Source organism: Vitis vinifera, chromosome 12, assembly GCF_030704535.1.
Source record: "Vitis vinifera cultivar Pinot Noir 40024 chromosome 12, ASM3070453v1".
NCBI classification, from domain to species: domain Eukaryota; kingdom Viridiplantae; phylum Streptophyta; class Magnoliopsida; order Vitales; family Vitaceae; genus Vitis; species Vitis vinifera.
The window spans coordinates 2,350,194-2,414,854 of record NC_081816.1 but is presented as its reverse complement, the minus strand read 5'-3'; the positions used below and the strand labels follow the sequence as shown (position 1 = coordinate 2,414,854).

General features: G+C 31.0%; 6 protein-coding genes across 6 annotated transcripts; 3 read left to right on the top strand and 3 right to left on the bottom strand.

Moving 5' to 3' along the window:
• Positions 1-11,977: 11,977 nt before the first annotated feature.
• Positions 11,978-13,347, bottom strand: LOC100265970 (uncharacterized). Its single transcript, XM_002281928.3, has 3 exons — positions 12,965-13,347; positions 12,779-12,862; positions 11,978-12,270 (listed from the first exon to the last, which is right to left on the bottom strand). The coding sequence occupies exons 1-3, from the start codon at positions 13,199-13,201 to the stop codon at positions 12,190-12,192; spliced, it is 402 nt and encodes a 133-aa protein (XP_002281964.1). The 5' UTR covers positions 13,202-13,347; the 3' UTR covers positions 11,978-12,189.
• A 6,032-nt stretch (positions 13,348-19,379) lies between these two features.
• On the top strand, positions 19,380-25,408 carry LOC100260760 (chaperone protein dnaJ C76, chloroplastic). Its single transcript, XM_002281940.4, has 9 exons — positions 19,380-19,677; positions 20,003-20,131; positions 20,218-20,347; positions 20,604-20,724; positions 21,912-21,993; positions 22,923-22,976; positions 23,206-23,244; positions 24,132-24,231; positions 25,057-25,408. Exons 1-9 carry the CDS (start codon positions 19,471-19,473, stop codon positions 25,188-25,190), a joined length of 996 nt encoding a protein of 331 aa, XP_002281976.1. The 5' UTR covers positions 19,380-19,470; the 3' UTR covers positions 25,191-25,408.
• Positions 25,409-26,006: 598 nt separating this feature from the next.
• Positions 26,007-26,903, bottom strand: LOC100266042 (uncharacterized). The gene has a single exon (XM_002277289.4). The coding sequence runs from the start codon at positions 26,830-26,832 to the stop codon at positions 26,098-26,100; it is 735 nt and encodes a 244-aa protein (XP_002277325.1). The 5' UTR covers positions 26,833-26,903; the 3' UTR covers positions 26,007-26,097.
• A 5,504-nt stretch (positions 26,904-32,407) lies between these two features.
• Positions 32,408-33,472, bottom strand: LOC100260838 (uncharacterized). Its single transcript, XM_002277309.4, has one exon. The coding sequence runs from the start codon at positions 33,310-33,312 to the stop codon at positions 32,614-32,616; it is 699 nt and encodes a 232-aa protein (XP_002277345.1). The 5' UTR covers positions 33,313-33,472; the 3' UTR covers positions 32,408-32,613.
• Positions 33,473-45,320: 11,848 nt separating this feature from the next.
• LOC100255766 (uncharacterized) lies at positions 45,321-46,181 on the top strand. The gene is made up of 3 exons (XM_002277328.5): positions 45,321-45,450; positions 45,555-45,671; positions 45,806-46,181. Exons 1-3 carry the CDS (start codon positions 45,373-45,375, stop codon positions 46,070-46,072), a joined length of 462 nt encoding a protein of 153 aa, XP_002277364.1. The 5' UTR covers positions 45,321-45,372; the 3' UTR covers positions 46,073-46,181.
• Positions 46,182-48,386: 2,205 nt separating this feature from the next.
• Positions 48,387-50,656, top strand: LOC100250582 (probable WRKY transcription factor 65). Its single transcript, XM_002277347.5, has 3 exons — positions 48,387-48,719; positions 48,826-48,972; positions 49,991-50,656. The coding sequence occupies exons 1-3, from the start codon at positions 48,583-48,585 to the stop codon at positions 50,439-50,441; spliced, it is 735 nt and encodes a 244-aa protein (XP_002277383.1). The 5' UTR covers positions 48,387-48,582; the 3' UTR covers positions 50,442-50,656.
• The last annotated feature ends 14,005 nt before the right edge of the window (positions 50,657-64,661 follow it).

Here is a 64,661-nt window from a genome sequence, read left to right as displayed (position 1 = left end):
CACTGGTTGCTTCTTTGAAGACCATGATACTGCACTTGAATTCATAAAAACATAACCTGAGGTGCTCTTCCTATCGTCCTGATCACCAGCATAATCGCTGTCCGTATAGCCAATAAACTTGTCATCTCCTCCCTTCTTGTAGAACACTCCAAACTCAACTGTGCCCTTCACATACCTTAGTATTCTTTTTGCTGCCAGCAAATGGGACTCAGTGGGATGCTCCATGTATCTACTAATTAAACTCACACTAAACATTAGGTCAGGACGCGTTGCCGTTAAGTACATAAGGCTTCCCACCATTTGCTTGTAAAGAGTGCCATCGACTTCCACTCCTTCTTTATCCCGTGTAAGTTTAAAACCAGGAACCACTGGATTGTGCACTGGGTTACTCTGATACAAATTAAATCTCTCTAACACTTCTTGCGCATACTTCCTTTGACTGATAAAAATACCATCTGTTTTTTGCATCACTTCAATACCAAGGAAGTACCTCAATTTTCCGAGGTCAGTCATATCGAATTCCACCATCATGGACTTCTTGAATTGCTTGAACATAGACTCATCATTTCCAGTAAAAATAAGGTCATCAACGTAAAGACAAACAATCAAAATTTTACCTCCTTCCGCTGTTTTAGTGAACAAAGTGTGCTCGTAGGGACATTTGTTGAATCCTTCTTTGATGAAATATGACTCTATACGACTATACCAGGCTCGTGGAGCCTGTTTGAGTCCGTATAATGCCTTTTTGAGACGATACACCTTTGATTCCTTCCCTTTCTGTTCGTAACCTGGTGGCTGTTCAACAAAGACTTCTTCATGAATTTCTCCATGCAAAAATGCCGATTTCACGTCGAGTTGATAGATCATCCAATCCTTTTGTGCAGCAAGTGAAATAACTATTCGAATTGTTTCTAGGCGAGCTACTGGTGCGAACACTTCGACGTAATCCACCCCATATTGTTGGCTATATCCCTTAGCAACTAGCCGAGCCTTGTACTTGTCCACTTCCCCATTCTCATTAAGCTTCGTCTTGAAAATCCACTTCACTCCAATGGTTTTCCCTCCTGATGGTAGATCCGTTAATTCCCACGTATTATTCCTCTCTATTGCTTCGATTTCCTGATTCATGGCCAGCCTCCACTTTTCACTTCTCACGGCATCATCATATGTTGTGGGATCACTGTCAGTGAACAAGGCTAACTGAGCCAAATTCACACTTTCTTCATCTGAAAGTCCTGCACCAGTTTCGTAATCTTGCATCCAAGTTGGTGGTCTTCGTGTTCGTCCTTCATGAGGTGTGCTATCTTCATATGTGGTTTCTCTATTTTCGAATGAGTCACTGTCATTTGACTCACTGTTTCCCATATCTTCACCAGCTTCAGGTTCTTCTTCATTTCCGTCATCTTCCGTATCTGTTTCTTCATCCGATTCCCACTCAAGATCAGCCAAAATGGCTGGCTCATGACTGTCATCCCACTTCCATTGTTGATCTTCTTCAAAGACCACATCTCGGCTTATAATAATTTTCTGTGAGATAGGATCAAACAGTCTATAGGCCTTAGATTCTTCACTTACCCCCAGCAATATACACCTAAGACTTTTGGCATCAAGTTTCACTCTTTTGTGGTCAGGCACGTGCACATGGGATATGCATCCAAATATTCTGAAGTGGTCGACAGATGGTTTGCGCCCACTCCATGCTTCTTCAGGTGTTTTATTCTTCACAGCAAGAGTTGGACTTCGGTTTAGCACATGCACTGTCCAGTTGACTGCTTCAGGCCAAAAGGTTTTAGGAATTTGTTTCTCTGATAACATACTTCGTACCATATTCATAATGGTTCGATTCTTCCTTTCGGTGACACCGTTTAGCTGAGGAGTATAGGCAGCCGTCAATTGCCTTAGGATTCCATTCTCATTGCAGAAACTTGTGAATTCGTTTGATGTGAATTCACCCCCACGATCTGTTCTCAGGCTCCTTATGAATGCTCCGGTTTCCTTCTCAACCTTGGCCTTGTACGTTTTGAATGTGGCATAGGCTTCTGACTTTTCAACTAGGAAGTAAACCCAAGTTTTACGACTGAAGTCATCAATAAAGGTGATTAAATACCTTTTCTTGCTATTCGAAATTGGATTTATCGGGCCACATATGTCAGCATGTATTAATTGAAGGATCTTGGAGGCTCTCCACAAACTTTCCTTTGGAAAGGGATCACGGTGTTGTTTGCCCACAAGACAGTTCTCGCACACTTTCTGAGAAGCTTTGAGCTTTGGTAACCCTTCAACCATGTTCTTCTGTTGGATCACTTTGAGTCCATTCCAGCTGAGGTGCCCATAACGACAATGCCAAAGATCTGCTTGATCTGTGGTCATCATGGAGAGACACTTTTGTTCCTTTGGTGGGCAGCGAGCAAGCACAACAAACATTCTATTATATGTCATCTCAGTTTCCATAATGAGACCTTTCTCAGGATGAAAGATCTTACATTTGCCATGTTGTATAAGCACGGCAAGTCCCCTTTCTTGTAGTTGGCCTATGCTGAGCAAGTTCTTCTTCAAATCTGGCACAAAGTAAACTCCTGTAATCACATGTACGATCCCGTTCACCTCCATTCGAACCTTGTCCTTGCCTTTAACCGTGAGACTAGAATCATTTCCCAGCTTCACTGACTCTCTGAAGTTGCTATCGAGTTCAATAAATATTTCCCTTCGGCCACACATATGGTTGCTACACCCAGAGTCAAGAAACCAAATGTATTCCGTCCCAGCTTCTTTAAAGTCCACCTGTGCCATCAATAACATCTCTTCTTTTGTTTCTGCGTAGTTCACCTTTGGATCCCTTGCTCTCTTAGGGCACTCCCATTGAAAATGCCCTAATTCATGACAGTTATAGCATTCCAGGAAAGATTTGTCGAACCCAAATCTACCATTTCCCCTTCCTCTTCCACGATAAGCACCTCAACCGCCATGTCTTCCTCCCTGCTGGGCTCCTGTCGTGACTTGGAGTGCTTGTTCATCCACAACATGCCGGCTGATTCGCTGTTCGTGCACCAGGAGGCTACTCTGAAGCTCATCTATGGACAAAGTGTCCAAGTCATTCGACTCCTCAATTGAGCAAACGACATAATCATATTTTGAAGTCATAGACCTCAAAATTTTTTCAATAATCACCACATCCACCATTCTCTCGCCGTGAGTCCTCATCTTGTTAGCTATGATGAGTGTTCTTCCAAAATAATCGTTGACAGATTCTCCAGTCTTCATGTGCAACACTTCAAACTCTTTACGAAGAGCTTGCAGTTGGGCACGCTTGACCCGTGCCGTCCCCTGATATTTCTGCTTCAAAGAATCCCATATGTCCTTTGCAGTATCTTTCTTCAAGATTGTCTCCAGGATTGAACGATCAATGGCCTGGAATAGGTAGTTCTTAGCCTTCAAGTCTTTCAGCTTCTGATCTTCCAATGCCTTCTTCTGCGCATCACTGAGATCAATTCCTTCTGCTGCTGCAGTGATCCCCGTTTCCACCAGGTTCCAGTATTCCTTGGAACGTAGGAAATTCTCCATTAGCATGCTCCAGTGATCATAGTGTCCATCAAACCTTGGAATGGCAGGTTGTACGAAACTGTTCTCAGATGCCATGTCTTTTGTTCCTTCACGCTAAGTTTGGTCAGGCCCGGTGATGTTGCTCTGATACCAAATGATAAAACCAAAAATGACAAGTTCTGTAAATGCAAAGTTTGATAACACTGGAACTCTGGGAGAATGCAACTTAGATTGAAAAACAATAATCATGGCTATTAAATAGCCTTACACCAAAACAGAAATGTAAACAGCAACCCACGATTTTACAGGACCTAAAATCGTGGTTCATGACTAAGTCTTGAACAAGAAACAGCAAACGTATCCCTCAAGTATAGGAGGGTTATTAGCACGACTGAAACAAATCCTAAAAACAAGGTTCCTGACCTTAACAGCTAGGAAAAAACCAACAATTTTATCATTTTATTTTATTTTTATTTTAGTTTTAACATTGAATTTTATTTTATGGTTCGGTCTAGAAGGATAAGGATCTAAATATTGAAAAAAGAAATTTAAAAGAGAAGGAAAAAGTTGAAGAGGGGAATTAGATTTGCTTTGATCGGAGAAGGTTCCAAATTTGAAGTTGGAAGATGGAGATTGAATTATTGAATTGAGATAAGGAAAAGGAAGCCAAAGGCTTGATGGAAAGCAAAAGACAAAAAGATTTGTACTTTAAAAGAAATGGCAACCCACACGGAAGGAGAAGGTAGGAGTATAAAAGAGGACAAGGGTGACTTTGGGACTTTTGGAGAGGTCCTAGAAAGTTTTAAAAGAGCACGTTAAGGAGAGGGCTGAAATTTGAGGAAAAAAATTAAAGGAATCCAAAAAGGGATGTTAAAAAAAAAAAAAAAAAAACTTGAGGAGAAATTTAGAAGAAATTGAAAAGTAAGGAATTGAAAAAAATCATCATAAGAAAAACACTCAGAAAGAGGGAGTAAGGTTTGTTAGAGAAATGTTATTGAAGACAATTTTTTGTTATTTAGGGAGTAAGGTTTCTCTAATAGATTTAAAAAATATATATATATAATTGTATTTATAAGAGAAACAATAAAATCATAACTTATAATGTATTGGTTTTGTTATATTATTTTTTCATGGTGATTAAATATATTTTTGAGTTTCAAGTTTATTTTTCTAGTGAAAAATTTATAAAAATATAGTTATGTGTCGAAAAGAAATAATAGTAATTTTACACTAATTTAGATCCATGAATTTTTAGTAATAATTGTATTATTATTGAGTTATAAACTATTTTTTTAAAATTAATAACTTATTAACAAATTCAATGCATTAAATCTTACTTAATTTATGACTTATTTATCTAGTAAAAACATTCGGAAAAATATGATTTTATGTAAAAGAGAAACAAGTAGAGTTATTGTGGATCAATTTTTGTCTACAAACTTTTTCTATAATTGGTTCACTATTTGAGTATCGAATTATTTTTAAATATTATTATACTAATTAATAAATCTAATGCATTAAGTCATATTTAAAATGAAGTTTATTTATTTAGTGAAAAAAAAAATTCTTATATATAAAGGAAAAAACTAACAAAATTATTCAAAATAAATTTTGCTTTGTTACTTTTTTAATATTAAATGAATCAATTTTGAGTTTTATGACTCCTAAGTTTCAAACTATTTTAAAAAAATAATAAATTCTATGTATCAAATGTTGCTTTCTTTGGAATCTATTTGCCTAATAATAAAATTATTAATTTTTTTAAAAAAAATGTGTAATTCAGAAAAAGATTATATTTGAAAGCTTTGGACATCAAGGAATGAAAGAACAAAAATATTATATTCTACTCTATTTACTTTTTATAGTTTATATTTTTTATTTTAATTTTAAAAACGAGTAAACAAGGGTAGAGTAGTTTGAATTAAGAGAGGCACTGCAGAAAGTTGTCATGGATTGAACTTGGAGTTGCCCATGAAGCCAAGAAAACAAGGCTGCAAAAGAGTACAAATATTTCAGTATTTGAACTGCCCATTTTTTGGCTTCCACCTGATGAATTTGTGTTAAGAGAGGGTGTGGGCTCTCTCATTTCTACTTTAAGTCAGTCCTTGAATTGCGTCCAGAAATACATTCTTAAACGACTTCAAAAGAAAACAGCAATATAAAAGTGACTTCATGCAGCCACGAAACCAGACTTCACCCATTAAACCAATGCCTAAAGACTCGGTCACCTTAACAAACTCCTAATGATTACAGCTTTTTGAGAATTATTATTGAGAAAAATTAAAGTTGAAAGCTTTTGAAAGGTTTTTATTGTTAAATTCTGGACTACAATACATATTCTTCGACCTCAATTCACTCGTTTCTAATGACATGTTTGGTTGCTATTTTTGAAAACTGTTCTGAAAAATAGTTTTTGAAAATAGTTTTTAAAAACAGTTTTTTGTGTTTTCAGAAGAAAAAAAATCGTGTTTAAAAACTGAATTCTGAAAAACAGTTTTTATTCTTAAAAAAAACATATTTGACCGAGTTAATAATTTTTTTAAAATAAATAAAACAAAAAACATGTTTGAAAGTTATTTTTTAAAATTAATGAAGTGTTTTCTTCCATTAATTTGATATTAGAAATATATAAATAAATTTCATATACATAATTCATTTAAATTGAAAAAAAAAATTATTCCATTTTAAAATTTTTACATCAATTATAATTTTATTAAATGATGACTTTATAACTATGTGTAAGTATATTAATTTCAATAATTTAAAGAAGAAGAAAAAGTTTGTGGATAGGGGTGTGGTGGTTAGGTGAAGTCCACCTTTGTGGAAACACAAAAAACAGTTAAGAAAAAAAAAAAAACAAGAAAAATAATTTATTCTTTGAATAGTGAAAAAACAATAAAAACATTTTTTTATTATTATAAAAAAAATGGTTTTTAAGAACATGAAAAACACAAAAAACAAAAACACACTTCTTTCCCCAAACAAGTTTTTTGTGTTTTTGGTTTTCAAGAACAGAAAATAGTTCTTGAAAACATGAATCAATCAGACCCTAAATCTGTAATCCTTTTTTTCCTTTCGGTTTTTCTTTTTTCTCTCTCTTCCTTTTCTCTTCCTTCATTTCCTTTCATCTTCTTTCTCATTAGGATTTTATATAAATGATGTTTGAAGATTGAAGAAGGGCTAAATTTTATTTAAAAATGAGAGGAAAGGATGGATTGGTGTAGAGATGAGATAAATGTAATTATGTTGAGTGGAATGATTAAGTTTGAATTTTACACCTTGTATTTTTCCTTTTCATTTTTTGTTCACTAGGGTGCAATAAAACACACGTTTTCCAAGGTTCAATGAGAGGTTTTTCATTAATCTTCCATTATGTAAGGCATATCCTGTGGTTGTTTTTTAAAACTGTTTTGGAAAATAGTTTTTGAGAATATTTTTTTATGTTTTTTTTAATTGTGTTTGGAATTGAATTTGAAAAATAATTTTTGTTCTCAAAAATATAAAAACTTGTTTAGTTGAGTTAATAAAAATGTTTTTCAAAATAAGTAAAACAAAAATATGTTCGAAAGTTGTTTTTTTTTCCAATTAATAAAGTGTTTTCTTCAATTAACTTGATATTATAAATGTATAAATAATTTTTATATTCACACTTCATTTAAATTAAAAAAAATTATTTTATTTTAAAATTTTACATCAATTATAATTTTTTTAAATAAAGAATTATTTTGTTACCAAGTGTAACTATATTAATTTCAATAATATTTGTTTGCATATATGGTAAACTTGGTATGGTCATAAATTTGGCATCCTAATTAATAAATTTGGCAGAATGCTACTAGTCTTTATGGGTAGCATCCTCTAGTTTTTTTCCTAATCATCTCAATTTTACTCTCCAATTTCCATTAGTTTTTTTTAAATTATTATTATTATTATTTTAAGTTTACAGACTGAAAAACACATGAAAGTATTTTTAGGAATTCTCTAGGAATTGGAAAATACCAGCTTCATTAAGCTCATGTATTATAATGTCATCATTGATATAGGCTAGCAGTCTTACAAAATCATAGACATATTTATCCAATGGTGCAAACAAGTTCTTTCCTTGATTTTGTAATCAATCAGAATAAATAGAGCCTAATCCGTCAATATGAAAGTCCTATAACTATTTGCTCAATTAATACAACACTAAATGCAACATTTATAGATTTCTTATCCAAAACAATGCACCAAACAAAATAATAATTCAAACATGATTTGATTGTTTAACTCTAATTTAAATTGTTCTGTGACAAAGTTTTAGACTGAGAGAAGAAGTTGAAGGAGGAAAAGACATTACTAAATATAAACTTACCAAATTAAAAATATATGAAAATTTTGAAAACCAATAAATATTCAATAAACAAGAAAGTGGACATAGCATTTCAAAATGCATAAAATCAATCCAAAATGATCAAACATACAATGAAATAAATAAAAAATTAAAATATTTCTCTATTTTCTCTAAACTGAAACAGAGGTTCAACAACATTCTTACGCCTTCCTATCAGTGAAACAAAATTTTTTAATCTTACGAACCAAAAGCATGGAAGAATACTCTGTTTTGTTCCTTTGAACAAAACAACCCAAGAAAAATCCTACTCTTATTAAATTCTTTTTCTTCTCTTTCCCCAGTTTTCTCAGCATCCAAACGGGAAAAATCAGAAAACAAAAAATGTTTGATAGAATAAAAAAACTCAGATCCCTTTCAAATAACAGAATTGAGAAATGATTCCCACAACCCATTCCAAAAAAAAAAATTCAGATTTCAAAACAAACAAAAATAAAATGAATTCAATATGTCAAAAAAAAAAAAATGTTTTGCTTTGTTTCATTATGGAGGAGAAACCACAATTAGGTAAAGGTGAGAACGGGAAAAAGAAAACACAAAGAACAACTGTTCTATGATGCCTTTTATTATTTTTATTATTATTATTATCATCATCTAAAGAGTAAAAAAAAAACAATGAAAACAATATTTTTTTGTTTTCTAAAAAGAGCCATTTTGAGAACACAAGAAACAATAAAAACAAAAACTATCCCCTTTATCAAACATATTTTTAGTATTTTTTGCTTTCAAAAACATAAAATGGTTCTTGAAAACAACAATCAAACAAACCCTAAAGATTTTGCTAATAGTTATTTAAGTTTGGTAAAATTCGGTAAAATTCAGAATATTTTAGAATATGATTGTCAACTTTGAAATGACTTTGACAATCACTTCGATGGGACTCCTTGCTCTTTTTTCCTATCATTGGTCATTTTGTTGCAACTCGGGTAAAATTAAAAGTAAAAATTTCCTATCATGAATCAAGATTGACATTGGATAATACAATTTAATTATGGTAACTAAAACGAGATCCCCTTAGTTTTTATCAAAAAGTTAATAACCTTAAGTTATATTTGATTTTCAAAAAATACTAAAATTTTTTAAGAAAAATGATTGTCATTAGTTTGATTCTATTGAAAAAAAAATATAAAAGAAAATTAAATATAATTAAAATTAGTTTAAAATTTATATATTTTGAAGTTATTAAATATTTATATGAAAGAGAAAAAAAAAATAAATAAATAATTTGGCAGGAAAGTATAAAAATAGTTTATAAGAGTTTTTTATTTTTGTTTTTTTTATTTCCATTCCCTCATGATTTTCACTAAATTTTTTAAAAACCAAATATCACCTTACTCACTTATAATAACTTAAGATTTTTCAAATAAAAAATAAAATACTACTTTTGATTTAAAAATTCAAAAAAGAAGTGAGAAAATAAAAAATAGAGCTTGAAATATTCATGAAAATTCAATGAAATATCATTTATTCTTCGTATTCAAACCCCAAAAATGGGGATATATAAATTCGTCATGTAATCCACAAAAATCAGTAAAACAATCAGCCTTACAACCATACCACTATGCTGCAATTTCCTTTGGATTTGTATTTTCTCTCTTTAAGCCTAATTTATCTTACCAGCCATGCACGTTATTATACTCTTCTCTTACATAAGACATGAGCTTTATTTTGCTGCTCATTTCATGTATGTATAAAAAAAATTAAATTACAAAAATAGAACTTGATAATAAATAAATAAATAAATAAATAAATAAATTTTAATTATTTTTATTCAAATTTCATTAAGTGATATATTTTGAACATAATTGATTTTTTTTATATCTATTTTAAAATAATTAAATTTAAGTGGCCAGTAAACTTGTAAAAAAATTTATAAATATTTTTAAAAATTACCATACAAAAGAAGCAAAAAAAACCAGCATAGAGAATTTTTTTTTCAGAAACCATCATTTTGATATTAAATATAATATAATATGCTTAAAGTTAGTGAAATATAATTTTTATTTTCATATTAATATTTCAAAATCATATTTATTTTGAGTATATTTTGTTAAAAAAAAAAAAAATTAACATTTATATTATTAATTAGTTCATAATTTTTCAAACTTTTCATTTTTTTTTGGGTCAATTTTCATGAATTTTTAAATAAAGATTAAAAATTAAAGTGCAGGGCCATCATCTCTTTTCCTTAACATATTCTTAAATATTTTTCCACCGCCTTCAAAGTTGAAAGTTGGGTTAGGATCAAATACTCAAATCAAAACCATATTCATATGGCATCCAATGTTTATGAAGTCAGAGTGCTTATATTTGACATAGATAGCGTTTTCAAGAAAGGGTCTGTTTGATCATGACGCATCATCACCTCAGCTACTAATCAAGAATCAATTCACGTTTTCATGCTCATTTCTCATCTCATCTCTCTTACTTTTTTATTTATTTATTTATCAGTAATTCAATCTACAGGAGAATGCAATCAAAACCCACATACAAATTGCACAAATGGGTTTATTTTTGAACTTTGTGACCAACAAATTTCCCAGAGTTCTAAAACACATCAATAAAGAATAAGAGACACATGACCCTTCAGAAAATGATATGCTCTCGATCAAAGTTAATTCACGGATCTAAACTCAAAAGATGGCTAAGCAATGACAGAGAGACAGAGACAGAGAGGACATGGGAAGTTCAAAGACTAATATCGCTACCCTAGATCAAAATGGAACTAGATTGCAGGTTGTACATTATGAAAATGGTATAATGCCAACTGCATCAGATGAACACTAAGGTACCAATTCCAAAGGGCAATCATCCTCCATTCCCAGGTTGCTTTCGGGAAGGTCGTCCATAGGTAGCTGGCCTCATTGCCAAAACATATGTGGCATGCCCATTGTTGAACAGACACCAAGGAAGAGAAGCTCGAGTTCTCAATCCGTTTAGAGTTCTCTATAATACATTGTTAGTATATTTCTATAATATATTGATATCTCAAAAGGAATATATTTGAATAAATTGTATATTGTACATTGTACATTGTGAAGAAGAAATAATACCCCCTGAATTAGATGGACATCTGAAGGAGAGAAAAGTAGGAATGTCAGACACAACACAGCATTACCTGGCACACCTATTATCAGAAGTACAACACTATGAATGCCTGCCAAAGGAAGAGAGGATCATATTATTAGCTTACCCAAAGGCATCTATGTTCTTATGCCGTTTCTCCATCACTATGATGTTTCAAGATGAGTGAGTACCACAGCTAACAAGCTATGTCACATAGAAAGCTTCATTTGCCTTGATTACAGGAGTGAAAATATTGGAAATAAATAACAGTTTTCTTAATCCCATTGTTCTAAGATCTTGGGGCAGATACACTTGATGCCTAGCCAAAAACCAACACAGCTGCATCCCATAAGTGTACTGAAGACCATGTACACAGAACACTAAGCTTTTCATATTTCAAGTTATGACCAAAAGTGCAGCTCATACAACCAAGTTTCTGATGTGTTAAAATATCAATTATTTTAACTATTACATCATATGGTTGGACTCTGTTTTCTAAAAATGCCAATTAGCAGGTTATCGCAGATTCTTTCCTTTTACAGTACGAACAGGGTCACTCTGTTGCAGCTTAATCAAAGAAAGTGCAATGACCATGGCAATGGAAAAGTTCCCTTCTACGTCTACATGAATAATATATGTTACCTTCTGAGAAAAGCTCACTCACTCAATAACTCTCTTATTTGTATTTCAAAAAAATAAATAACTAATAATAATTTCTCATCCCATCCCACCCTTTCTACAAGAAAGTTATATAAGACCAACAGGGGGAAGTTAGAGGAATTGAAGCGGATGAAAAAACACACGAAAATTCCTAAGAATCAATCCGCCAAAACTAACTTATCAAACAAATTGCAAATTGAAAACACAAAAGAATATTAGAATCACAAAGGAAATCATCAAGTGAATTGAAGTTAAAACGCAACCTTAGTATTTATGCATGCTTCACCCAGTGACCAATAACCATTTTTCCATACATATACACCATTTCAAGAAACGTTTAGCCATCTCTTTCTCATTTCATTTCAAAACAAAATGTCCACCATTCTAACATGCCATTTCCAAATTGCTTAGAACAGGTTTTGAGAAGGAACAAGAAAAAATAGGATTCTCAGAACCATTTTTATCTTACACAACATAACCAACAACATAATCAGAAGAGAAAACTGAAAAGCCGAAATTAAGAGCAAGGATTTGCATCATGGAATAACAAGTTTCTTGCCGGCATAGATGGTGTCCCCGGTAAGCCCATTTGCCTCTTTAATAGCATCAATTGATACCTATTATTAGATGTAAAAAGTCAATCATTCAACTTAATAACCAAGAAACTACAACCAAATTCGAAATTCTAATTGTCTCCTTGTTTTATTTCAGCTGAAAACATTTCAAACAACAAACTTTCTTGAGAAAAAATAACCAGAAATGCATAAGACATTATGCATTATAAAAATTGAGGTTTGCACTATGCCTGGTAGTTAAGAAAACTAATACAAATCCCAATCAAACTTTGAATTCAATGTTTTATGCAGTTTCTGTTTCCTAAAAAATGAAGAACCCAATTCATCTATGTAAGTAGTTGGACTAGGCAACAGTTGACTCAGGATCCAAATACCCTAAAACTCAAATTATTTTTTCTTTTTTTCTTTTTTTCACTCTTCCCACATTTTCTCAGAAACCAAATCCAGCATTAAACAGTCATTCTTGATCGCAACATTTTCCCAGAAAATATTGTCATGGAAACAAACAGACAAGAAAATCATGACAAAAGAAAGAGAACAGAAAAAATACCCCATGTTTTCTAGAGAGACCCCACAGTGTATCTCCCTTCACAATATCTATCGTCTTCTGCGTCGACTCCCGAACCTCCTTCTCCTTAAAACCCCCAAAGAAACGCACAAACACACAGGAAAATTCAAGCAAAAATCCATATAATATATAAAATATTTTCCAAATGAGATGTGTGAGCTGAGTTACCTTGAAGATGGGTTCTCGAGAGTGGGATGGGTCAGTCGGTTGACTTGGTTCAGTCACTGAGTGGGTTAGGAGTTTGTTGTTGTCGTTGTTGCAAGAGTTGAGAGCTTTGAGGATGCTCATGGCGATTCCAGAGAAGACGAAGAATCCGGCGGTTTTGGCGACGGCTGCTTCCTTGGAGTGACCCTCGCCGTTGCCGGCACCATGCTCGCCGGCGAGTTTGTTAAACGCCTGGCCCATCTGGGTTCAGCTTAGGGTTTTAAGGTTCTCTCAGAAGTTTTGACGCCAGGCCCTCCGCGAATCGGAGACCCACGCGCAATATTGCCAATCTCCTAGGGAATAGCGAATACGTATCTGATGCTGAATTTGAAATTAGACTTGTAAATTCTGGAAACTTTAATATTGACTTTTTTACTTTTCTTTACGGTATTAAAAGAGTTAATTTTTTAATATCATAGAATGGCCTTTTTTTTTTCTTTTTTTTTTTTGTTATTAATATTTGATATGATGGTTAAATGCATTACAATATCGTGGCATCAAAATCTTGTGGGTTAGGTTAATGTTGGGAGAGCTTTGGGAACCTCATTGAACCGAAAATAAATTCGATTTCTACTATAGTTGAGGAAATTTTGATAGTTCATTAATTAGTTGATAGATATAATCCAAAACATGACAATTTCATATTCAAGTGCGTAATTTCTAGCCTCTTACTATTCATGTGGTCAAACCTTTGGTGCAATAGATTAAGATTTTCTTTGCTCTTAATAAATGTAATAGTCCCACAATTGTCTGTTGTGTTGTAAAGAGTCACTCTTCTTATGGTCACTTGAAAAAGTTGTCATATGGTCATTTTTTAACACTACCCAATAGAAATAAGATTATTTCTTAAGTTAGGAACATGTCAGACATTATCCTAATTCTATACAGACCAATTGAGTTTGATATGCACTTTACCTTTACTAATAACTATTGGGATAAAACTTTTAAAAGCAAAACATCATACAACAAAGTTATACTTGACTTTTCCCTTGATATCTCTTATTTGTAATGATATTAAATTGAACAGTTAGGTCTGTATTATTTGTATTATACATGACTCGAGTACATTATGAGTTGCATAGAAGATCTATGTCATAGGTTCTTTGTAAGATTGATAAGTTGTTCATAACTAGTTCATGAACTTAGACAATCCATATAAGGTTGTAGTGCACTACCTCTAAATTGGAGATATAGTTGATCTTGGTCCTCGATATGGGTTTCTTATGGTAAATGTACTAATATGATGGTTACACATTTAACAAGACCTATGATGAATCATGATATTAACTATTAAGTAGTCAGGATTCACCAAGCTACTATATTACATAGACTCTCAACTTTGAGGGGATATTAAGTTTATACTAAAATTAATAAGAAAGTTTAACCTATGGGTGAAACCAAGTAATAGTATATTCCCAACAGATTGGGTCATTATTAATGAAGGTTAATGACAACAGGTATTCTCGATAATAACACTATGATATCTCATAGGATTAAAACAATGTGTCCTCTTAGGCAATCCTAAGATATGTGATCATAAAATTTGTGGCCTTATAGTAATTCTTTTAATGGAATTTAACATATACTCTTTTTGAGTTAGAGTGTGATAAAAACATAATAAGAAGATCTATAACTCATGGATTGAAGAGATAATCTTGAGAGGTTGATAACACTTACTGTTAGCCCAAGGTTCTCCTAATTAAGTTTTGATGATAACAAAACATGGTTAAATGTACTAACTATTTTAAATCAAGTTGAGTTTCAAGTGTATAAGAAGAAAATAAAAATAGGATAAGTTTGGTTTTCACAACTACTGATTTTGATCTTTGGGATGTCATTAAAAATGGTCACAACATTCCTTCAAAACTAGATAATGGAGCTATGATTCCAAAACCTAAACAAAAATGAGATGAGCTTGATAAAAGGAAAGCTCAATTAACTTTCTATATTATGTTATTGATAGAAATTAGTATAATTGTGTTTGTCAATGTAAATCAGCTAAAGAAGTTTGGAGTTTCATTGGAATAACTCATGAAGGAACAAATCAAGTAAAAGAATCTAAAATTAATTTAATTATTCATAGTTATGAATTTTTACAAGGTTCACGAATATTGCTAATGGTCTTCAAGCTTTAGTAGCCAATCTAATTTTAGCTATTTGTATTGTGAGGGAAGTGGGGTGTGAGAGTATGAAGGAAAAAAAAGATTTATATATGAGTAGAGAGAATGGTGCTTCTAAGAAATGCCAAAGATTGCCTTAATCATATAGTCAATTCCCTAGCACTTTTTAAAGCGCCAACATTCATAAGCATCATTATATACTCCACTAAAATGCCAACATTGAGGTATCTTTTCTATGCTCCATTATCCATCCATTTTTTCTCATAATTGTTGACACTTGTTAAAAACGCCAAGAATGAAGCATCCTTAAATAAACTTTTTGTAGTAGTGATAGAAGTGATAATGTTTATATAATCGATATTAAAAAAATATGATGGTCATGGTAAATTTTTTCAAGCATGCATGATCAAATTAAAAGTTGGTTATGACATAAGAGGTTAGGACATGCTAAGTGTTGGGATTGAGCCTTAGAAAGCATAACATGATGTAACAAATTAAGATTCGTTTATAAATTTATTTATTTATGTTTCTTGGTTTTCCATTTACTATTTCATATGTATTAATTGATTATTTAAGCATATATGTTCACATTACTTACATTATACATGACTTAGGTGTATTAGGAGTTGTATAGAAGATCTAAGTCATGGGTTTCTTATAAAGTAATAAGTAGTCCACAGTCGGTTCATGGATTTAGGTAATCCATTTGATTATGTATTGCACTACCTCCTAATTGAAGGGATGACTTGTCCTTCTCATTAGGATGGTTTTCCCATGATAAGTGCACTAGTGTACGTGATACACATTGGACAGAATCTATAGTGAATCATGATGGAAGGTTATCGATTATCATGATCCACCAAACTATTATACTGTATGGACTCTCAACCTTGAAAGGATATTAAGTTTACGCTAAAGTCGATAGGAGGCTTTAACTTAAGGTTAAGACCCTAAGGTGGTCATATATCCATATAGATTGGAACACTATTGATGGAGGCTAGTGACAATAGGTATTCTCAATAGAGACATTATTATATTTCATATGATTGAAATAGTGTGTTCTCTTAGGTGATTCAAAAGACTATGACCATAACATTTCATTTAGTGGAAATTTGATGTATGCTCCTTGAAGTTAGGGTATGTCAATTAGTCATATAATAAGTGAGATGTATGATTCAAGGAATAGATAAGTAATCTTGATAAGCGATAACTATGGACACCAATTTATGGGAAGTTTGAATGTAGTGGATAGTAGGTCATGCTCTCAAACTTTGTTTCATTGTTATTTACATAGAATATTGAAGTGTAGTTAACCCTATGTAGTGACATGTTAAATCAATTTCAAAATTGGATTTTAGGGAAGCCAATACTCCTATGGGTCCCCCTACATGAGTTCATATATCTTAATGACACGGTTTATGAGAGTTGGATTAACTTTAGGCTTACTTTATGTACAAGGGTGTTTTGATAATTACATAACGTTGCACAGGAGTTAGTGAACAAAGTCTTTGAATTTAATTAATTGATTAATTAGACAACCTTATTAGGTTAATTGATCAATTGTGACCCATTTTGGGTTCAATTAAATGACCCAAGCTTTTAGTAGACTCAAGTCACTTAAACCCAATTAGGGAATCTTATAAATACCCTTTTAGGGATTGGGGTTTCCATTACTTTTTAGAGTGTCGTTTTCCACCTCCCAAAAGAAAGTAGTCATAGCTTCCTCCCTTTCCAAATACCCACCTTTTAGAATGCAAAGATAAAAGTTAAAGCCGTTGAGTGAAAGATCTTGAGTATATGAGACTTCCAGATACTTTAGACATTTTCTTTATTATGCGGAATTGATTTAAGAATATCCAAATCACATATAAAGTTTTCTAAAGCACTATTATTCTAGATCTTAATTTAAAATTTTTTTTTTCTACAAAATGAAGGATTAATAAGGCTTGAATTTCACCATCAAATTTGATGTCAACTAAATTTAATTGATCAGTGATCTCATTAAATTCATTTAGGTGTTGCTAAAAATTCTTATTCTTTAGCATATTCAAATTAAAGAGCTTCTTAATTAGGTATACCTTATTTGTTGCAGTGTTATTCATACATACTGGTTAGGCAGACGATGAGGGATGTTTTTGTGTTCTGGTTTTTAATATTGAAGGCAATCAATTTCAATAAGGTTTATTTAATCACACCAAGAGCTTTGCAATCAAGCAAAACCCATTCCTTTTCATCCATCTATTTTGGTTTTTTTTCCTAGTAATAGATACAAATATTTCTAGTATAGATAACCCTCCATTTGCATCTTCTAGAAATTGAAATTTGTACCATCAAATTTCTCAATTTTGTATGAACTATTATCTGATCCCATTATTTATGCTCAAACGGTGATTGGTTAAACACGTCAAAGCCTAGGATTTGTGAAATTGGGTGCTCTGATACCCGTTGTTAACTTAACTAACACACACACACACACACACACACATATACAACAAAATTAAAGAACAAATGAGACTTTTAATGTGGTTAGGTGATCAATGTAATCCATACATCCATAAAGCACATCGACACTCAAGAATCTACTAATCAAATAAAAGAGAAAGACTTACCCTCTCCTTTTAATTATGGCCACACTCTAATTTTTCTCTTTAAAATGAAACCCTAAATTATAAGAGTGTTAAAAATACAATATGGACAAACTTGACCAAGACATCCCCTACGTAGTACAACAAGATTGATTCAAGCTTCATATTGAACATATTCTATCATTGTTCACCAAGATTTAAGACAAACACATGGCATGATTTGAAGGATCCCTCTTTGAGTTGATTGGGATGAAAACAAGAGAAGGATGCAAGAAGAGAGAAGAGTGAAAGAGAAGTAGACATGTGAAAATCTTAAAGGAAGCACTTGACATAATCTAATGTGATGTTTAACCTATAAACACAATAAATTCAAAGATGAAGAAACTTTGAGAAAAATCAAGGGAAACTCTAGAGAAATTTCTTCAACTAAACTTTGAAGAGGAGGGCTACAAATGTGAGGCAAGCAAAAACTGGACTGAAGAAAGCCAAGTCTTCATCAATAACAATACAACCATCAAAGGCATCCTTTGGTATATTTTCTCTTTTTTTTTTTTCCCCTCTTTCATTCTTAATTTTATCATTTGTAAACATTGGTTTTGTAACCTACACCATCATTGAATTTATGTACTTGTAATTTAATATGCATGTAGTTTGTATGGATAGGTTACATGAATGAGATTTAAGTGTTAACCATATGGTGGTAACTTTTTTTATGAATTCAAGATATAATAGTGTATCAACTGCATGTGGGGTTTTCATGTTTTTATTGTTTCCAAAACATCATTTAATCCACAAGGTTTTTCAATGAAAAAAGGGAAAATTGATTGAAAATAAAGCAAAAGCGAAATGGATTGTGATATAGGAATTCTGATGCCATAGGTTTAATATTGGTTTTCATATCAAAAGACAATTTTAGAAGTTTGAATTAGTTTTAATTACGATAGCAAAATAAATAGAGATAATGACAATAAACTCTAGAGCCTATCCATGTAAAAATACAACCAAGTATTTATAAATCTTATTAGGCCTACCAATGAATGGTAACAAAAAACTTAAAAGAATTTGGACAACGTAAAAAATAAGAAGTCGTGCAAAAAATTGCATGAGCGCTTGAGCACTCTCTAAGGGCACTTAAACACTTATTGTGGACTCTCAAGCACTCCTTATTAACTTTGAATTTTCTAATTTAGTTTCAAGTTCATTACTAATCTAAGCTCACGATACATTTCAAGTATATCTTCATAAGCCCACAACCATGAAAGTTGTAATTTTTTTTTTTTTTTTTTTTTTTACTTTTTTATTATGTATATTAATTTAATTTCAATCATAGTCGCGTACACACCACACGAAACCTTGTGATATCTTCTTATTATGCACGTTAAATTCAATTATTGTTGTACCCATCTTTGAATTCTTTAGGGTTTCTTACTTGGGCAAGCGACTACTATTCCTTTCGAGAGAGATCATACGTAAGATTTAAAAGGAGAGAAAAATCCAAGAGTGTGGGAGAAAGAATTATCCACGCAATGCCACGTGCCAAATGTCAGAAATACGTAGTGTAGCATGAGGCGATACAGATTTTATTATAACAAATGGCTGTGGTGATGCCATGTCAGCAATGCCGCCTTTCACGCCAAAATTTCTTCCACCTTAAAATTTCCTCATATTCCCAATTTAACCCACAAAAATTATCAGCCTTGTTTCATTCATAACTTCTTCTTCCTCCTCACTCCTCTGTTACAAACCCACAACTTCCCACTCTTTAATGGCTCAATTGCTCTCGCCCGTATGCACAGACTCTCTCAAATTCCAAAACCCATTGCATAATTTCTCCTCCAGGAGCCCATACCCCAAGCCCACCAGAGGTTGGACTAACCTCGCTCATTCTTCCCGCCGGAGATTCCGGGTTGCAGCCGCTGGCCAGGCTTCTTCAGAGGCGGTGGCAGAGGACTACTATACAGTCTTGGGCCTGGTAATACTTCATTTTTCAATTCACACACATGTATATGTATATAAGCATGCATGTGATAGTTTTTTTTCATAGTATTTTAGAAGTGGCTTTCTTGAGTTTTGAGTGTAGAAGTAAATTTAATCTGTGGTTGCTCTCTTTTTAATTCTTGCTTTCTGATAATTGGTTTGAAGAAGATAAGTTCTTCTCTCTTCTGAGTGAACTATCCCCTAATTCTCAGGATTTGATTCTTTTTTGCAAGTAATTTCAATCTGTGGTTGCTCTCTTTTTAGTTCTTGCTTTGTACTTTATATGATAGTTCTGATAATTGGTTTGCCCATATTACCAGCTTCCAGATGCCACACCAGCCCAGATTAAGAAAGCCTATTACAATTGCATGAAAGCTTGCCATCCGGATTTGAGTGGGGACGATCCAGAGAACACAAATTTCTGCATGTTCATTAATGAAGTCTATGCGGTGGGTTCCCAAATTTGAAATGAAATGCTTCAAGCTCATAGTCAACTTTTGTGTGCTGCTACTATAAATGGAGTATTGCAGTGCAGGTGCTCAGCGATCCTGTGCAACGTCTGGTTTATGATGAAATTCATGGCCATGCATTGACTGCAATCAACCCTTTCTTCGATGATTCCAGTCCAAGGGATCATGCATTTGTGGATGAATTTAGCTGCATAGGTATGTGCAAAGTTTTCATTTCTGGTCATACCATTATCGAGTTTTTGACTCCTTGTATTGCCACTATTGTTATAGCTAGATTCTCTCTTACACATGCTCGCTTTGAACTCTCTACTGGAGAACAGAAGTCTCTGATCCTGAGCTTAAGAAATCTTACTGGCTAGGAAAAAGACCAAATATAGAAGCTTATTTCCTTGCGACTAATTTATTGGTTGTGATAAATACTGGAAGCCAAATATTCTAATTTTCTTCATAGGCTGCAAGAATTGTGCCAATGTTGCTCCGGATGTCTTTGGAATTGAGGAAGACTTTGGAAGAGCCAGAGTATACAGCCAATGTGGGAAGCCTGAATTAGTTCAACAAGCGATTGATAGTTGGTAGGTTCCTGCCACTTGAATATAATCATGGTATTGATGATATGATTTGTTTTGTGGCTTTTGTTGAACTGCTGAGTTTACTCATAAGAAAGAACATCATCAAACCACAATCATGTTCTCTGCTGTCCCTTCTGGTAAAATCCAATATGCTAGTTCTTTGCAATATTTTAGTGTTATTGAAGTATGGTATTCAAGCCTGTAGACTGAAGACAAGTTATCATTATTATTGTTAATGGTTTACTTAAGATAAGCTGAGAATGATATTTCCAAGAGACAATGTTGTGTGATCATAGATCATAATATATATCCTGCTAACACTTATGGTCTCCATCATTCTAGCAAACTCAAAACCTTTGGACTGCTGAGACTTATGGTCTCTGTCACTCTAGCAAACTAAAAACCTATGGAGCTAATAATCTTGGGGAGATGATGGAGGCATGCATAGTTTCTGTTAGTCTGCTCCATACTCCTTTCTCTTACTATATAATGAGTTTTGGCTCTGATTTATGAGAATGATTGGACTATACTGCATTCTTACTAAACCTGGTGAACTTTGACAGTCACCCCATACATGAATATTTTTCCTGCATTCCCCTTACCAAGAGGCACATGTCTGAGATTGGATGGTCAGGTTTAGCCACACACATCTCAAAAATTTGAAAATACAAAGCTAAAAAATGAAAAGAAAGAAATAAAGAAACATATTTGAGCATGGAAAACGTCTTTGGCAAGACCACATGAGGTTTCACTTCTACTTGTGATGATTGTATTCCATTCTTACTGCAAGCTGTAATAACTGGTCTCCCTAGAAAACTATCTTTGGTCCTGTTTTTAGTTTCATTGATTTGGGAATTTATGGTCACTAGATGAGATATCATAATTGAGCAACTTAAATGCCATGTCAAATATCAAGAAAGGTTATTTAGGTCAATCCCAATGAATTCTAGCTTGGTTCATGATAACATAACATTCATCAGACGGCTTAATTCCTTGGGACTTGGAGCAAAACTGAAAGTCCAGTTTGCATACACAGTATGAAGTGTTTAGTCTTACATCCTATCCTTTTTTCTTTTAATAAAAACCCAATATGGACATGAATGATCAATGAGCTTTGTTTCTTAAATGCTAAGAAGTTGATGTAGTAGATCATTTCAGACAGTTGGATAACTAAATCTTCTTCGTTGCAGCCCAGTTGATTGCATCCATTGGACCTCTGCTGCACAATTGTCATTGCTGGAAGACGAAATGCGCAGGGTAGAAAAAATAAATGTAAGGCCACACAACTACTATGCAGTTTCTTTTCTTCTGACTTTATGATGATGACATATATCTTCTTGATCTGATATCTTCAATTTCTTGTATTAACCAATTTCATAACTTCTTCAATGAATGGTAACTTATTGAACTTTTTTGTATACAAAATATTTTTTTCCTGAAATTTAAACTAAGGATGGACTGTTTTCCAGGCCTGGCCTAGAATCCCCTCATAAAATGCATTTATTGGAAAAGAATCCATATTAGACCTCAGCCTAGCCTAGCTTGATCAACCTGTGATAATTCTAAAAATCATGCATATGATTAGTCAAGCTGAACTTGATTTGTAAACTTTGTATGTGGCTCTCTAAAATTGTTGATCTTATTCAAGGAACTTGCGTGCATGATCTTTTACTTGCTAAGAGAGTCACGGGGATAGTGTTTCCCTAGGTATTGGGCCTGGTAACAGGAAAAACTCTCCTCTGGCTTTTGTTTTTCTTTTCAATCATGTAGTGGTTCAAGTTTCTTGTGAAGAAAAGATTAAAAAAAGATTTGTCCCTCCTAACCAAAAAATTAAGACACTGTCAAAACGTGGATTTGATTAATAACATGCTTGATGATCCAAAATAACAAAACCTTGGCTATTCCGGGGGTTTCAATGGATGCTTGATTTGACATATTTATTCTACTTTATGGCTGATATCTTTTGAAAAACTTTACATTTATGTTTGTTATGTAAACATATTGTTAAGGATAACTTTATCCGGATAATCTGCAAATACCACTGTGGTTGCAAAACTTTACATTTTGTTATGAAAGACACACTAGAGAAATTTTTCTCTAATTTCACACGAAAATATTGTATGTTTTGTTTCACTTCTCATGCTCATGCAAAATAAAGGTTTAATTTGCTAAAGCAGGTTTTGTTTTCAATTATTTATCAGGTTGCATTGATGCTCTCAGGCATGGGATCCGGAGCAGTTGATGTGTTCAGAATGGTGAGTGTTATTATTATTATTATTTTCATCTGATCATGTCATCCTGTTTAGTTGGCAAGTGAACTTGGAACTTCTCTAAGAGACTTATTTGAATCTTTACAAGATCTCTTAGTTTTAGGGCTCATCTTTTCAGAATCCTCAAATAAAAACAGTTGAACTGTTCCTGAAATTTACTCCTCTTCATTATTGGCCCAGAGGTTCTTATTAACTTGCACCTCTCATTTGGCAGGCAAGCACCCGTTGGGAAAAGAGGCAATCAAAAGCCTTGGTATGAACTCTGACTTGTCTGTTCACCTTCATTTACATATCTTACTTCGAGCTAATTCTTGGTTAAAAATTGTCAAGGCTCAATGGCTAGACATTTTGTGTCAAATTGAATAAACTTTTCTCTGCAGAAAAATACCAAAAAAAATGTGTTTTTAATGGTCTAGCCAGGTCTCGTTTGAATGGTCATCAGATGTATATGACAGTTGCCAACACGAAGGTTCAGTTAAATGACTCATATTTCCAAGAATCTTACAGAGCTAATTTCTAAGCCATGAGGCAAAAACCCGAAAACACTTTTAAACTCTTTAAAAAAAATTGCTAAAAAACATGACTTTATGCCCTTGTAACCCTGTCTGCACAGGAGTTTAGTTATTTCAGATTGATGATTTAAAGTTGGGACACTTTCAGATTAAAACCAAAACTTGACAAACCCTACTGATGAAAACTCAGTAATGTTGCATGGAAATGTGATATCAAGTAGTGTTTAGACAAACACAAAAAACTAAAGCGGATTTAAGAATGTTATCCTAATAGAAAGGGGTACTAGGGATTGTATCTAGGACCTGTCATCCACAACCCAAGTTTCTTAGTAACAAGTAATTGTAGTATTTTGACGTAAATACCAAATCATTCCGAAAGGAAATGGGATGAGGGTGAAATTCTATTTGAGCTATTAACCCACAAATTTCTGAATGCGTTGATCTAAAGAATTTTCTCTACAACTGGCCTACTTTTTACTCTGCTCATGTTGATTTTAGTGCATGGAAGAAATGTTCATGATGTACATTGCTTAGGTAATATAGACTCTTAAAGAAAATGATATATATGCATTTATTTTATTATTTCAATTGGAAGGTTTGATGGGTGAAGGTGCCAAATTTGTTGCAGGAACAAGCTAAAATAAGGATGATGAAGAAAAAAGGTTCTGATAAAACTGAATCTTACTGGAGCAACCTTTGGGGCAGTCCAAAAGACATCCAAAATAAAGGTGAGAGTTATTTTTGTAGAAGGAAATCGCTAATATTTTAATTCATATGATTGACGAGCATTTTGGCAGTTTTCCTTGGCAGCATTTTATAACCTCTTTCTGCTACTGGTATATTTTGCCTCTCTGTTTAATGCTTCTACTGCTAGTTCTTTCCAAGCATCGCTAGGGAATTAGAATTGGTTGGTAAGGTGGAAAAGTGTTGGGGAGTGTCGTCTGTAAAGCTAAATGAAAAAATTGTCTTGATATAAAACTACATTGAGGGAGGAGAATAGGTAGTCCAAACATTTATCCCTAAAATTAAATTTTTTCTTTCTACTTAATTTATATCCTGAGATCAACAATGATAAGTGTTCATCAATCCATGCACACAAAAATTCCAATCCCCCAACCATTAAAGACTTTATTGAGGCTTTAGTGACTAAAATTCTTGACGTTTAGGTTGCCAAAAGATTTCTTTCAAGAATGATCTTGAAATGTTGAGAGCTTGATCAGGGCAAATAATGACATTATGTTTCAATAAAGCGCATGTATCACCTGATAAAGAATTAGCTTTAGATATTTATATGCAAACCCTAGGTGTTCAAATTGGACTCTAGTATGAAAGTGGTAAAGAAAGCCTAAAATGTCCAGACATGGGAACACATGGATTCATGAAAGATAGCACTAAAGGAGTTAATGACAAGATGGGGGGGGGGGGGGATAGTGGACTGAGGTTGTGATATACTTTACAATAATGGAGGTTCATGACAAAGAATGCTTTGGCTGTTTACCATTAAAAACAGTGTGAATAGAAAATTGAAAATATCTGATACATTGTTGTTGCAGAGGAGGAAGTGAAGGAGAGAGCAAAGAGAGCTGCAGCAGCTGCTCGAAGATGGAGGGAGTACTCAAGAAAGGGTGCAGACAAACCCCCCACCTTCAAGCTTCCAGAGGCAATCTCCAACAAGAAGGAAAAATGACCAATGATTCTTGATACCCTTTACCTTTTTACATTCCTATATTTACTTGTAATCAATATATCTAAAGATGGTTAATGGAAGACACATGTGATGAATCATGTCCCTCATGTAATTTATATGTAAAACAAACCCATTGATCTGGGGACCTTGTAATTATGATCAACCTATTTGCCATGAAACAAATTAATGAAGCAGAAAAATAAAAGTGAATTATGGAACGATTTTGTTTGTAATTTTTCTGAAAGATAAGGTGGTTAGATTAATTATATCCCAAGTTAAAGTAATAACTCTGATGAACAAATGGGTGACATTGTATACTTTGAAGTACAAAAAGCAACTTTGAAGAGAGCATGTTTCAAAATATTTTCTCATGTTTTATTTTTTATTTTTTTTTTTAAAAATAAAATAAATAATTGTGTATGGCTTTTGCTGTCTAAAACACTCACCAACTTGTGGGTCCATAGCCTTTCAAATCCACAAAATGCAGGAAAAGAGTCAAAAGCGTCATCAATGTCATATTGGCACTTTCCCACATTTGAAAACTCTATATCATTTGGTATTTGTGCAGGAGTTCTTCAACAGAAACCAGGTCAAATCATCAGACTCCCCATTTCATTAACTCCCCAAATGATTTCAGATTTTGCAGTCACCTCTTTCCTTAAGAGTTTTTAAGAAGACAAGTACCCACCCAATGTCCTTCCAAGTTTGTTAAGTTGTCAACAATCTTAATTACTTCACATGTTATTGCTTCTTCAATCTCTTCCCCCCACGCCCATTAAAAAAAAACAAACAAAATCCTTACCATGAAACAAGATCTAATTCAACTTCTCCTCATCTTTTTATTTACGTACAAACAATGGTTTAACACAGGCAAAGGAATCAAACAGTGATGATGATGATGATGTTTCTATCTTACAGCAGAGGCAACAGTGTGAGCCCAAAGTCTGAGATGATCTTTCATGTCCATTTCATTAGCAGAAGCAGGAATTCTCCAATTCAGCAATCCATCCATTTCCTTTCTTCTTCTATCCAACACACCCCATGCTTCTGATAAATAAGGCCTTGAAACTTCACTCTTTTCAATGTTCTCACCATCTTCTTCTTCATCGTGATCTTCACCGCCACTAGTGCTTTTTCTTCCCAATCTCTTCAGCCCGGGAACGATGGACACCAGCCATGAATTCTTATCTTCTTCGGAGAATACAAACCCCAGATCCATGAACCCCTTCACCTCCTCCAACTCAAGCTCTGACAAGCTCTTTCTGCTCCCTTTTCTTCTCCTTCCACCATAAACCTTTCTCTCTATAGGTCTATCAGTCTCATCAAATGTCGGGTACCCTTCTCCAAGTTCTTTCACAGAGAAGATTCTTTGGAGCTTTGATGCCTGGAGGACTGAGCTTGGGGACACAGAATTATCCAAGGTGAAGCTCTCCTGGGAGCTCAAGAACTGGTCAGCATCACCAAGAGACCTAACATGAAGAGTAGGAAGATGCTCAGAGAGGTTTGATTCCTTGAAGGGATCATAGAATTGGAGATCTGGGTGTGGGGCAGGTGGTGGAGGAGATGGTGGAGGTGGCTTGTTTGAGAAGATTAGATGCTGAAACCAGTAGAAATCAAAGAGGTTTAGAAGCTTTGCAGCCATTGGTGATGAAGTAATTGTAGAGAAGATGGAGATAGGAGGATAGATGAGGAAGAGGGTTTATATATATGTATATGAAGAGCGTGTATGCGTGTGAATATGCATCATATATAAATATATATGTATATGGGTCTCAGACTCTCAGAACGTGTAGATAATAAATATTTTAGGTGGTAAAAATAAATGGCACAATGATGGGCGATAGTTTTGATTTGAATATTTTAATCCATGTGCATGAGAAATCTATGCATGTGGGTCTTTCTCTACCTATTTCATCTGTTCAAACTCTTAACATACATTTTGAAAGTAATTAATATCTTTCACATTCTGCACATGCTATATTACACATGCTACCCTCTCTCCCTCCCTCTCTCTCTCTCTCTCTCTCCCTCCCTCCCTCTCTCTCTCTCTCCCTCCCTCTCTCTCTCTCTCTCTCCCTCCCTCTCTCTCTCTCTCTCTCTCTCTCTCTCTCTCTCTCTCTCTCTCTCTCTCTCTCTCTCTCTCTCTCTCTCTCTCTCTCTCTCTCTCTCTCTCTCTCTCTCTCTCTCTCTTCACACTTTCACACTCATTTTGCACTCTTTTGTGGAGAAGTATTGAAGAGAAGAACCAAATATTGAAGCCTATTTTGTGGCCATTAAAACTGCACTGCAATATTCAAAGCAGGCTGATGTTTAAGTATTTGGAATTGAGTGACAAGTGGACAACAATCAAAACCTCATATTTGTGTACATACTTGACTTTATGGCCTTGGAAATAGACCTGCTGAAACTATTCCACAATGGATTTTATTGATTTACAGCTGGATTAATTCTTTCAGGTCAAAACCCCAAAATTGACAAACCCTATTTATAAAAGCTCCACATCAGCACATCCCTCTACTTCTGAATTCACAAACCCTACTTCTACCCCCACATGCCATATCAATTTACAGGAATGCCAAAAATAACGTTAATGCAGTTCCTAGTTTTACAAGCAATAAATAATAATAATAATAACATAGTATTTTTCTACCAATAATAATTAATTGAGTACATACTTATAACTTAATGACATTCAATAGTAGTTAGATGTTTGAAGGTAGTCTTTTCCTTGGCCTAGATTTTTTTGATATTGATGAAAATTTATATGGAAATAAAAAAGTGAAAATTAACTAAATTATAAGAATGAAAATTAACTAAATAAAAAAATTTTGAATGAACTTTGGCAAATGATAAAATAATTAATAATATATGCTAGACTAGATTTTTTAAGAAAACAATAGAAGTATATATGTAGTAATATTAGATAATAAAAGAATACGTAATATGAAATAGAATTATATTATGAGACTATATTTGCAGATAGTTTATGCTTGGATAGACTATGTTCGAATAAATTATGTTGAGGTAGACTATATTTGACCAAATTATGTTAGAATAGATTTCTATCCAAACATAATTTGTCCAAATATAATTAAAGAGGTATAAAAGCTAAGGGAATGAGGCGGGAAAAATCAAGGTCCCAACAATCCTCAATTCCATTCCTTACTAGCAATATTAAGACATTGTTTGTTTGTTTATTTGTTTGCTTTTTTTTGTTACTTTATTCTTAAAGTAATTTTTGAATATTTTCTCTTTTAATTTATTACTTATTCTAAGATAATTTTATCTTAATAAAAAAAAGTTAACATTTTTATAATTTGTCTTAAAGAAAAAAGTTAATTTTTTTTTCCTCTCTTATCTTTTTATTTTTAACTTCTACAATTGACATAAAAGTAAATAGAGTGTACTTCAATTTAGAAATAAATTGGTAAAATGTTCAAAATATTGAATAAAACTAACATAAGTTCTTTTTTATTTATTTATCATTTTGTCTCTTATTTCTCAAATAAATTTAGATCTACTTTTTAAATTAAGAATTCTTACTCAAAATCAAAATGAATGATATAAGAATTACATTTTTTTTCTTTTTAAGAAATAAGTATAAAATAAATCCATAAATTCCCCAAATGGAATACAATTATTGTCTTTTTATCTCATAACTTATCTAATTCTCAATCAAATTATACATCATAAATTTCTAAGAATTGCTTATTCAAAAGCAAAAGCAACAATACTAGAAATTATAAAACTTGGATGAGAAATGAATTTACTACTTTTTTTTTCAAATTTAAAATCCAAGTTAAATAAATCAACTATCATCCACTCAAATAAAATTTCTCCAATTAGAATTCTAAAGCAGAGCTCACACTGATTTAAATTCAATCGGATCAATAATTTCACTGAATTTTAAAAAGTGAATAAAAAGTTAGAATTTGAGGTTCTTAATTTCCTAAATTAAAAATCCAAAAAGTAATGAATTTATTTTTAAAATTAATGAAGATTCTTTTCAGTCATAAATTCATACATCCAAATGTGCATTATATACAAATAAGTAACCAACAACTAAATTAAATGATTAAAAATTTTAATTATTACTCATCATCAATTTCCTAATTTGATATTTTGGTATGTGGTTATTCTAAAAATCATTTTTAAAAAAACACTATAAATTAAAAGCATTTTGATTAAAATCATTATCAAAGAAACTCTAAGGTATTAATAAAAATAAATGATTTAGAGTGCGTTTGACTGTGATTTTAGAAAGTATTTCTAATTTTTTTAACATTTGAAAATTCTTATCTTTAAAGTATTAAAGATGTTAAAAATAGAATCACTGTCAAACACACTCTTAATAACATTCAAACATTGATAAAAAAAAAAAAAAAAAAATCTTTTAACCACATTATGTTGTATTTAAACTCAACTCAAATTCAAGTGTGTTTAAATTTAAGATTAAAAAATATATGCAAACGTCACCTAAGTGATAATCATTTATCTCCTAATTAAATAAAGTAAGGTTTCCTAAATACTCTCTTCAGTGGGAAGAAATTATTAAGGTGGTGAGATTAATTTCATTGAGATATATAAATTACATATGTATTACTATATTATGATTTATGATTGCTTTATTCTAAATAATTTTGGAAAAAAAAAGTATATTTTCATCTTCTGGTATACAAATATTAGCAAAATGGAAACCTAACTTTGTATATTTCAAATTAACAATTCTACTCTCAAAACAATTGCTATGTATTTCATGAGACTGAAATACACATCAAACAAGAGTGTATGAAAACCCAAATATTTTGGGAGTAGAATTCATAATTTGAAATATGCAAAGTTCATGGTTTCCGTCTTATTCATATTTTCACATTAGAGGATAAAAACACATTTTTCCTAATAATTTTCTTTACAATTGGCCTGCTTTTTAGTTAGCTCATGTCATTTATAGTATGTTTTAGATGATGTTTGTTTTTTTATTAAATACAAAAATAAAAATATTTGGTTTTTTTCTATTCAACTAAAAATAACGTGTTAATATCAACCAACATAACTAAAATAAACTTATTATCAATAAATTCAATTTACTTATGTTAATTGATACCAACATATTATTTTTAGTTAAATAAAAAAAACTAAATATTTTAACTTTTTATATTCAATCAAAAAACAAATACCACCTTAGAGCCTTATTCAATGTACACTTTTCCTCTTCCAACCATTAGCATAACTTAATTAGATTAGTCTTCTTCTCCATGTAATTATGTAAAATTCATCTGATCTTGGGACCATGTAAACATATGAAATTCATTTGATCTTGTGACATGCAATTCATCTATATAAAAAGGGGTTATTTAAATAGAAAATAATATCATTGGTTGAAGTCTTTCATCCATGGATTTGGTGCATGTGGCTGCATATTGGAGTGGTGGAAAGCATCGCGCTGACCTCAGCCCACCTTTAGAAGTTGAAGTTTTTGGTGGGAATGAATTTTTTTAGTCAATGTTGCGAAGTCTCATTCATACCATCATAAAAGAAATAGAAGACTTGTTAATTAATTAAATTGGTCAACTCAATAAATCTCAATTAAAGGTGTAATTAATTTAGTGTGACGTGGGTTTAGTTTGACCTCACTATAAATTCGTACATCACTAAATTCAACTTCATGTAAAGTTCAAATTAGTTAGGGTCAAGCTTATTATAAGCCATCTTTGGTTCTTGAAATATATGAAAGAAAGAAAAATAAATATAATTAAAATAATTTATAAATATTTAATTTTCATACAAAAAAATAAGTAAAATAAGTTAATATATATATATATATATATATTAAGAGTTTGGTGAGTAAATTATTTTTAATCCATCCCAAAAAACTTACAATACAATATATATGATGAAATTATAATTATGTGATTTTTTTGGAGGTTTATGATTATGAGCTCGAATCTTGTAACCCACTACTAATCCTATTAGAAGTGTGGGGGCTTGTATGGACTTATTTTGTTAATTACTTACAAACACACGTGCATACACGTGTGTGTATATATATATATATATATATAGATATATATTATGTTTATGTTGCACCGCCTTCTTCTCTATCTATTTTTCATGTAAATATGTATTTTTTATTTTTTATTTCTTTCATGTAAATTTGTATATTTTTGTTTTGTTTGTTTGTTTTTCTATTTCCTTTTCTCATTATTGTGTAACAAAATATATAAAAACAATTCACTAACTTATAATTGATTTTTTTTCATTTTTTTAAATTTCATTTCTTCTATCTTTGACATTTTTCCTCGGTTTTTAAAAGCCAATATTAATAAGTGATAAGGAAAGACACTAATTCTATCTCATTTTCAAAGAAGAAGAGGTAACCTATTAATGATGGTGTATCAAATTATAGTCTAAAGGGGTAATAAAATACATAAATATATAAAAATTGAATCTCCAATTGGAAGTTTTGCAGACACTTCAGCCACACAAAATCACATCAGCAACATAAGGGCTCTTTGATTAGTTAATCCCCTAAGCGGTTGGATTGGTTGCTCTTAATCAAGTAGCACCCCTAATACTTATCATATCAACCCCAACCTAATCATAAGAGGCTGAGTCAAGATATATATTTAAATTGGTTAAAAGTGTTTGCAAATCTAATTTAACCAATCATTGATTGAGAGTTGAAACTTGAAAGTAAGTTTACCTTCATGAGTAAACCAAATATTTTTCAAAAATATCTCTGATAAGATGGAATATTTTGAAGTACAAAAAGAAAAGGAAGAATTTGATAATATTTTTAGTCATTAACTTTTTGAAAAGGGTGTTATGAATTAAATAAAAAATAAAAAAAATAAAAAGAATATTTTGCATTCATCCCTCTAGGCCAAAAGATTGGCCAAAAGATTAAAAAGTTGAGTATGGCTTTTGCTGCATGCCCATAACATACTGGTGTGGTGGTTTGGTTGTGACTTGTGAGGAGCCCACCAGAGGATCAAACTTTCCTCTTTACATGTCAGAAACAGCACAAGAGTCAAAAGCATCAACCATATGATTGATGATACTTTCCACATTTTGACATTTCCATATCAACTACTGCAGATTTTAATACAAACCCCTACTCCTTTTCTCTTCTCTCAAGAAGATAGTCTGAATTTTCTTGAGTTTAATTTGTCTATATATGATTGAAAGGAACACTTGAATTGCCAAGACACTTGAAGTTTTGATGCCAAAATCAAGATCTAAGTGAAGTATATAGATATCCTCTTCTGTCATCTTTATTTACATTTAGAACCTATAAAGAAAAGAACCCCCACAAAGTTGCATCCAAAAAGCCTTCAAAACATCCTTTAAAACTCAAGAAAAAGAGCCCGGAGAAAGAATGGAAAGGAAGAAAGAAAATTTCAACAGGAATGATCCATCTTTTCTATCTTACAGCAGATGCAACCATGTGAGCCCAAAATCTGAGATGCTCTTTCATGTCCATTTCATCACCAAAATCTGGGATTCTCCAATTCAATAGTGGATCCACTTCTTTTCGTCTCCTGTCCATCACATCCCATGCTTCTGATAAATAAGGCCTAGAAACTGAAACAATCTTTGCATCCTCTTCTTCATCGTCTTCACCACCTTTCTTTCCCAATCTCTGCAACCCAGGAACGATGGACACCAGCTTTGAATTCTTGTCTTCTTCCGAGAACACAAAACCCAGATCCATGAACCCCTTCAGTTCCTCAAACTCGAGGTCCGACAAGCTCTTGCTGCTCCCTTTGCTCTTCCTTCCACCATAAACTTTTCTCTGATCAAGTACAGGTCTCTGTCGCTCTTCCTTTTTCGGGGCATCATCGAACTCTTCTCCAACTTCCTTCCCAGACATAACCGTCTGCAGCTTCGGCGCTTGTAGGACTGAGTCCGGCGACAGAGAATCAGGGGTGAAGCTCCCTTTGGAGCTCAAAAACTGATCACTCCGAGACCTAACATGAAGAGTGGGAAGACGAGAGAGCTTTGATTCTTGGAGTGGTTCATGATCTGGGTCTGTTGCGGGAGGTGGTGGAGATGGTTCGTTTCTGAAGATTAGATGCTGAAACCAGTAGAAATCAAAAAGTCCTAGAACTTCAGCAGCCATCGGTGATGGAATTTTCGAGAAGACGCGAGAAGAGCAGATAGGCTTTATAGGATGAAGATGATGCGCGTATGCATATATATATATATATATAGCATTACATTATTGTCCCTGTTTTCATCCTCAAATTACGGAACCATATTTTAGTAATTTAATTAAATATAGTCACGTGCTACGCGTTACTGATGATTAGAATTGTTAATCCATATCATTCATAATTAACTCGTGGGTCTTTTCCTAAGCCTCTTTGGATTAACTTCTGTTGAAGCGAATTTTACGAGGAGTGATTTTATTTTCCTCCTACTTTTCCTTGATTTTTCCGATAACCAAACATATGGCATTAGTGTTTGAATATGAAATAAAAAGTAATTTGATATGAATGTTTTTGTGATATATTATATCACAAAAAAGTTATTTTTTGAAATATTATCCGTTCAACAATTTTAAAATTTTCAAAAAATAATTTTTAAAAATTTATCAAATATCTCATTTTTATAATAAAATACTTATAAATATTAAAAAAAAAACCTCTTTTAAAATTCCTCTTAAAATAGATTCTTGGTGGTATTTATTTTTTAGCGAAATAGAAAATACCAAAATATTTTACTTTTTTAATTTAATTATATTAGTTGATATCAACAGTTTACTTTTAACTAATCGAATTTTGACGTGTTTTATATTCAATCAAAAAACAAATATCATCTTGGGTATTTGATAAAACTTAATACTTATAATTACTTATTAACTTAAATTGACTTTACCTTAAATTATACTTAAATTATTAACTTAAAACTTATGACGTAATTTTTATTTGAAGTATTAAGGTTATTTGATAATATTAATTTAAAATTTATTTTAAATCATCAAATTAACATATTTATCCTCATAAATTATAATTAAGGTAAAAGAAGTCGAACAACAATCTAGGTCATAGAGTAGTAAAAAAAACCACAAAAATAAGTAGAACAAATCAATGGATAAAAATGTAAAATAAAGACGTAAATTTCTTGAAAGTCATTTTTATCAAACATACTTCATTTATTTAATGACTTAAATTAAGTTATTAAGTCACTTTAAATTATTAAATTGATTTATCTTTTTCTTAATACATTATCAACATTATATTTTTATTATTTTTAATTTTTTTTATTATTATATGATAAATCAAAATTGGTCTTTCTTATAATTTTAGGTATAAGAAAACTCAATGTAGGTATAAATGTATGAGTAGAACTTTAATTTTTCATATTTTAAAATTAAATAAAAATATAAAACGTGGGCGTGTGGAATTCTCACCTAGACAAATGTCAACTTAAGTAGAATTCTTTGAAAATATAATGTCATATTTTATAATTTTTTTTAATCAATAAATGAGAAAAATAACTTTTGATATGTCAAAAGTTGTTGTTATCCTCTACGAAGGGTATTATAGTAATTAGACACAAAGGGCCTCGAATCTTCCAAAGCTCATAATTTGACTTGGACCCCCATAATATAATGCTTAAAGTTTACGAATTAATTCGGCCCCACATGAAGGTAGGACTTATCCATCAGTCCCTAAAATGCCCTTACACTTTGTCGTAATTCCAAGAATATCCTAGAGTTGTTCTAGGTTCACTTGCCTGGGAAGTGGGAACCAAGAAGAAGTCAACTCAAAAGGGTTTAGAGGGGTGGTTTTGTAATATCAGAAAAAGAAGTTTTGAAAACGTGAGTGGTGGTGGTGGTGGCCGGCAGGTGCGTAGTTATTCTCTTTTAACTTACTTTCATTATATTATGAAAAGCCTTGCATGTAATGAGTCACATGCTATTCCATGTACATTTGATAGTGAAATGCCACATCATTCAAAAATAAATAAATAAATAAATATTATTATATGTGTCAATAATCTATTTTTTGCCACATTGGATACTTCTTTTTCACATATATTTTGTTTTTATATTAAGAGTGTTGATTTTAGAAACATTTTTAGTTTAAAAAATATTTTTTTAAAAAAATAATTAAGGGTTTGTTTGAAAATTATTTTTTCTATTTAAAAAAAAACACAAAAATTGTATTTAACAACCAAAAATTGTTTCTATTTTCTATTTAAAGTATTTTTAAATAATATCTTTTAGTTTTTTTTACTTATTTTTAAAAAATTATTTTAATAAATAATTATATAAACATGTAAATTGATTAAAAATAAAATACTTGATATAAAAATTATTTTTAAAATAATTAAAAATATTTTATATTTTCATTGACTATAACATCATTATATTTTTAATTGAATTTCATAAATAAAAAAGTTAAAATATATTAACACTCTCAAGTGATGTTCGTTTTTTGGTTGTATAAAAAATTTTAATTTTTCTATTCAGTTCAAAGTAATTTATTAATATTAACTAATAAATTTACTTTAATTATATTGATTGATATAGATATATTGCTTTTAATTAAATAAAAAAAATTAAATATTTTGATTTTTTTTATTAAGTCCAGAAACAAACATCATCTTAATTTACAAAATATATTATGACATGTAATAAAAATAATAATGATTTCCTCTCATCCAAGTTATATTGCAATATTGATTATTGAAGATATGATGTGGAATTATTTCTTCTTTATTTTATTTCCTAATGATGGAGACGTGGCAACTTTCGGGTTGAATAAAATAAAGAACATGCAAAGCACGTGATGAATTAAGGGGGCATCTTTTGTCAATTTAGTGGTTTGTGCGAAGCAACCCCTTTTCTAATACTTTTACATGTCAAAATTCCATCAAATGGACCAACTCGTCACTTGACACCTTACCAACTAAATCTTGATTATCAAGTAACACCCTTGGAAATATTTACAAGAAATTTATGGAAATTATTTATAAATAATTTATTTACATTTTTGAAATGTTGAAATAAGGAATAAAAATGGAAAATATGTTATATTTTTTTTATTTGTCATTGTATTTGAATTAAGCTTAATTTTTTATGACAATAAAAATAAAAAATCATTCTCCTGGGAACTTAAACTATGTTTAAAAAATGTTTTTGAAAACAATTCTCAAAAAACAGTTGTTGAGACTAGTTTTTTAAAAATATTTTTTAATGTTTTGTAAAATACAAATTTATTTTGGAACATAAAAAGTTTGTTAACATGTTTTTTATGATTTTAAAAATAAGTTTTATATGTAATGATGTACTTTTAATCATTCTTCATATTAATTTAATTATTTTTTTATAAAACAGTTAAAAAATAAAAATAATAATTAAAATATATAAGAAATGTTTTTAATATTTTTAATACTTTAAATTTCTTATCATTCAAGAATAATAATACTAAAAACACTTTCTAAAATCATTTTCAAGTGCATCTTAAATATAGTTATAATATTGAATATTTGCATCATATTAATAAACATTATTTATCTGTAATTTATTGATAAAAGATTTTAGCTTAAATCAATAATTTAATATTAAATTGATAACTTAATAATAATCATGTGCATGATTTATAAAATATGTTTAGTAGAAACCAATGCAATATGAGACTTAGATCCCATTTTATCATGATTTGAGAAAATATTTATAGTGTAAAAAGTGTTTTTGAAAAATCATTAGATGTTTAATAAATTTTAAAAAACACTTCTAAAGTTTTAAAAAATCACTTATAATATTTTTTGAAGAAATATTTCGAACACATTTGATTTGACAGTACTTCTAATAAAAATGTTTTTATTATAAATGTTTTATTTTACAACGCTTACGTGAAAAACGTTTTTACGAGAATCTTTACCATTTTCAATAATTGAAAAGATAACTACCAAACTTAAGCATTGTCCATAAAGAGAAAGTATGCAAATATATAAGAGGGAGTTAAAAAAGGGCAAAAAAAATGGAAAGCAATCAACTTTAAAAAGGCAATAGCCGTGAAAGCAACATTGGCAAGGTGACAGCGGCTGCGGTAATAAGAATGTTTCAATGTCGTTTTCGTCAAAGACAGCTTCTTTTCAAGACCTTTGATTGTGTCAAGTTTTTTTTTTTTTTGCTTTTCCACCAAACTACTCAATGACATTAGAATTTATTAAACCTCAATCAACACATTTTTCTTTTTTCAATACACCCACGAATTTTTTTATTCCTTTTAATTGAATTTTAGTCCACAAGAGAAAAATAAGTCAAATGAAAACTTTGAATAACCCCATTTCTAATAATGGGGTTTTAATACAATTAATATTCTTTTATTAAAAAAAAACTATTTTTTATAATGGGTATACAAAAATTACTTTAAAAAAATAATATAAAATCAAAAGGGAAGTGGGTATGATCACTTTGCACATAATAGGCTAAAAATTAAAGACAAACTTTAAGGGTCTGATTAGCTTTCAATAAATTAGATTTAAAATCAATAAATTACTTTTATTTATTTTAATTTATCAATAAGTTAAATAATTTAAAAATATATAAATTTCTAATAAGTTTTAATTATATTGTATTTTATTTTTTATTTTTTATATAACAATTAAATATGAGAAAATAATTTTTTTAATTTTTTTTTTCCTTCCTTAATACTTTTTGGAAACTGAACATATTGAAAAAAGAAGATGAATAGATCCGACCAAAGGGTTAGGAAAAATAAAAATATAGTGAATTTTAAGAAAATGAAAATTGAAAAATTTAAAAAGAAAATTTGGTCAATCTTCAACAATACAAGTTGAAAATTTTGGGTTTGTAAAAGAGAATGTGGTGTATAAAAGTTGAAAGTAGGAAGGCACTATGAGAGGTGTGAAGAAGGAAAACAATATGGAGTATTATCTTCTAAACTTGGAGATTAGATATAATGATTATGTCTATATGAAAGGCCTAAAAGTTGGGTTAAGGGGGTTGCATTCTCTTGGATTTGTCTCTTTCAATCTTAAGTCATACTTTGCCGACACTCTTCACAACATCTAAGGGACACCTAGAATTTGACACCCAAAATGACAATTCATCTTGGATTAATTAAACTTTGAAATAATATTTAAAAAGGTGTTGTGCTCTATTTGGAAATGTTTTTTTAAAATGGTCTTTGAAAACAACTTTTACAAAATAAAATTTGTCTATCATGTTTTATTTTAATCATTTTTTATATTTATATAATTATTTGTAAAAATATCTTGTGGAAAACATATGAAAACAACTAAAAATAATTAAAATATGTTTTCAAAAAATATCCTTTTTAAAAACAAGTTATCAAAAACCTAGCTTTTGTCAAAAATATTATCAAATGTATTTTCGAATCTGGAAAATAATTTTTTGTTTTTAAAAATAAAACACTGTTTTTGAAAAACAATTCCCAAACAAGCTCTTACATTTTTTTTTCTTATAAAACATAAGCACTATAGCCATGAAAAACAACTCAAATACCTTTGATTGTTTTTATTGAGAAAATTATTTATGAAAAAACCATTTTGATTTGCACATGCCAAAGTTTTGACCTGTTTAATTGGGCTTTCATATTGTTTGGAAAAAATGTGATCCATCATCATAAGTACGAGATGTAGAAGCGAGGCCCAACCCAATAATTTTACATCTACGGCCCATGATAGGGTAGCAATTGGGAATTGGGGTCAGGTTTGCTTGCAAGAGCTCTTATTCTATTGCAATCATGCCATACATAGATTTTAAAATTTTAGTTTTTTTTTCCCTTAGATAAATTAGTAGAGGGAAATTTCTCAAAATTTTATTTGACATATATTCCTTTTAATAAAGAAGGTAATGAAAAAAATTTTATGAGATCGAGATGAGATGAATTTATAAAAAGTAGTCATTTATAAGGGTGTAAATAAAATTGATTCGGTCAATTTTTGAATAAAAAATTAACTGAATTGATATAGTCGGTTTATATGTGATAAAAACCAAATCGACCAAATTTGGAGTGACAAAACCGAACCAAATCAAACATTTTGAGGTTGGTTTGGTTTGGTTTTCGGGGATTAGTTTTGACCAAACTTAATAGTTTTTTTTAGTCTTAAACTTAGTTGGAGATTTATATTTATTTTGAACTAAAATTTCATTAATTTGAGTTTATGTTAGGTTTTAAGTCTAATTTATTTTTAAAATTAATTGAAATTAATTTGGATTTGGTGTTAAAAATATATTAAATACATTTAGAATTAATTTGACCACAATATAAAAATAATGAATTACTTTAAAAGAATCTATCAAATATCAAACAATTTTATATAAGTTTTAGAATATCAGTTTGATTTGATTTTTATTAGTTAAAAGACAAGAAAATAAAAATCAATCGACAAAATTGATATCCAAAATTCTCAAATTGAATCAATCTATTTTATTTTAAAAAACCAAACAAATAAGATCGGTTTTGGTAGATTTGGATTGGTTTATTTGTTTTTTTGGATTTTGCTTACATCCTAATAATATTTGAGATATGATTGAAATGTTTCTAATAAAGGCATTTATGGAGATAAGAAGAAACATTGATCTGACCGAATTCAAGCCAACATTACTGAGAAGTGCTTTAAACTTTTATTTGATAGGATATGTATTCCTTTTTAAAGAGAATATTTTATGGAGTATTTTATAATTTATTTTCTTATGGAAATATGTATGATTATAAAATAAGGAAAAATGTCGAGATCCTATTCATAATTTATAAATATTATAAATTAAAAAAAGACTTATAAAATTAGGATTAGCTTATAAATATTATATAAGGTAGATATAGATACGAGGAAGCCTATGTAAACAATAAGATGTGAAAAATAACCTTATAAAATTTATAAAATTGAGATAAGTTTATAGACATGAAATGTTAGGAACAGAAAAACATGAGATTTTATAAGGTTTAAAATTTTGATTTTTTTTTTTTTGTAATTTTTATATGATACGATGGATTGGTTTTTTCCCAATTACGAATGTAGGTATGATTGATAATATTATATATTTTTTTTTGTGTGGGTTTAATTTGTCTTTATGTTACTAACATTAAAACTCACTCAAAAATTAATTTGGATAAAAAATAAAAAAGGGAAGTGCAAAAGTGATATTTGAAATAAATTTATGAGTATATATTTTTTATTAAAATATTTTCAAAAAATAATTAAAAATATGACTAATAGATTAAGAATTTTTGTATTGTACATAAAGGTATGGCTTTCATAAAAAATAAATAAATAAACTATTTTTAATATTTGATTTTATAGATAGAATTTTTTAAAAAGCAATTAAGAAGTGTGTTTTAACAAAATTCAACTCCATGTTATACAAAGTTAGGTGTCAATTGCATCACATCCTGAATAGGAAACTCTACCTTATATAAAACTCTACCTTATATGAAAATTATTTATGAAAAAACCATTTTGATTTGCACATGCCAAAGTTTTGACCTGTTTAATTGGGCTTTCATATTGTTTGGAAAAAATGTGATCCATCATCATAAGTACGAGATATAGAAGCGAGGCCCAACCCAATAATTTTACATCTACGGCCCATGATAGGGTAGCAATTGGGAATTGGGGTCAGGTTTGCTTGCAAGAACTCTTATTCTATTGCAATCATGCCATGTATAGATTTTAAAATTTTAGTTTTTCTTTTTTTTTCCCCCCTTGGATTAATTAGTAGAGGGAAATTTCTCAAATTTTTATTTGACATATATTCCTTTTTAGTAAAGAAGGTAATGAAAAAAAATTTATGAGATCGAGAAGAGATGAATTTATAAAAAGTAGTCATTTACAGGAGTGTAAATAAAATTGATTTGGTCAGTTTTTGAATAAAAAATTAACCGAATTGATATAGTCGGTTTATATGTGATAAAAACCAAATTGACCAGATTTGGAGTGACAAAACCGAACCAAACCAAATATTTTGAAGTTGGTTTGGTTTTCATGGATTAGTTTTGACCAAACTTAATAGTTTTTTTTAGTCTAAAACTTAGTTGGAGATTTATATTTATTTTGAACTAAAATCTCATTAATTTGAGTTTATATTAGGTTTTAAGTCTAATTTATTTTTAAAATTAATTGAAATTAATATGATACATTTAGAATTAATTTGACCATAATATAAAAATAATAAATTACTTTAATAGAATCTATTAAATATCAAACAATTTTATATAAGTTTTAGAATATCAGTTTGGTTTGGTTTTTATTAGTTAAAAGACAAGAAAATAAAAAATCAATCACAAAATTCGACATTCAAAATTCTCAAATTGAATCGATCTATTTTATTTTAAAAAACTGAACAAATAAGATCGGTTTTGATAGATTTGGATTGGTTTATTTGTTTTTTTGGGTTTTGCTTACACCCTAATAAGAGATAAGATTGAAATGTTTCTAATAAAGGCATTTATGGAGATAAGAAGAAACATTGATTTGATTGAATTTGAGCCAACATTATTGAGAATTGCCTTAAACTTTTCTTTGATAGGATATGTATTCCTTTTTAAAGAGAATATTTTATGGAGTATTTTATAATTTATTTTCATTTGGAAATATGTATGATTATAAAATAAGGAAAAATGTCGAGATTGTATTCATAATTTATAAATATTATAAGTTAAAAAAGGAGTTATAAAATTAGTATTAGCTTATAAATATTATATAAGGTAGATATAGATACGGGGAAGCCATGTAAACAATAAGATGTGAAAAATAACCTTATAAAATTGAGATAAGGTTATAGACATGAAATGTTAGGAACAAAAAAACATAAGATTTTATAAGGTTTAAAATTTTGATTTTTTTTTTTTATAATTTTTATAAGATATGGATTGATTTTTTCTCATTTATGAATGTAGGTATGATTGATAATATTATTTTTTTTTGTGTGTGGGTTTATTTTGTCTTTATGTTGCTAACGTTAAAACTCACTCAAAAATTAATTTGGATAAAAAATGAAAAAGGAAAGTGAAAAAGTGATATTTAAAATAAATTTATGAGTATATACTTTTTGTTAAAATATTTTGAAAAATAATTAAAAATATAACAAATAGATTAAGAATTTTTGTATTTTACATAAAGGTATATGGCTTTCATAAAAAATAAATAAATAAAACTATTTTTAATATTTGATTTTATAGATAGAATTTTTTAAAAAGCAATTAAGAAGTGTGTTTTAACAAAACTCAACTCCATGTTATACAAAGTTAGGTGTCAATTGCATCACAAACCCTAAATTATTCATTCTCCTTAAATTTAAATTTCGCTCTCCCCCCACCAAAACACAACTCTCATCCTAACTCTCTCTCTCTGTCTCTCTGTCTCTCTCTTTTCTAAATCAACAATAATGTTAAATTTCCCCTTGTCCTTTGTGTTTTCCTTATCTCTCCGTTTGAGTAGTTTGGTGTTATTTTGCATTCATGGCTTCATTATGAAGGTGTATTAGCCCATCCTGAATAGGAAACTCTACCTTGTAATTATTTCATCTCCACCACATCCTTTTTGCATAATTCTTTCTCTTCTTCCATTTAAGGGTAATAAGCTAGCCTTCTACATAATGGATGAAAGCTCTACTCTGCCCCCATAAATGTCACAAATTTAATTTCTTGAGAAATTGGGTCTAAATTTGTGGGTCAATCCCCCAAAACCTCACTAACAAACTAGACAATTTTGTCTAAGAAGATGGTGCTTGACTTTGGCCTTAAGAACCCTAGATTTGATATTTGTGGTTGAGCTTTGGTCATTGATTGAGTTGGACAATATTCTAATAGGACCTTTTCAGAGAACAAAAAATTCAAAAGCATTGCTGTGATGAATTGCATTATGCATGTGAAGACCTTTTTGGAGGCTAATATATATAAATATATTATCTTGGTATATATAAACCCTAGCCCAAGTACCTTCCAGGGTCTAAGAAAATCATGTGAATGTTGATTCCTTGGACGAGAGGAAGGAATCAAAAAGCCCCCATGATATGCACCAGAAACAAATAAAAAGATGAGCCCTTTTCTCCCCCCCACATTCACAAGAGACGCATGCCCATCACATACAGACAATCTAAAGATGAGCTGATAACAAAACTAATAATGATGTTACTGAAAATATCAAAAGAAGGGCACACTAATAGTACTAAAATATGGATATATACATGAGAGAGAGAGAGAGAGAGCCTAACACAAAAGACAAAAGCTAAAAAGGAGTGAATGAAGGAGAAGGGCAAGTACTAACATCCAAAGTCACTGTTGCATGCCTTTTTTAGAGTGTGCATACTGTATATGGAGAGAATGGGATGGACACTGGACAGACAGTGAAGAGAAGACAAGTGAGTCTTGTCCTTGATCCAACATACATGCATATAATGTTATTACTTATTAGGTGTTTGTTCCTTGGTCTTATCCACCTCCACCGAATTACCAATTACCACCACCATTGTTGGCTTCTTTCCCCCCCAAAATATCTAGTCGTCTTTCTTTGGACTTTGTGTGGGATTGTTCAATGGATTTAGTTCCTCCTTCAATTCTACCACTTCTCCTTTAACTTCAGGATTCAGGTGAGATTTTAGAATATCAAAATTAAAACTTAATAACTTAAATCATTTAATTTTTATGCTATAAAAGCCCATTGTGTTGGCACAAAAAAAAAGGAGAGAATAACTCATCTTTTCAAAAGATTCGTCTGAGAATATTGCAAGCCATGGCTTAATTAATTTCTTTGTCAATCACCAAGAAAAGAGAGTTTTTCACTTAATGGTTTTAAGGCCAAAAAAATCAACCTAAACTTTATGAAAAGATATGTAACAGCTTGCTCCAACCTTTGTAACTTAGAATTTAGGGAGCCATGGCCCATGACCCATGACCCCATCAAAGATATTGTCGGTGACGCTGCTTAACCATTGAATAGCCATGTTGTTGGTTGTCATTTTCAATATGCATCACTATTTATCTGTCATCCTCATCATCTAGACATCAAAAATTAAATAGGCAGATTAATTAAGTGGTCAAAGTTTATAATTTAGAATTGCTTAATTAAGTAGTTGAAACATATCGTTTACTAGTTTATAAAACGCTACGTGACATACATGAAATTAAATAACATATGGATCGGTCGCCCTGCTTAATTATTTATTGCTTAGAGATATAATATTTTTTAAGTTTATGTAGGCTTTGATATTATATTAAGGTACCAACTATATATTAAGCAATTAACATGTCATTACACATAAGACATGATGGAGAAGGAATTGAATGGAATGATTCGACAAAATTAGTGATGCTTTTCCAAGAAAGTAAAATGGGAAAATGGAGAGAGAGGTGGAGTGGGGATATGGAAATGGAGAAGAGACAAAAAGAGAGAGAGAGAGAGAGAGAGAGAGAGATATGGGGATATTCTTGTGACAGCATGTGAACTTTTCCGTGGAATTGGAGACAAAAGGGTAGCAAACGGGAAGCTCGTGATTACTGATTACTGAACATGACTGAGTGGTAGTACTAGCACAGTAGTACTAGCCTCTTCCCACGCCACTCCTCTTCTCCTTCTCTCTACTCTCGACCCATGCATGCATGCATGCCATCTTCGTCCTTATTCTCGATTAAAGCTGTCCCACACTTGATACTTCTCATCTCCCTCATCTCCCCCATCTCCCATATCCAAACTTCCATTTCCTTTTTAGCAATCCTAGGCCCTTACTCCCCACTACACATTCAAGACAGAAACTTCTTTGGTTTTGATCGTCCATGTCCATTCTACCATATCATCTTATTTGTTATGTCACAGAGAATAAATAGATATTAAATTCTATGTAAAACAAAATATGGAGGCATATCCATTCAAAAACACGCATGATTCCTGACCCACAAAAACCAAGTGAGTGGACTACACCTTTGCAATCCACTCAAGGGTTAAATCGATCGCTCTTTCCAATCAAATGGATTGTGTGACATTAAATATTACATTTCGTGCATATCAAATATAAATGTATTTTAGAGAACGTTTCAAATTTTGACACTGGACCGATTGAGAAAGGACAATTTGTACCCTTTTCTATGCAGTGTAGCAGTACAAGTATAATATAAAAGGCAGCACCCCATAACTAGCCATCACATCGAATAGCTGAGGGTGAGAAAAAGAGAGAGAGAGAGGGATGGTGTCAAGAATGCAGGGGAGAACGGTGGTGAGGAAGAAGCTTAACAAGCTCTCTTCCCTTACCAAATCCAAATCTGTAATACTATTTCTTTTTCCTTGCTTTTGCTGGTTAACTGAGCATGTTTGCGAGAGAAGATTTTATGGTGTTCATGGAGTTTTATTGTTTTGATGATTGTGCAGTTGCAGAAGAGCTCAGTGGTGGTGGATGGTTTTTACCACATCAATGAATTGAAACTCAGATTGGAGGCAATGGTTAGAGAATACTCAATCCTTCTCCAAAATCTTCAGTTGCCCACTGTATGAGCTCTCTCCCTCTCTTCCTATTTGTGTTTTTGGTATGTTTTGAGCCTTCTAAGGCTAGAGGTAAGTGTTGGTGTTGAATTGATGATCATGTTGTATCCTTCTTTTTTGGTGTGATGGATTGGCTGCAGGAAGTGAAAGTAGAGAGGATTCATGGAGATGGGTTACTGGTAATAAAAGTGAAGAGTTGGGAGAAAGGGAGAGGCTTGCTGGTATCCATCTTGGAGAGCTTGGAGGAGATGGGTGTGAATGTGGTGCAAGCTAGGGTTTCATGCACCCATGGCTTCAACATGGAAGCCATTGCTGAAGCTCGAGACAAAGCCCCTGATATACAAAAATTGACTCAACAAATTCACAAGGCAATTGCAGAACCTGGTCATGGTGGAGTAGTACTTTGACATTCCTGATAAAACCCCAAATTTGTAGCCTAAAAACTCTATCAAATGGAGCTGCTTTATCTATACATATTTGGTTCTACTCTTAATTAAGCACATAGAATTAATGGAATTATCAGAGGACACCAAGTGTGCCTGCTAACTACCCTGAAACTTGGACTATTTACATTGGCAATGATTTTGAATTTTTTTTTTATTTTTTTTGGGTGGCTGGTCAAGTGTCATAATTTCCCTTTTTTTTTTCTTTTTCATTTTGAGAGAGTAAGTGGAATTTTCAATATTAGGCCATGCATCTGTTTGGTTCCCTAGATTAGACCCTATATCCATTAATATCAACAAAAATGTATTTTTTTTAGTATTTTTTATCATCTATTTTTCATAATTTTATTTAATTAAGTATTTTTAAACATTTTTAAAGTTAATGATCAAGATTTCCCTAATATGAAATAAATAAATTGCAAAATTTTAATAAAAGATAATCTATGTATTATTAAATATTAGAAAAATTATGTTATCAAATAATTACTATGCTGAAGTTTTAACACCAATCTTCAGATTTTAATATATAATCTTATGGATGATATTTAATACTTTAATCTTATGGATGATATTTAATACTTTAATCACATTATTATAATATGGATGTATTTTCTTTACATTTTCTTACTATATGTCGTGATTTTTCATGGCTTTAGTCATACTCTTTACACCGATAATATTTAGTACTTTTTAGGTATTTTTGTAAGATTTGCAATCTTTTTATATATTTAAATTCATTGAATTTTTCTCAGCACTTTTATTAATATTACATAATTATAATTATATTTAAATTTTTTTTCATATTATTTATTATTTAAAATAAAAATATTAGAAATTTTGTACATAAAAGAAGAAAATATTTTAAGACTAGTTTTCAACACGGAGGAAGGAACTTGAAACTTTGTTTAATACCAAGTCCAATTTGCCAACTCCTTCTAGTTGGAGCCGCGTTATTTGATTTTTATTTATTTATTTTTTACTTTATATGATAATACTTTTATATATATAAAATTAAAATTATGACTTTTTTTATGTTCTAGATAGTTGACTTTCATATGTTTGTTCTATTAAAAGTCAAATAAAATGGTCCTTAGATTTTTCTCTTGACGCGCATGTATAATGCCACTTTCCCTTTGAACAATTTTTTTTTATATTTTTATTTTTTATATATAAATATTATTTTGAAAAATATTCATAAAAATATATATTATTTACTATTTAAAAATTGGGAGCATTTTACTATTCTAATAATTAAAACCATTAGAAAACAAATATATTCATTGTTTTTTATTTTGGAAATTGAAAGTATATTTTAAGAAAATTACTTTTTTTTTACTTTTAATATTCAATATCTTTTAATAAATAAATAAATTATTTATAGAATTATTTCGATGAAATTTCAAGATGTGGATTCCTATTTGGTAACGCCTATTTATTATTTTATATTTTTAATGGTTTTTCAAACAAGAGTTTATTAGTATTAAATAATAAGTAAATTAATTTTGTAGGGTAATTCAATTGGTTTGATATTGGGTTTGCTCTTTAATGGTCATCAATTCGAGTCCCCTTATAGTCATCGGAAGATTTATCCGATCGTTAACTTGTTGATCAGACATAACTTTTATCAAATTAAAAGTATTAAATAGTAAGTAAAGAATAAAAAAATTACAAGGCAACTCTAGTGGGCCTATCCATCAAATGAAAATGCAGTGTGTCTTTTTAAGGTTTGGGTGGGCCCTCTTGCATATATTTTACTGGTTTTGATAAAAATAATAAATAGAGTGAAGGCTTCCAAACAAGCCCTCCACATTTTTTTTAAGGATGTTTGGAAGCCCTACAAAATAATTGGTTTCAAAGAGGCATAATTAAAAATGCCTGAATTTGTTTTTTTCTCAGACCATCATTGCGTATGTACACAATTTTCAAATTATTTTAAATTAATTAATTTTAATTGAAAATTCTTGGTTTCTTGCAAGTTAAGGAACTGGTGGATCACTCATGATTAGGTTTATAATAATCATTAAATTATATTATTTACATTTATAAAAATCCCTGAATATTCAATTTTGGTAGTAAATAATTTATATTATTTCCAATATCTTCTTCTCTCCTTTTATAAAATTAATTTCCTTGAATATATATTTTTAATTATCCATAACTTATCTATCATAATATTAAAAATTAATTATTTTTAATTTTTTTTTCTCGAAAAATAAAATTTAATATAATAGGGAAGTTGCTGGCACATCCACAATAAACTAATCAAACTGCCAATCTGTCAACGTGACACCCCATATTAAAAGTTAAAACCCACACCCACACAATCCCACCACTCCCCTCTCTCCTGTCCGGCAACCCTCCACCTCCCTTTCTCGGCGACCCTTTCGGCCTCTAAATGAAATGATCATCTTCACCACCCACCAGGGATCAACGGTGAACGGCCTAGAGTAACCCCGTCGCAACACTTCTTCATCATGGACCGTAGGCTCCACATCAACCCCTTCATCAATGAGCAAGAAGAAGACCCCCAAGGCTCGTCCGAAACTGCCCCGGACTCTCCCCTTTCGGGCGACGAGGCCAAGTTGGCGGCCACCCCGTCTCCGAAAAAGAGGTTAGTTGTGATTTTTTTGTTGTGTTGGATTCCGGCGGGAGGATGTTTCTCCGGTGAGTTGTTTTTTGAAAAATGACGGGTGTGTTGTGGGGAATTTTGGTTTCAGTAAGAGGGGTGTACAGAAAAGAGTGGTGTCAGTGCCGATCGGAGGCGTTGATGGATCACGGAGCAAAGGAGAGGCATATCCACCGTCCGATTCGTGGGCCTGGAGAAAGTATGGGCAGAAGCCCATCAAGGGCTCTCCTTATCCAAGGTATGTCAATGTTTTTAGTTTTTTTTTCTTTCCAATTTTAGATTAGGAACCAGAATAACCTTTTAACTTCTTCAATGTTTAGACAAGTATTTTTAGCATTGGGGTTGGGTTTAGGTTTAGCTTTCTCAACCCAAATTCATTTCACACTAGGTTTGAGCCAAGTTATTGGGTAATGGACACTAACCTAATTTAATATTATAATATAATTTATATTATTATAATTCTAATATTTCATTTCAAATGATTTTAAAAGAAAAAAAAAATATCAAATTTGGTTATATTATGTATTAATTTATTCTTTTAGAAAGATAAATAGATTTATTATTATTTTCTTAATATAATGTGTAAAATAATATGTTATTTGCTATTTAAATTTTAGTATAAATGTGTAAAAATGAAGCCTAGGTTAAACTCAAACCAATTCAAGTTTAATCAATACTCCAAATAACACATCCAATTGGTTGAAAAATGAAAATGAGAATTGAATTTATGTGTACATATTGTTTTATCCAAATCCAGATACTCTCGAGCTTTAAAACAACTTTCTTCCCTATCAAATATGGGATAAACACTTTTTCTACGGGCATAACACCTTTATCGTTGTCTTATGGGATAACGAGATCAAACAAATAAACAATTCATATGAGACCAAATAAGAACTTGAATCCAATAGTATAAATATTGTCCCATTTGGACCTAAGAAGTCTCATGATTTTAAAACAACTTTAAAGTTAAACAACCTGTATCCAACCATGTAAATATTTATACGATTAGGAGCGGATCCAACTGTGTAAATATTTATACGATTAGGAGCCGATGTTCTAAAACATCACCTTACTTTCCTATAGTTTCTTTATTTCATCAATTTATAAATATTTTTAAAAAATTGAGGGATGGTTATAAGATTTATGAATTTATTTTTCCAGAAAAAAGGCGTAAGATAGAAAAATTATCTTAAAACTTTTTTTATTTTTTTGAGAAAATAGAAAATAATTAATCTGAATTTTATTCATTACAGGGGGTATTATAGATGCAGCAGTTCAAAGGGCTGCCCAGCCAGAAAACAAGTAGAGAGAAGCCGTGTGGACCCCACCGTGCTCATAGTCACCTACGCCTGCGACCATAACCACCCTCTGCCCCCCACCAAGCACCACCATTCCACAGCCCCCGCCGCCGTTACCGCCACGGCCTCCATCGCTACCCCATCCCCTAAATTCCCACCGGAAGAATTCGCTGTCTTTGCGAGCCAACCTGATCTCGAGCTTGGCGGTGATTCCTTACTCGCCGACGGCCATTTCTCTTGGTTCTCCGAGGTGTCACCCACCTCCCTGGCCATGCTTGAGAGTCCGGTTTTTGTAGGAGGTTATTCGGCTGAAGATGACGTGGCGGTGTTCGCCATGGGAGAAGAGGAAGAGTCCTTGTTTGCTGATCTCGGTGAGTTGCCGGAGTGTTCATTGGTTTTCCGGTGAAGCGTGCGTTACAGTGCAGATGCTCCATTGTGTGGCGGTACAGGATAAGGCCCCTGCAGCTTCCAACTTGGTCACTCCAATCAACAGCTGATATTGTAATCATCAGGTCTCGACCACGCCCTTATATCATGACTTTTCACATGTAAATTTTTTATTTTTTATTTCCTTTTCTTTTTCTTCCTCGAATCTCACTGTAAAAATAATTTAAAAATAAAGGAAATGAGAAATAATAATTTATTTCTTCTATTTGGTTGATTGAAAATTTAAGGAAAAATATAATTATAGAATGACGGAAAATAGAAATATATTTATGTTATATTTAGTTATGAGAAAGTAATAAAAAAGGAAAAAATAATTGAAGAAAATGATATTTTTTATATTTAATTTTATTATAAAATATAATTAAAATTAATTAAAAATTATATATTTTCAATATATTTAATTTTTATATAAAAAAGGATATAATAACTTAAATAAATTTGATGGAGGATATAAAAATATTTTATTAACTTTACATTTATTTATTTTTCTCTTTATTTCTTTCTTTTTTACTTTTTTTTTTTAAAATCAAACATAATCTTAAAATTTAATAAATTATTTTTATATATTTCTTTAAATTTATTTATTTTCATTTATTCATATAAATATTGAATAATTTAAAAAATTATTTATTCCCTAGTAGGTAAATATTTCAAAATTTATTTCAAATATTGAATAATTAAAAATTTTATTTTCATAATCACAATAAATAAATTTATTTATTTTCATAGCAACCTAGGGAAGTTATAGGAAATTATAAAGTATTTACCTACATAGGTTAAAAAATTCCTCCACAATAGCAACCTTTTAACAATAATAACAATCTATCAACAAATAACAATAATAATCTAAGAATATTCAACCAAAATGACATCAAATATAACATGGAAAAACCTTTTAAATGGAGGTAAAAAATCACAAAAAAAGGAAAAAAAATTCAATTTCAATAAAAATAAGGATATAAATAAATTATCATTAGTTTCTTCACCTTGAAAACTAAGGTTAAGGTGGGAATTCACCACCTTAGAAAATAATGAATATGAAAGGAAATTATACCATAAGAGCTTTTTCAAAAAGTTGATGAAAGAACTTGTACTTTCACCCCTTGATCCCTAGAACAATGTTTAGAAAACAATTTTTTTTAAAATTTTTTTTTCTACCACTTTTCATCGAAACCCTAAAGCCCTAATACTATTTATATTTGGGTTTAGATAATACCTAAATAAAAATAGCCTAATACATGAATTTAGGAAACTTTTCACGGGTTACATAAACTTAACCCAATAATCTCCCCCTCCAATGCATTGGGGATGAATGTCAATCTATAACTCCATCACATGGAGTTTAAATTGGTTTTACCATGCACAACTAAAATTTCTGCTTGAGAATAACTTTTGTCAACATATCTAAGACATTCTTATTTGTGTGGATCTTCTTTAACTTTATTGCATTTTCTTCAACTATATCCCTTAACCACTTTTTTTATCTAAAACCTTTAATAACTAACCAAGTCTTATATTTTATCAGCTTTCCACTATTGTCTCTTTTCAACTTGAACACCCATTTGTTTTTCAATGTTTTTCTTCCTTTAGGAAGTTGTTCCCACTTATAAGTTTCATTTTTTTTTAACAAAAAAAATCCATCTCATCTTGCACAACTCTCAACCAATTGTTATTATCCTCATGCAAGGAGGAAAATATCGGGATATATCGGCGATATATCGCCGATATATCGTGTATCGGGAGGGGTCGACACGATATTTCGTGAAGAAAAATCGGAGGAGAGATATTTCCGTAAATATCACCAAAATATCGGCGATATATCGGTTCGGAGAGATATATCGGAGATTTTTTGAAAAAATTGCCTCTGGTGGCAAAATATCGGTGATATATTGGAGATATATCGCTGATTTTTTGGTGATATTTCCCCTCCTTCATGCAACGTGATCTGACGGCCCAGATCACGCCCGTGTTGATCCGACGGCCTAGATGTGATTCCAATGGTAATATGGCGATCCAATGACCAGATTGCTCCCAATTTTTTATCCAACGACCAAAATTGATTTTCAACGGTAAATTAATGTTCCAACGACTATTTTGGCCCAAATTTATTCTATAAATAGCCCAAATTTCATCTATTTTTGCTTTCATTCTTTATTTACTCTCTCATTACTCCAATTTTTATTAAGGTTGCTCAATTATTTAATCATTTTAAGGTATATTTGTTTTAAATTGTAATTAATTTTGTTTGCAATTGTAATTAATTCATGTATTTTCAATTAATTAGTATGTTTGCAATATGGATTATTTAATGCTATTTTTACATTCAATTGCAATTAATTTTTATATTTTTATTGAATTAACTTAGGTTAATTTGATTATTTAATTATAAATTGATATGTTTATTTTAGATGATTATTTGTGATTTATTTTCACATTTAGAATTAAATTAAACTAGTTAACTTAGCTAAATTATTTAATTAATTTAATTAACATGAACTAGTATATTTTGAATATGAAATATGTTTATTTAATGAATTTAATGTGTATAAATTATTGATATTTAATGAAATGAAATATTTTATGTGACTTTATAATGAGAACAATTACAAAACATTTCTTATAGATCGACATGATATAATTACATCTAATATTGCAAATTATATTATATATATATATATATATATATATATATAACAAATTTTTCAATCAAACAACTTTAAAATGTCCATTATACTTTTAATTATATTATTATGAGGTTTTCCTTGCATTTCCATGAGTTTTTAACAATTTTAAGTCTACCGATATTTTTTTCCAGAATATCCACTGATATATCTCCGATATTGTGGATATCGCATCTCAGCCTTTGATATCAAGAAGTAACCCTCACCTAAATTCCTCACCTAGTGTTTCTGTTTTTTTTTTTTTTCTCTTAACTTGGACTTTGAACCTTCTTTTACCACCCTTACCACCGTGCCTTCACCACATGGTAACCTGCTCACAAAACAACATTTTAAAACCAAAAATCATACTAGTCACCACTAAACATTCTTTTTCTTATGCCCTTGAACCCACATCAGTTACTCAAGCTCTTAAATATTCAACATGGTGAATGTAATGTCAATAGAATTTGATGCTTTGGTTTGAAATGGAATATGAGAACTTGTTCCTTTTAACCCTACTCAAAACCTTGTTAGTTGCAAATGAGTCTTCGACATCAAAATGAATCTTGATGGTAACATTGAACGATATAAGACACATTTTGTAGCTAAAGGGTCACCAATGCCTTGGAGTTGATTATCATGACACCTTTAGCCTTATTGTCAAGCCTACAACAATTTGAGTGGTATTATGCCTTGCTCTCTCTTTTGAGTGCCACATTAGACAAACGGAAGTCAACAATGCTTTCTTTCATGGCTCCATTAACGAAAAGGTTTTCATATCCCAACCACTTGACTTCATTAACACTAACCATCCTACTCATGATTGTAGGCTATGCAAAGCTCTCTATGGTCTTAAGCAAATCCCTCACGCTTGGTACGATGCATCGAGCAAATGTCTTATTCAATTTGGTTTTCATACCTCCAAGTCAGACTTCTCACTCTTCATATACTCATATCACAACATTACATTATACTTCTTTGTATATGTTAATGATTATCACTAGTAAGGATAACAACTTCATCTCATAGTCCATTGCTTGACTCTCTAATGAATTCTTAACAAAAGATCTTGGTCATTTATACTATTTTCTAGGTGTTGAAGTTGTCCTTACTACAAGTAGAGTATTCTTATCCCAACACAAGTACATTCGGGATCTATTAGAGTGCCACAATCCCTTAATGGCTAAGGAAATGACTACCCCCTATCAACTGATCCACTACACAATGTCACTAAGTTGTTAGGGCACTTCAATACTTATGTATCACTCGACTAGATATCTTTTTCACTATGAACAAGCCTTCACAGTATATGCATTAACCTACTTAAGGCCATTGGGCTATTGCAAGGAGATTGCTTTAATACTTGAAACATATCGTCTTTCATGGTTTTTTCCTCGAAAAAGGCTCACCTTTTTGCCTACATGATTTTTTCGATGCTGATTAGGTAGGTAATCAGGATGATTGAACCTCAACCACTACCCATGTAGTATATTTTGGCACTACCCCAATTTATTAGAGTTCTCGAAAACAATGGTATGTTGTTCGTTCATTAATTGAAGCTAAATACAAAGTAATTACTTCAATTGCAACTGAACTCGTATGGGTGCAATCATTACTCTATGAACTAGGTATCTCCCTCAACCAATCTCCTATCATATACTATGATAATGTTGGTGCAAACTACTTGTGTGTCAACCTTATGTTTCACTCCTATATGAAGAATACTGCCATAGATTTTCATTTTGGCATGTGATAAAGTAGCAATTAGACAATTGCAGATGTCACATTAATCTTTTTAAGATCAACTTGCAGATGCCTTGACGCAAGCAACTTCTCCGGTTTTGGTCAATGATTGGTGTTTCCAATGGAAACACTATCTTGTGACGACATGTTAGAGAAGAATTTAGGCCTCCCAAAGAAGTGCCTGAGTCATATCCATCTCTAACAATAACAACAAATCAGTGCACTATCCTTTCCAATACAAGCAGCAAGGCTAACAAGTTACACCACAATTTGACTCATAAACCTTTCCATAGAAAACAAGTCAACCACATTTTAATTGTAAAATCCCATAAATTCTTCCTTTAATTTAGGATCATGTAATTAATTTTTTGTCATAGTATTTGTATAAATATAGAAGTACAAAACCATAATAGCAATATATAGAAATTTTCTAGAACTTTGTTATAGGGAATCTTCCATTATGGACTTCTGCATATCTCAATTTGAATTGTTGAGTTTTACCATAAGGTTGAATTCCCTTTTATTTCTATCACTTTCGAGAATAAATATTCTCATAGCCAAGTTTTGATATCACTTGTTGGGAAGTTAAAGGGACATATAGAGCATCTACCTACTAATTACTACTCAAAAAGTGCTATTTGATAGCCTTTAATTAATCATTTTTAACACTTTTGAGTAGTAGTTTAGGCCTTTTAACTCAATTGGCATGTTAAGGATCCTTTAAAGCAATTTTGATCACTTTGTGTAAGTTTTGGTGTTTTTGTTAGTATTTTGATCACCAAAGCAAGTCAAGACTGAGGAGAGCTATGAGGAATCTTGGGCAAAGCTTAGAATTCAATTGCCAAGAGTGAATCCGGATTGCAAGGAGAAAAAACAAAGAGAATCTGCCATGAAGCCTATTCTTGATGACAGTCGTAGCAGCCACTTTTGGAGCACTTTTTGAAGTCCAAATGATGCATGCTATATACCATTTCAAAGCTCAGGAAGTCAACAATCCAATGATTCAAACGGTGCGCGATTCGGAGTTGAAACGAAGAAGTTGCAGCCATTACAAGTCAATCACTCTAAAGTGTTGCGGAATCAACCTTTTGTTGCGAGAATTTCGCAGCACTTTTGTACAGTAAGGTGTTTCTCCTTCTGACGATGCACGAACCATGCCGCGAGAAGGGAGCTGGAAACCTCAAGGTGGAAGCCAACTTCGCAGCCCTGTGAAGATAGCTCGGTCTTGCAAAATAATTTCGCAACCCTCTTGGGTGTCTGCGAAATTTCGCAGACACCATTTTACTCCTGCGGAATGGCTCCTGAAGCCTCCCGAAGCTTGCTACCGACATTGGGAGATGTTTTCCATTAGATTTTTGTTGTCTAAATCCCAAAATACTCCTTGTAAACCACCAATTACATGATTCCTTAGTTTTTAAGTTAGTAAAAAGACCAAATATCTTTGTAACAATTAGTTTTATATTGTTTTGATATATATGCCTCTCGGGAGCCTGTTCTCAGAGAGGAGTTCCTTCTGAAAACATTTTGGGTAAGCAAGTAAAGGCCTTTTCTTTCTACTGCCTTACCTTCTCACTTTGTATTTTCATTTTATTTTTAAGTTATGAATTCTCTGAGGAGTTTTCCCCAGAGAATGAGTAACTAAACCTCCAATTCCTTGGAGCTAAGGTTGCCGGGGAAGGTTCCAAGTGCAAGAATGCAAAGCTTTGTGGTTTTAGCTTTTAATGAAGAGGAAGTGAAATCCTTTAGTGATTTCAATGTTTTTAGTTAACTTAAAACACCTTGGAGTCACCTGGGCCAACACTTGGTAAAGCAAGTGATTTCCAACCATGGAAATGCACTAGTTTACCTCTTGCGAGCCTCTGGGAGGTGACTTCAAGGTAGGATTTTCTGGAATTACCAACACTTGGTAAGCTTTTGGACTCCTAGGAGACATCCATTAGTTATCTCTTGCGAGTTTGTGAAGGGGAATCCAAGGTTAAAGATCACCTTGAATGGTAAGTGCTCGTGAGAGGCATGAACCATTGCAAGTTGCATCAGTGAGAGAATTAAAGTGAAATCTAATTGAAGGAGTCTCTGTACATCACCAGTTAGAGAATTGACTTTAAGTTGAATTTCTAATGCGAGGAAATGAACCATCTGACCGGAACTATGTCTTTTGCATGAGGAACCACCCCAGTGAACCTAAATCTCCAAGGAATGCTTTTCTTCCTAAATTATTCCAAACTTCTGTTAAGATAGTTAGTTTAAGTTTCAACCTTTACCAATCAAAATTTGTGTTTTACTTCTTAAGCTAACCGTGAAATGAAACAAGACCAATTCACTTGGAATTGGTATCATTGAGTGCTTGTTAATCATTCCCAGTGAACGACCCTAGAGCCACTATACTATAGTAGCTTTTTATTTGCTACCCTAGTGTATGGTGTTATAGGTATAAATTTTGTTGATCACTTCCTCAATTAAGGAGCACCAGCTGAACACAAATCAGCTGAGACACCAATTGGGCATGAATCACCTACACAGGTTAAAATATTTTTTCACAATAATAATAATCTCTCAATAATAATAACAATCTAGCAAAAAAGAACAACAATAATCTAAGAATATTCACCAAAATAACACCAAATATAACATGGAAAAACCCTCCAAATGGGGGTAAAACACTACATAGAAAATTTCTTCTACTTCAAAAAATTGGGGATACTAATAAATCCTTAATAGTTTCTTCACATTGAAAACCTATAGAAACATCAATACTTGAAGTGAAAATCCATTACCTCATAAAATAATAATTAGGAAGAGAAATCTTACTACAAGAGTTTCCCTAAAAATTTGATGAAAGAACTCGTATGTTCACCTCTTGAGCCCTAGAATTGTGCCTAAAAAGTAACTTTATTTTCTTTTTCTTTTTTTTCTTTATTAATTTTCATCAACATCTCATTCTAGTGCTATGTATATTTAGACTTAGAGAATACCCAAATGAAATTAGCTTAATACATGGGCTTAGGAAACTTTACATAGGTTGGATAAATTTAGCCCAACACCTATAACCATCCAACTATGCTTGTAAAGACCAACAAAGACTTAGAAATGCAATTTCATCGTCTTCAAAACCAAAAAGCCTAATCTCAATTTAGCCGATCTTAACATCTTTTATCATATGCATATTTTGTTATTTTTTTTTAAAGATAGTAGAAGTATAGGAAATATAACTATTAAAATGTAATTAAAATTTTATTTCATTTTTGGATATATATTCTTTACATTGAAATATTATATTATGTAATACAAATAGGAATATAAGTACTTTGCACTTTATCCTTATTATAATTTAATTTGTAAATATTAAAAATAAAACACTTTTATGTTGCTCTAGAAATGTTATAAAGCGCAAGTGAATTTGTAGACTACTTTTCCCATTAGCTAATGCTTATTTCCTTTTTCATTTTATGATGTTAAAATTTTTGTACACATTTAGGAGCATTTCCACTTAGGTACAAGTATATTAGAAATTGTAACTCTAATAAGCTATCCATTCTCCTTGAAGGAAACCAAGCAACATAAATCTTCCTAAATGTACAAAAGAAAAGCAATTTTGTTGGGTAAGGGAATAAAATTTGGATATTGGCCACACAATCCAAATTAAAATCACCTTAGTATGTAGTTAATATAGAAATGCCCCTGAGATTCTTTTGAAAAGGAACTAGCAACAACCAACATATCTTTATCATTTATAGACATATTCTACATAAAAGTCTATTAAAGAAATGAAAAATAAGCTACCATTCTAAGTGGAGAAATTAAGTCAATTAGGTTTGGAATAAATACCATTTATACAAAAAAGAAAAAATATTGTTTGAAGATAATGTGAGTGTAATTCCAACTTATTTTACTTGTTCAACTAAGTTGTGAGCAAAATTAGGATATATTTTTTCTAATATTTAGATTATGTTTGATTTGTGGAAAATTTGATAGAAAATGTGAGGGAAATAAAATAGAAAAGAAAAGTAGAAAAAAAAAATGTTTAAACTCAATAAATTATTTTTATGTAATTTTTTGAACTCATTTTATTTATTTCATTCAATCACATAAGAATTAAATAATTTAAAAGTACATAAAGTAAGGGTGTAGGCAATACTGAAAAAACCAATATACTGATCCAAAGAAATTAAAATTGATCATATTGGTTCGGTTTTCAATAATAAAAAAAGTTCAATTCGGTTTGAGAATTTTGAAAATCGTTGTAGACCCTTTTGTGGAGCAAGGTTTTTTTTTTTTTTTTTTTTTTTTCTCAAACCTAGGAGCGCTGTCAGCATCTTAGAGGAGTAGGGGGGCCAACTTCTTCAAGGGCTCGCTCACAACTGCATGGATGCATGGCCAAGGACACCACCACCTTGCCATGGTGGTGGCTAGGGATAAAGACATCTCTGAGCAAGGAACAGAGAAGTAGTGAAATGAGTAGAAAATGTGTAGAAGCTGATAAGAAAGAGAAGCTGGACTGAAAAGAGGTAAGGGAAAGCTTTTCGGATATGGATTTTGGGAGAGCATGAAGAAATAAAATTGAGAGAGCTGAGAGGGGGGAGTTGGTAGAAACTTGGAGAGCAAGAAAAACCGAGTCGTAGAAAAACGGGCAGCAATTGAAGAGAGGGATTGGAGGTGGAAGGCTGAAAACAGAGAACTAGGTACTTGAGAGAAAAAAAAATAGAGAGTTGTAGAGGGAGTTCTGGAGAGAGGAAGAAGTCGGAGCAGAAAGTAAGGAAGAAAGGATTCATTAGCCCGCATCTTCTCAGAGGTAAGTTTCTTCACTATAAAATATCTGCTCATTTCTACATTTTTTTTTTTTTCGTTTGCTACTGTTGAGGCTTGCGGGATGCTTTGACATGGCCATCAAAGGCCTATCTACTTGCTATTAATTTTGAGTATGGATATCATGTCATGCATTTTGTCATTTTATTGATTTTTTGGATTGTTTGGGATGAGCTATAAAGTGTTCATGTTTCATTTTCATTCGTTTTTTTAGATTAGATTGATTTGAGTTCTATTCTAGTTTTACCAGCCTTGCTTTTGATTTTTGTTTAAAGTCGAGTTGGTTTCAACCATCTGCTCAAGCCTGTTGATTAAAACATGAAACAGGCTTAGTCCAATGTTTCATTGCTTCATTTCATATAGAGCTTGCTTGAATCACAAGCCATTGAGGATGCAGATCAGAATGGGTTGCACAACTCACTGTTATGTAAGGAGATCTTTTATCTTGGTGCTCCTCATTTTGACACAAGATTAAACCATGGTCTTGTCATTGGCTTTTCTCACAACATGAATGGCATACCTGGAGATCATAACGTACCCTGTGGAATTGCTAACCTTGAGAATCTAGAACTAAATACTCTACCAGATTTTTAGCTTGTAGATTTGCAATTTGGGATCACAAGACAATATATTTGGTTGGCTAGAATAGTGCTTGCGTGAGAGGTTGTTTCTTTTTAGTTACTCAGTTCCAGCACCTACCCTACTTCCTCGGGCCCATTCTGCATGACCATGCGTGACCATTTCCCCGTGCACCACTCAAAGACATAGTGCCATATTCTTAATCCTTCAAAACTTTAATTTTCAAAACTCCAATTTCCAAATAATTTTCAAGATTTCAATTTTTTTTTTCAAATTTAATATTCAAAACTCCATTTTTCAAGTTTAATTTTCAAAGCTTTCATTTTCAAATAATTTTCAAAACTCCAATTCTAAAATAATTTTCAAAACTCCAGTTTCTTTCAAATTTTATTTTTGAAACTCCAATTTTCAAAATTCCAATTTTTAGATTTAATTTTCGAAAAACTCTAATTTCCAAGTAATTTTCAAAACTCTAATTTTCGAATAATTTTCAAAACTTAAATTTCCAAATTTAATATTCAAAATTTCAATTTTCAAAACTTCAATTTTTAGATTTAATCTTCAAAATTTCAATTTTCAAAACTCTATTTTTCAAATAATTTTCACAACTCTATTTTCCAAGTAATTTTCAAAACTCTAATTTCCAAATTTAATCTTCAAAATTTCAAATTTCAAATAATTTCCAAAACTTCAATTTTCAAATAATTTTCGAAACTCCAATTTTCAAAACTCCAATTTTCGAATAATTTTCCAAACTTCAATTTTCTAATAATTTTCACAACTCCAATTTTCAAAGAATTTTCAAAACTCCGATTCTCAAATTTAATTTTCAAAATTCCAATTTTCAAATTTAATTTTTTAAGAAATCCAATTCTCAAGCAATTCTTCAAAATTCCAATTTTCAAAACTTCCATTCTCAAATAATTTTTCAAAATTCGAATTTTCAAATTTAATTTTTAAGAAATCTAATTCTCAAATAACTCTTTAAAATTATAATTTTCAAAACTTCTATTTTCAAATAATTTTCCAAAATTCCGATTTTCAAATCTAATTTTCAAAACTTCAATTTTCAAGTAATTTTCCAAAATTCCAATTTTCAAATTTAATTCTTAAGAAATACCATTCTCAAATAATTCTCCAAAATTTCTTTCTTCAAATAATTTTTCAAAATTCCAAATTTCAAATTTAATTTTCCAAAATTCCATTCTCAAACAATTCTTCAAAATTCCAAATTTCAAAACTTTCATTTTCAAATAATTTTCCAAAATTCCAATTTTCAAATTTAATTTTCAAAACTCTCATTTTCAAATAATTTTCCAAAATTCCAATTTTCAAATTTAATTTTCAAAACTCCCATTTTCATTTTTTTTAAATTCCATTTTTTAAGATTTCAATTTTCAAATAATTTTCAAAACTCTAGTTTTCTTTCAAATAATTTTAATTCCACTTCAGTTTTCAAATATTTTTTAATTTTACCATTTTTTATCCGTCATTAGGGTTTTAAGTCACTAAAAATCTAATTTTTAAATAAACTTGCTACATTTCCTTTCAGGTAAGCACTTTCGCAAGTTTTCCTTGATTTTAAAATGATTTTCTGTTTTCCTTGATTTTTAATAAGCATGAAAACAATTTTCATAATTCCAAAATAATGGAATTTGTGGGATTAATTCATGCAAAATTAATTGGGCTTTGGTGGGGCCCTACATATGAGTATTCTTTTCTGATTGTCCATTGTTATGCTTAATGAATATTATCTGATCTTTGCCTTGCTATTTGATATGCATGTGATAATTTTGTACTTGAACTAACTTTGTTTCTATGATGATGCACTATTACTTGCTGCTAAGATATGATCTCACTCCCACTTTGCTTATTTTTATCCGTGATTCGTTTTATTATTTGATCATTTCAGTAGTATCCATTGATTTCTTTATCAATTGTCACACTTGTTTTATCTTATTTAGTAAAAACCTTATTATAGGGTTTAGAGGGGTGCTATGACTTACCACCGTACCTTCCCAATAGATAACCTAACTCCGAATCCGACTTTGGTTTTTCACAGACTTGTTTTTTCTTCGGGAGTCATACTTAAGGTTTTTCTTTCTTATTTTGTTTTTCCTTTTAAAAATAAAATAAAAATAAGTGACGACTCCAAGTCTTTTTCAAAAAATCGAAATTTTCATAAATAAATAAAAAGCGAGCCGCGCCATTAAGTGGGTTGATTCGGTTTTCAATTTTCTTATTTCCTAATCGATATAAATTGAATCAAATCTACATTTCAAAACTTATATATAATTGTTTAATATTTAATAAGTATTTTTTTATATTAGATTCTATTAAAGTAAGTCATTGTTTTATATTATAATCATATTAATTTTAAATGCATGTAATGTACTTTTAACATCAAATTTAAGTTGATGTGAATTAATATAAAACCAAATTAGATTTAAAAAATAATATAAACTCAAATTAGTAGGTTTTGGGTTTGAAATATAAACAAATCTAAAATTGGGCTAAGGATAAAAAAAAGGGTATTAAGTTGAGACAAAACTTATACACAAAAACTAAATCAAACCGACTTTAAAAAACTTGATTTGGTTCAGTTTTTCATTTCAAATTTAGCCCGTTCGGTTTTTATTATATATAAATTGACTATATTGGTTCAATTCATTTACACTCCTAATATAAAGATTTGACTGATTTAAATTATATTTGATTTTTTTTATAGTGAAATTAAATATAAAAAAAATTATTCTCTTAACACATTTTTCCCTTTCTTAATACTTTTTGGAACCAAATGTAGTCTTAGTTAATAATTTGGATTATTTTGTTTTCTACTTTTATTTTTATGGTTACATTGAATTTTTTCAATATTAAAATTATGGATGATGAAATAAATGTTGGGAATTTTATTTCATCCATACGAATTTATTATCTTTTTAATAGAAAATGAGGTTGAATGACATAATATATAGTTTAAAATATTTGATATTTTTGAATATAAATAAGTGGTTTTAATGATATTGGCTATTACATGTATCATAAATGTGATACATGTATGAATTTTGTGAGGTAAATATGGCAATTTAGAGTAACCATTGTTTTTACTTCTTATTGTAGATCCAATTTTAATTATTGATTAAAGTCAAATTAATTTTAAAATATTTCTTATGGAAATATTGATTGTAAGGTTATTTACATACTCATTTTATTTTTCTCCCATTTATTTTCATTAATTAAAGGAAAGTTTATCCTTTTTATTTTTTGTTTCAATTTTTTTTATGGATAATGAAATATATAAAAAAAAATTCCATTATTGGATGATTTGAAGGTATTAATTTTTTTTAGATTAAAATATTTCTTTAAATAGATTCATCTCCAAACTTAGAAAGTCAATAATAATAATGATAATATATTTGTATTTATATGTACCTAGTTGTATAGATATTATCCATATATTGAATCCAAACCCTTACGATTTTAAAACATAGGTCTATAGAATTAAGAAAAATGTATATTTATATAACGTTCGAAATTTTCTCTCGACTTGTCTTTAACTATATAAATATTATTTGTTATAAACCCAAAAAGATCCTTATGATTTTAAAACGCATGATTAAGATGTATACTTATGGTTTTGAATTAAAGGTTTTATTTTATTTTTATAAGTTAAATGATAAGAAGTTTTATGTTGATTTGATTAATTTTATTTAATAATATTTTCTTATAAAATTATATTTTGAATTATGAAAAAGATTATTCATATTTAATAAATTTTTTATAATAATAATATTGGGTTTTTGAAATTAACATCCAACAACGTTTTTCTGGTGTGACAATTTTGAAAAAAAATGTCTTTGATAGATTTGAAAAAAAAAAAACAAAAAAGAAAAAGAAAAAGAAAAATGTGGGTAGAGGGTGGAACATTCATGGAGTAGAAAGCACGTGGAGTATGGTAGATATTTTGCCGAAAAGTAGAGGGTAGGAAGCTGAGAAGCCCCACAACCAGTGATCTGCTGGACTCGCGGCTTATCCGCAGCCCTGTCTGCCATTGGTCCACGTTTCATCCACAAGCTGACAATACCAACTGGCCCTACCCAGGCAGCAACTCCTGATTGGTCCTTCCGTACACACGCCTCCCGAGGGTTGACGCGGTTAGCCTCTCTGGATCCGTACTCCGATGTGTCACGTGGCAGATTCTCAGATAGAACGTGCACGCGCGTGCTGTTCACCGCGTGGCGCCAGTTGGCACTTGTGCAAAGCCCGCTGGCACTGCCTTATCCTCTTTCTTATAAGGCATTGATTCGCTCACCCACCGCAACACCCTGGAAAATGCTTTCATTTTGGATTACATTAGTATTTAATTAAATAATTAAGATTTTAAAAATAAAAAT

Bases quoted from the DNA above. Each gene is read 5' to 3' on its own strand.
- LOC100255766 (XM_002277328.5), top strand. From the start codon at position 45,373: ATGGTGTCAAGAATGCAGGGGAGAACGGTGGTGAGGAAGAAGCTTAAC. The intron at 45,451-45,554 runs GTAATACTATTT...ATGATTGTGCAG, and splicing joins CCCTTACCAAATCCAAATCT to TTGCAGAAGAGCTCAGTGGT. The intron at 45,672-45,805 runs GTATGAGCTCTC...GATTGGCTGCAG, and splicing joins AAAATCTTCAGTTGCCCACT to GAAGTGAAAGTAGAGAGGAT.
- LOC100260760 (XM_002281940.4), top strand. From the start codon at position 19,471: ATGGCTCAATTGCTCTCGCCCGTATGCACAGACTCTCTCAAATTCCAA. The intron at 19,678-20,002 runs GTAATACTTCAT...CCATATTACCAG, and splicing joins ACTATACAGTCTTGGGCCTG to CTTCCAGATGCCACACCAGC. The intron at 20,132-20,217 runs GTGGGTTCCCAA...ATTGCAGTGCAG, and splicing joins TCATTAATGAAGTCTATGCG to GTGCTCAGCGATCCTGTGCA.
- LOC100260838 (XM_002277309.4), bottom strand. From the start codon at position 33,312: ATGGCTGCTGAAGTTCTAGGACTTTTTGATTTCTACTGGTTTCAGCAT.
- LOC100250582 (XM_002277347.5), top strand. From the start codon at position 48,583: ATGGACCGTAGGCTCCACATCAACCCCTTCATCAATGAGCAAGAAGAA. The intron at 48,720-48,825 runs GTTAGTTGTGAT...TTTTGGTTTCAG, and splicing joins ACCCCGTCTCCGAAAAAGAG to TAAGAGGGGTGTACAGAAAA. The intron at 48,973-49,990 runs GTATGTCAATGT...TATTCATTACAG, and splicing joins AAGGGCTCTCCTTATCCAAG to GGGGTATTATAGATGCAGCA.
- LOC100266042 (XM_002277289.4), bottom strand. From the start codon at position 26,832: ATGGCTGCAAAGCTTCTAAACCTCTTTGATTTCTACTGGTTTCAGCAT.
- LOC100265970 (XM_002281928.3), bottom strand. From the start codon at position 13,201: ATGGGCCAGGCGTTTAACAAACTCGCCGGCGAGCATGGTGCCGGCAAC. The intron at 12,863-12,964 runs GTAACTCAGCTC...GGGGGTTTTAAG, and splicing joins CTCGAGAACCCATCTTCAAG to GAGAAGGAGGTTCGGGAGTC. The intron at 12,271-12,778 runs GTATTTTTTCTG...ATCTAATAATAG, and splicing joins GTCTCTCTAGAAAACATGGG to GTATCAATTGATGCTATTAA.